This window comes from Gossypium hirsutum, chromosome A11, assembly GCF_007990345.1.
Source record: "Gossypium hirsutum isolate 1008001.06 chromosome A11, Gossypium_hirsutum_v2.1, whole genome shotgun sequence".
In the NCBI taxonomy this organism is placed as follows: Eukaryota; Viridiplantae; Streptophyta; class Magnoliopsida; order Malvales; family Malvaceae; genus Gossypium; species Gossypium hirsutum.
In genome coordinates, this window is record NC_053434.1 from 20,400,899 (window position 1) to 20,472,987 (window position 72,089).

The following is a 72,089-nucleotide window of genomic DNA, read 5'->3' on the forward strand; positions in this document are numbered from 1 at the left end:
AGTGCTCTGTTTCTTTTGGGCAATTCATTCTGCTATACTGCATTGAAAATGTCAATTACACTAAATCTTTGCACTTCAAAAAAATAATAATATTTTTAATTAATTTATATATTTATTTATTTGTTTAATTTATGTTTGCTACGTGGCTAGTTGAGAAGTTGCCTTGTTACACCACCAGATTGGTCAAAATTACCACATCAACACAAACTAAGTTGGTACAAATGGTCAAGTTAACCCTAAATAAAATAAACCCAGTACTGAGAATGAAGCTTATATGTTGAATAAGACAATATTCTTGGCTTTAAACAGTATATAATTTCATAATTTCTATAACCCAAAATGTCTTCAAATGTAAAAATGAAAATACATAGATGTTAATATAATATGAATGTCATCTTCATCTAAGTGCTCTATTTGTTTTAGGCAATTTTTATTCTGCTATACTGCATTGAAAATGTCAGTTAAAGCAAATCTTTGCACTTCAAAACATCTTTCTTGTTCAAATTAAAACTAAAATTATTAAGTTACAATATGATGATCACACTGCAGATATTCATCATCTTCTATAGGGGTTTCAACTTAGATTGTACAAATCTCTTGGCTTTATTCTGATAACATGGAGCCATCATTCACTCTTGCAATTCTCAACATAAAATACTTATTTCGCTTGAGAAGCCAGTATGTATGGATCGTCGTCCGAATCATGATTCCCTGTATGGATAAGCTTAAAAAATTTCACCATAATAAAATCATTTGCATCCTTCTTCATACTCCTAGGAGATTTAATATTCACCCAATCACATTTAAGCATGATAACTCAAAACCTTTCATAATAGTTTAGCTCGATAATGTCAATGCAATTGCCATAATAGTTTCTCCTGTCAGCAAAAACCATCATGCCACTATTTTGAGTCTTACGATGTTGCTTACGTCTTTTAGTATGGACCCTAAAACCATTAATTATAAGCCCATCATATGTAGAAACCACTTTATGCAGTCCTCGAGCAAGAGCAATTACATCAGCATCAACTTGTTCAACTTCCATCTTTAGAATCTAACTATATAGTAGGAAATCAATTAGCTCTTATTCTATGAACAAATTTCTACAATGCTCCCTCATTATATAAATAATACAATAAATTATTTTAACAGTGACAATTTACTTGTTTCACAAGCCATTTTGGGAACTTTTCAACCAATAATTTGTCCTCTGTACGTTTACTAATTTGAATGCCACCATAAGCAGCTCACTCAGACTCCAAAAATTCCCTATAATATATTCAGTATTTTGCAAAAAATGTTGTCAAAATGTATACAAATTAAGAAATATTACTTTATTTGTCTATTGGTTAAGAAAAAGAACCAACTGACAAGATTTTCCTCAGGAAACTCACTAATGGTATGGTGATAACTTATCGCTACACAATAGAACATAGCGGTTTGCTTATGCAAGAGATCGCATGGCCAATATCTTCGTGTTCATGGTGCCAATTGGATGTCTTCTAGAAGAGAAAATGTACCATTTTTGAATATTCCCATCATTCCTGGGAGGATGGGAAAATATAGTCTCCACATCAGAAAAATAACAAGAGCAAAATGTAAGACATTTTGAAACTATGTACCCTTCAGCAATGGAATCTTTAGGATAAGCTCTATTTCGCACCGAAGCTTTCAATCTCATAAGATACCTACATCACATACATATATTTTTATATACTTATTATAAACTATATTAAAATAATAAAAATAAAATATTGTAAAATATTATTGATATATTTCATATACCTTTCGATCGGGTACATCCACCTGTATTGAACAGGTCCACCAAGCTTAACCTCCATCGGCAAATGAATAATCAAATGAATCATGATTGTAAAGAAACTTGCAGGAAATATTTTCTCAATTTCAAAAAGTGTTAACACAACTTGTATTTGAAATTGATCAACTTCTTATGGATCAAGACTTTTCGCACATAAACTCTTGAAGAAATCTAATAGATTTGTAATAACACTTAGCACCTTCTTTTCTACAACTCCTCTTAAGCATATAAGAAGCAAATCTTGCATGAGAATGTGACTGTCATGACCTTTGAGGTTGTTCACCATATGCTCTTTCAATTTCACGCATCGAGATATGTTTGATGCATAACCATTGGGTACCTTCAAATTCTTCACAATGGAAAGAAAAATATCTCTTTCCTTTGATGTAAGAGTGTAACACGCTTGCGATAGGTATTCTTTCCTATTTCTCACTTTTGGATGAAGATAACTTCAGATGTCAGTATCTTGTAGGTCTTTGCGTGTCTTGATATTATCTTTACCACTGTGTGAGAGATTAAGAAGGGTGCCAACGACATTGTCACATCGTTCTTCTCGATATGTATGACATCCAAGTTATGTCGAAGTAGATTGTAACACCAATAAGGCAAGTTGAAAAATATGATCTTCTTCCATAAAGTCTCGTCTTGATTTATGAGATTTGCTTCATCTCCCTCTACCACCAATTCTTCAAAATTGTTAAACAAATCACACCTCTCGTCTACATCAAGTTCTACTTACCTTTCATCTAGGTCTTTTCTATCCCTCTTTCAGGCTTTTCCATAAATGAAATTGACACTTTCTGTAATGACCCAAAATTTACGGGTACCGAAAAATTGAATTTTTGGGTAATCATTTCTGCAAAATAAATTCGTAAATATTTATTAGAAATATTTACGAAGCTAGTAGTGTAGTTAATTAGACTTTGGTTAAGTGAATTAGCTTGAATTAAAGCTAATTTAGTGAAAGGACTAGATTGAATATAGTGTAAAAGTTTAATTATAGACTAAAGAAAAGTGAAGGGACTAAATTAGTGAATAAACCAAAAAGGGGACAAATGTGTGGTATAAATTAATACATTTGTAATAATTGTATTTATACAAATGTAAATTATATATGTATTTACTTATATTTTAAGTATAACATATTTAATATATATAATATATAACTTATTATTACAATAATTTAATAATATAATAAAGCATAAAATAAAGAAATAAAGAAAAGAAAAAACAGAGAATGAAAACGAAATAGAAAGGAAAGAAAAAGGAAAAGAAAAAGAAAGGAAAAATAGGGTTTTAAGGTTTGATGCTTAATTGGTAAGTCAATTTAGTCTCCTTTCTTGTAATTTTGATGTTTTTGGAATCCCAAAATAAAACCCTACTTAAATTATGTTGAAATTTTTAAAGTTAGTGAATTTTTAGATGTTAACTAAGTTGAATAAATAGATGAATTATGAGATAAAATGATAGAAATTCAAGTTAGAAGTGGGAGAATGATTGAATTGTAAAGAGAGATATAAGTTTTGTTATAGTAGGGACTAAATTGTCTAAATTGTAGAATTGATGTTTTATATTGAATATTAAGAGTTAAAACTTGTTTAAAGTAGGTATTAAATGAAAATATGAGATTTATTTGAAGAGAAAGAATGGTTATGGTGGAAGGACTAAATTGGAATTTATGTAAAAGTTACATGGAAAATAGAAGAGTGTGTTATTAAATGATATGTATTGATGATTTTAAATGTTAATTTTTTCGTAGTTAACGTAGCACCGGAAACATCATCAAAGAAGGGAAAAGAGAAAGTGAGCAAAGATAACGAGTAAACTCGAGAACCACAATTTGTATTTCTATAACCAAACTTAATAGTTATTTTGATACATATTATTGATATTATGTATGGCTATTGAAATTAAGGTAAGTATTGATATTGTGGTATAGTGTTGACTTATGAATATTTGAATTGAAATGTATATTGGTTGTTGATAATGAATTGAAAGTGAAATGAAAACCCTATTAACAGTGTCGGGCTAGTCGGATATAGTTGGCATGCCATAGAATTGGAAATGTTCAGGGATATTCCGACTTTGTGTCGATGAGATAGTAAAACTGTCAACTACTGTTACTGTTCCGGATTCATTCTGATGAGGTACTCTGTGTACCATTACTGCTACTGTTACTGTTACTGTTACGGTGTATTTTGGCTTCGGCCGATGCAACATTAAAGACTGAATGACACTGACTGAATTGAATATCTTACTGGTTTTGATTCTAATGATAAATGTTATTACGAAATGAAGATAATTAATTGAATGTTCATGATGTGTTCTATAGTTTAAGTATAAATGCATAAATTAAATATTGGTTTATAGAAATACCACTGAGTGTAAACTCAGTATACAGTTTGTTTCCATGCGCAGGTTAGGTATAGTAGAAACTAGCGTCTCAGCATCCAAGCCAACTCCCGAACTTAAATATTTGACGATGTATCTTATCTTGAGGAATGGCATGTACCTAGGTTGTTTTTTTATGTTATTTTGTTTATAAGTGATGTTAGTGAAGAATTTAATAGATAGTTAATAAATGTAATGTGTGTGTTATAATATAGTCCATTTTGAATTGATTTGAATGGTACTTAAGTACAAATTTTGAAGTTGCTATGTTTCATGGTTATTGAATATATGTGCTAGATTATTGTATTGATGGTTTTAATGAGTATTAGGTGTGTTTTATCATGTTCTGGATTAGTTGAAGGATTGAATCTTAAATTGCTTGTTATTTAAGGTTTGCATGGTTGGTAAATTTAAACTATAAGGTTCGTTTTGAGTCCACACAGCTTGTCATACGGGCGTGTGATCAGACCATATGAGACACACTGCTTGCACATGGGCATGTTGATAGGCCATGTGTCCCCTGCATCCTTAAATGTAAAGTCAAGGTAGTACATGGGAAAAAGACACGGCCGTGTGTCTTGGTCATGTGAAGGACACGGGTTTCAAGCATGGTCGTGTGTTAAAATCATGTGAAAATGGCTTAAAAATGGTGAAAAATCAATATACCACACAGCCTAGCCACATTGGCGTGTGCCCAGGCCGTGTGCCCCTCCGATGCTTAAGAAATTGCAAGTCAAAACTGCCCACAGGCTGGCCACGCGGCCATGGGAGCCACATAGGCTGGCCACACGGGCGTGTGTCTCTAACTTCAAGAAAATTTTTTCGAAGTTTTCCAAAGTTACTAGTTTAGTTCCAAATCACTTCTAAAGCACATAATGGGCCCCGTAGGCCCATATTAGGGACTTTATGGTGAAATTTGAAAAGATTTGATTTGGGATGCATATTTATCACTCAGTTTTATGTAAATGCAAGTGTACAAGTTCGGTAATGCCTTGTAACCCTTAAGATATCTTACGCGGATCGTGGTATAGGAGCTACCCCACACTCTATAGTGCCATCGAATTCACGACTCTGTTTTCAAAATAGGTGTTCCACTGATAACCATTGACGATGACCCATATAACAAAACTTCCGACCATACCGTAGCCATCGAGCTTCATTTTTTTCAGCACATACTGGGCAAGCAACCTTACCTTTTGTACTCCACCTTGAAAGATTAGCGTAAGCTAGGAAATAATTGATTGCCCAAAGAAGACAAGCCTGTAAAGTGAAAGATTTGGAAGCTGATAAATCAAAACCATCAATGTAACGTCTCCTAACCCTATACCGTCGTCGGAATAGGGTTACGAGACATTACCAGTCAGTACAGTCCAATTTTGGTCATTAATTAAAATAAATATTCATACTTATCCTAGTTTTAAGATGTCATCCCTTTAATGGGCCCTCGCGGTCCAATATGAACAGTAAATTCAATTCGAGACTAATTTAGAATCACTACGAATTTTTAGTAAATTTCAAAATTCATATTATATACCGTTGCCAACCATAATTTACTCATTTCATCAATACTTCTACAACCTAAATGACTCTCATAAAACATCCTATGTACATGCCATTACCAATACTCAACATACTTTACCTCATTGAATTCGGGATCAGCCTGGGATGCTGATTCAACGGCCTAGCCTTAACTTAACCTGCGCACGAAAACAAATCGTACGCTGAGTATACACTCAGTGGTATTTCTATAATCTGAACACTTAAACAATTATAAAACATATTAATTTATATATATTGAACTATTCAAACTCAATGAGAATTCAAACATTCACTTTCCAACCAATGTTTTGGTCTACTTTAAATTTCAAATCATTTATTATTTTTCAATAGCAATTAATCAACCAGTAATGTTCATTAACACTCAGAATAATTATTTATTCAGTAACAGTCAGTTATTCGGTAACAATCAATTGTTCAATAATAATCAGTTATTTAGTATCGATCAATTGATCGGTTATCCAGTAATAGTCAATTATTCAGTAAAATCAGATATTCAGTAACTATTAAATTATTCAGTAGCAGTCATTCATTCAGTGACAATCAGTTATTCAATAATGATCAATTATTCAGTAATATTCAGTTATTCAGTAACAGTCTAATATCCAGTAACAGTCAATTATCCGGTAACAGTCAATTATTCAGTAATAATCAGTTATTTTATACCTTTATTTACCCCTATTAACATGACTCGAACTCAGACGGATACACGGATCCAACCAACACACCAGTACGGCACATAGTGCCTCATCGACCGAAGCTGGAACAGTAACAGTAACAGTAGTAGTACGGTACACAAAGTACCTCATCGGAACAAATCCGAAACAGTAACAGTAACAATATTCAACACACAAAGTGCTGAATCGGTAACGATAACAATAATAATATTCGACACACAAAGTGCCGAATCGGTAACGGTAACAGAAACAATATTCGACACACACAGTGCCGAATCAGTAACAGTAGCAATAACAATATTCGACATACAAAGTGCCGAATCTATAACAGTAGCAGTAGCGGTAACAGTAACTAGCACATAAGTGCCTAAAATACGACACATAAAGTGCCCGATCGGTAAAGTCGATAAATCTCGTACTCTTCCAATCCTATGGCATGCCAATTATATCCGACTAGCCCGACAAGTTAATAGGAAATTTAATTCTTATTCTAATTTTACTTAATATTCATATTTACCCCTATTAACAAGACTCGGACTTTAGCGGATATACGGATTCCAACCAAACACACCAGTATGGCACTCAGTGCCTGAACACTTCCAAATCCTATGGCATGCCAACTATATCCGACTCAGTCCGACTAGTTAATAGGGTATTTATTTCAAATTCGCTTTCAATTCAATCACAATTTCTCATATTTCAATATCCAACCAATACACATTTCAATTAATCATAATTCCATTTCACTCACTTCAATTCAATTCAAATTCACTTTTTCACTTTCTAATCAATATACAATTCAATACCAATATGTATTTCAGATATCCATATATAATCATACTTCGGTTCAATTCCAACCATTTTTCAATCAATACACAATTCACATATTTACACATATTCATAATTTATTTTATTTTTATTCAATTCATATTTTTTTATTTTTTTATTGTCCAATCAAATTTAAAATCACTAATTTCTTTTCAATCAATATACATTTCAAATAATCACATTCAATTCAATTTGGTCCAATTCCATATCATCCAATCAAAGCCATTCCAATATTAACTTCTCATGTATTTTATTTGTTTCACTTTTCCAATCAATTTACATTTTAATTTCAATTTCAATTTCAATTCAATAACAATTCACATATATTCATAAATCAATTCAATATAACCAATATTCAATCCAATTCATATAATCATCTCAAAACACCTACTACATATATATTAAATAATAAATCCAACAATTTAAGTATTAAGTTCGGATTATAAAAATACAAACCGTAATTTTTGAGCTAACTCCCGTTGACTTTGTCTTGTCTTTTCGTAGCTGAGATTTCTAGTACCACATTAACTACGAAATTAATACAATTCATAATCATTAATACATTACTAATTTATATCTTCAGTTACAGAATCCTAAATTAAGATCCGCTAATTTCTCCTGAAACTAGACTCACAAATCTTCTTACCATAAAATTTTCAGAATTTTTCGTTTAGCCATTAAATACAGTTTATTCTTTAAATTCACCCCTATTCTACTGTCTGACAGTTTCGACCCTTCTTCACTAAAAATTAATTATATCACAGTACAAAACTCGGATAATATTTCTGTTGATTTCTCCTGAAAATAGACTCATTAGGGATTCTAAACATATAACTTTAAGCCTCTAATTATTTTTCTTCAATTTTTGGTGATTTTCCACAGTCAGAACAGGGGAACTCGAATTCATTCTGACCTTGTCTAACAAAACTCATTATATCTCATAATTTCCAATTCAATTGCTTACACCGTTTCTTCTATAAGAAATTAGACTCAATAAGATTTAATTCAATATTTTATTCATCCTATAATTCAATTTATACAATTTTTGGTGATTTTTCAAACTTAAACTACTGCTGCTGTCCCAAACAGTCATAATACAAAATGTTGATTTTCTACTTTAATTTCAATTTAATCCTAACTAAATTCACTTACTTTTCTATCTTAATTCATACTTTATTTCTACTCAATTTTTAACCAAACTTAGACATAATTATCTATTTTTCATCATAAAACCATAATTTCAAAATTCTTTCAATTTAGTCCTTAAAGCATAAAACTTATGAATCACTTTACAATTCAATCCTTATTTCATTTCTAACTTGAATTTCTATCAATTTAGCCATTAATTCATCTTTTTGTTCAACTTAATCAACACATAAAAATTCATTAACTTCCTAACTTTTGATATAATTCATGTAGTACTCTTCTCTAGAATTCCATAAACATCAAAATTGCAAGAAAAGGGATCAAATTGACTTACCTAGTAAAGCTTAAGGCTTCAAAAACCCCAATTTTCCTTTTATTTTTCTTTCCTTCCTTTCTTTCCCCTATTTCGTCTCCTTCTCTGTTTCTTTTTCTTTCTCTCTTTTTCTTTTTGTTTTACTTTATATATATATATAATAATAACAATAATAATAATGACTTTATTAAATATTACTTAATATCAAATATTTATTTTACACTTGGGCACACATATATTATTACATTTGTATTTCATCCTCACCATACACTTGTCATTTTACATTTATTTATCATATAAATATATTATAATGTAATTATTTATTTAATAAATATCTTTCACTAAATAATAAATATCCATTTAATATCAAATACATATATTACAAATGTATGTATTTTTTTAGTAATACATTTGTACCAAATCATTACCATACACTTGTCTTTATTTAATCTATTCATCATATAATATCAATTTAATAATAATAAATACATTAATTATTTACTAAAATAATAAGTAAATACATACATGTATTATGAATGTATGTATAATACTTATTACACATGTATTTTATTTTTGCCATACACTTGGCACTCCTTTGGCTTATTTACTTATTTAGTCCTCTCAATTTCTTTATCCTATAATTAAACTTTCACACTTTATTCAATTTAATCCTTTTATCTAATTATCCTTTATTTAAGCTAATTTGCTTCATTAAACTTTAATTAATCACTCTCTTAACTTCGTAAATATTTTTAATAAATATTTACAAATCTATTTTTCAGAAACGGAGACCCGGAAATGCACTTTTTCGATAACTGTAAAAATTCAGGTCATTACAATCAACTCCTATCCACAATTGCTTTAACTTTTTAATTAAAGGCTGCATATAGACATCAATGTCGTTGCCAGGTCCTTTCTCACTAGGGATAACCATTGATAGTATCATTGATGATTGTTTCATGCATGCCCAAGGTTCCAAATTATAAGGAATAAGAAGTACAGGCCAGTATTGTGACTTGTACTTATTGTTCAGAATGGATTGAATCCATCACTAGCCAAACCTAGCCTAACATTGCGATGATCAGATGCAAAATTAAGAAACCTCTTATCAAACGCATCCCAGGCAGAACCATCGGCTGGATTTCTCAATACCATCTTTGGTTCATCCTTCTTTATACCATCTCATGGATTGTGATGTCTTGGAGGATTGAAATAATCTTTTTGTAATGACCCAAATTTTACGGTTATCGGGAAAGTGAATTTTTGGGTCTCTATTTCTAAAAAAAATAGATTCATAAATATTTATTAAAAATATTTACGAAGTCAATTGAGTGGTTAATTAGACTTTAATTAAGTAAATTTAGCTTAATTAAGAGTAATTAGTGGAAAGGATTAAATTGAATTAAGTGTGAAAGTTTAATTATAGAATAAAGAAAGTGAAGGGACTAAATAGGAAATAAGCCAAAAAGGGGTGACAAATGTATGGTTAAAATAAGTTAAATGTGTACAAATATAAATGGTACACATGTATTATACATGTGTATTTACTTATTATATAAGTAAAATAATAATAATTAAAGCATATTATATTAATATTATTTATATTAATTAATTAAATAAATAAAAGTTATGACAAGTGTAAGGTGATAAATTAATACATGTGTATTAATAAATATACACATGTATAAATAATAAATATTATAATAGTTTAATAATAAAATAAAGAAATGAAATAAATGAAATAAAAGAAATGAAAAAGAAAAACAAAGCAAACGAAACAGAGAAGAACAGGGGAGAAAGAAAGGAAAGAAAGAAAGAAAGGGAGAAAAGGGAAAATCAAAGTTTTGAAGCTTTAAACTTTAATAGTCAATATGGTACCAGAAATCTCGGCTAAGAAAGGACAAGACAAAGTCAACGGGAGTTAGCTCAGAAACTACGGTTTGTATTTCTATAATCCGAACTTAATACTTAAATTGTTGGATTTATTATTTAATATATATATGTAGTAGATGTTTTGAGATGATTATTTGAATTGGATTGAATATTGATTATATTGAATTGATTTATGAATATATATATATATATGAATGTTTGAATTGAAATGAATATTGATGTGGAAATTGAATAATAAATATTTGTTATATTGGAAAATATATGTAGTTGGAAGTGTGATAAAATTGATAGAAAATTGTGATTATTATGAAATTGAATATTTATTAGTAAAAAGTGAATGGAATTATATTGAATTAAAAATATATAGTTAATTAACTAAAATATGAATTAATTGAAAATTGAAAAGTGAATTAAATACCCTACTAACTAGTCGGGCTAGTTGGATATAGTTGGCATGCCATAGGATATGGAAGAGTACGGGTTTTGTCGGCTTACTGATCAGGCACTTATGTGCCGAATACTGTTACTAGTTACTGTTACCGTTACTATTACCGATTCGGCACTTTGTGTCTCAGATATTGTTACTGTTACCGTTACTATTACTATTTCGGATTTGTTCCGATGAGATACTCTGAGTACCGTAATGTTACTGTTACTATTCCGGATTTGTTCCGATGAGGTACTCTGTGTACCGTACTGCTATTGTTACTGTTCCGGCTTCGGCCGATGAGGCACTATGTGCCATACTGGTGTGTTGGCTGGATCCGTGTATCCGTCTAGGTCCGAGTAACTGATTATTACTGAATAACTGAATATTACTGAATAATTGATCATTACTGAATAACTTAATTGTTACTGAATATCTGATTTTACTGAATAATTGACTGTTACTGGATAACCAATCAATTGATCGATACTGAATAACTGGTTATTATTGAATAATTGATTGTTACCGAATAACTGACTGTTACTGAATAAATAATTGTTCTGATTGTTAATAAACATTACTGATTGATTAATTGCTATTAAAATTAATAAATAATTTGAAATTTAAAGTAAACCAAAACATTGGTTGGAAAGTGAATGTTTGAATACTCATTGAGTTTGAATAGTTCAATATATATATAAAATAATAAGTTTTATAATTGCTTAAGTGTTCAGATTATAGAAATACCACTGAATGTATACTCAGCGTACGGTTTGTTTCCGTGCGCAGGTTAAGTTAAGGCTAGACTGTTGAATCAGCATCCTAGGTCGATCCCGAATTCAGTGAGGTAAAGTATGTTGAGTATTGATAATGGCATGTACCTAGGATGTTTTATGAGAGTCATTTAGTTTGTAGAAGTATTGATGAAATGAGTGAATTATGGTTGGCAACGGTATATAGTATGAATTTTGAAATTTACTAAAAAATTCGTAGTGATTCTAAATTAGTCCCGAATGGAATTTACTGTTCATATTGGACCGTGAGGGCCCATTAAAGGGACGACATCTTAAAACTAGGATGTGTGTGAATATTTATTTTAATTAATGACCGGAATTGGAGTGTACTGACTGGTAATGTCTCGTAACTCTGTTTCGACGATGGTATAGGGTTAGGGGATGTTACACTTTTAATTGTAGGAATCAAAGGAAAGTATCATAATACCTTGGCAGGCTTAGGACGGTGGCAACTACCATCAACTTGGTCATCTGTATATAACTCATTAGAAGATTGCCACCTTGAGCTTTTACATACATCACAACTTATCTTTTTACTAGCCTCGCCCTAGAATAACATACAATCATTCGGGCATGCATCAATCTTCACATACCCAAGACTTAGTACAGAAATCTTTTTCTTCGCTTTATAGTATGTAGTCAGGATTGTGTTTCCATCTGTAAATGCTTTATTTAAAAACTCCAATAAGCATGTCAAAGATTTTGCTGACCATCGAAAAAGTGCTTTGAAGTGGTAAAGCCGAAGTAGGAATGAGACACATGAGAACTTGACACAACCAGGATAGAGCAGAATATTACAATTATTTAGAAGAGTAGTTGCTCTCTCCGTAGTCCTTTGGGCCTCATTAACATCATAGTCCCGACCATTATTCTAAAACTCGCTTGAAACTCCATCAAAACTCTCATTAAAAGTTGGGATGTTGATACCTAGAGCATCCGTTATGAGGTCTCTTAAATTGGCTTTGTTGCCTTGTGACAATGTACAAATTGACGGAGAAGTTCTCACCGGTTGGTTGGCTTTCACCGATGTTCTTTCAATGGATTCTCCATGAAAAATCCAATGCTTGTATTTTTTATTATACCATGAAGACGAAGTTGCTCACGCACAATATGTGGTTTGTGCAATATCTTATTATTGCAACGATGGCATGGACAAATATATTATTTCGTTAAAAAGTGATTTTCCAATTGCAAATGATAGAAATCTTTCTAATCCAGCTAGGTGATTAATGCTAAATATTGAAGCATCCATCCAACTTTTATCAACCATCTATTAAAGTAATTAATATTAAAATAGAGTATTTATTAATGCCTAATCCTAAGGTCTACGTGTGAAAAGAGATGAGCTTTCTGGTGAAGTAACAATAACCAAAACTACCTAATCCAGAAATAAAATAACAAATTTAAATATTAAAATAAATAACATTTATCTTTATGAAAATTAAATAATATTTAAATTTATGATAAATAATATTTAAATTCATAAATAAAATAGTCCAAACTACAAAGATAGAAAAATTTAAACCTAAATTTAAAAAACGAAAAAAAAAGGAAAAGAAAAGGGTCACTAACCTTCTGGTTATATCAAACTGGTAAAGCCAATATCACATATATCTCAATTATAGTAAAAAGGTATATGCCATTATTCATGCTTCGGGATCTTTAATTTAGCCTGAAAAGTTCACAAAAATTATATCATCAACAACAGACCTCAAAAAAGCTTCATAGAAGGCAAGCTCAATGTCAATTAAGAAGGGCAAATAGATTGTAAGTAATGAAAATAACATTTCATCACTTATTCTTCAAATTGATAGTTCAAATTGTAGCATTCAAATTATAACACCCTACATAGCTAACAATCTCAGAGAAACAATTTTCAAGAAAACTAATATTTTTTTTTGTTATGTACTCAATTTTAATGAGTTTTTACTTCCCAAAAAATTGTTTCTACATATTTAGCTACCCACAAACATCATCACTCGAAAACCAACAACAACAAAGAGAAAATTGTTTCCCCTTTTATATTGCTTTCAAACATTTCAAAAAAGAAGTAATTTTTCATTTTACTACTATTACTTTCCAATGGGAAAGGGGGTATTAGTACATCACTTTTTCACATACATGCATGTATATACATAGAATAAATAGTATGAAAATCATCCAAAATTTTTTTTATAGAATTCTTGACTCTTCTTTTTTAATAAATAAGATTTCACTTTACGTCAATATATAGGTATAAAAATATAGAAAAGTATAGGAAGAATTCATGAAAAGTAATGATCTTTAGATGAATTTTTACTCATGAAAAAAAAAGACTAAGCAATATAAGAAAAACCCAGATAGTGAACAGAAGATAAAGAAGGTACCGTGACATACCAGTGGATGGAGCAAGGGGTGGACGGCAGATGCAATTGGTTTTCTTTGCCAACAGAGTTTGGAGTGAGAGAGAATAAATGGTTTTATGTAGGTAAGAATCAGTGTAATGCCCCATTAAATTAATTCTTTATCTGTAAAACTTTGACACAAATATATGTCTGCTTCAGTAGTTAAATGTTTTGGGTATGTGTATAAGGTATTGGGTTCAAGTCTCCCTTTTGTCAAAGTGTTATTTTAGATCTAAACTTTATCCTGGTTGAGTGGGCTTATATAAATTGTCTGTTAATCTATATTAGAATGAGCTTTCTGGTTTGAATGGTAAAGGAGTTGGTTTGGAGGTCTTGTGTTCAAATCCCTGCGTGCGTGAGGGTATTAATTTTTGGTTTCGGTTGGCTGAGAGAGTTCAAGTGGTCTTAAGATTCTGAGGTAGTTGAGGTTGTGTAGATAGTGGGGATGTTGGGATATTGTTAGATATTATTATCATTTTTATTTTATTTTATTTTTTTCCCAAATTCCCTTCATGTTTCACGTTTTGACTTTTTTTTCCCTTGTTTCTTCTGTCTCTTCTTTTTCTTGTAATCTTCTCTTTTTGGGTTGATTTTTTCGTTCTTCGCTCAACGTTTCAGTTGTCATAATCATGGGGGTTCGGTGTTCCATTTGCTTTTCGCTTGTTGTGGTAAGTTTTGTAAGTGGTTTCAGTTATTTTCGTTGTTTGTTTGGCGTGTGGGTGCTTATTAGGGGGTTTTAATCTTTGTAAAGGTTGCTATAGAGAAGGCGGTGTTGCAGTGGATTTTGCTTTAATGGATTGAATTGTGTGTGCGATTGTTTTAGTTAACGGTAAGTGTGAGCGCATTGTATGATTTAGCATTAATTATATTACAATTAGTTGTTTAAATGTGTTCGGTATTCTGTTTTAGGTGTTGGTGGTCTCGGGAGTGATTTTGCTACGAAAACGAACCAGGTGTGTACCCCTTATACGTGAAAATTGAGTTTTGGCGAAAGTCAAAAGCGCAGATTGTCGATGTCACACGGCCATGTGATTGACGAGGGCATGGTAGTGAACAAGACACGGCCGTGTGGTGGTGTGAGTGTGGTCGTGTAGGCCACACGGGCTAAGCCAAGTTGGGCTTGTGGGCCACATGAGCGTTTGGGCCCACACGAGCATGTGGGCCCATAAATCTAAAATTTTCCCTAAGGTCACATGGGTCGTTTCGATCGCCGTGGGCCTATCGTAAGGTCGGTAAGGGCTAAACAAACCCTAATTTATGTGCTATGATATTCTGATAGACTGATCTGAGTAGGGTACTAAATGTATGACTGATTGTATTGTTAAGTGTGCCTGTTATCTGTACACAAGTATGATAAGTATGATAACCAAGTATTTCATATCTGTATTTGGGGTGGGGTTTTATACATGGAGGAAATGTTCTGAATGACGACCTTCGCCTTTATTCTAGCAGCTTGGCTGCGTATTTTCTGTTAGTGTCATAATGACACAATATGGTGTGTAGATATGGGTGGGTGTTTTTAACCCCACATGGTCTGATAGGATGATCGGATATGGTGTGTAGAGGATGGGGGTAGGATTTTGCATATCTGTACTGTTTACTTGTATCTGAAATGGACATGAGTCCGAATCTGTATCTGATTGTATTTGAGGTTGTATGTATTGCATGCCTATTTCTGTTGGGTTACACACTGAGTTTACGAAAACTCACATCTGTTTGTCTGTTCTGTTTAGGTAATCCACAGGCTTAGGCGAAACGGTGCGGTAGAGCCTCATGGCGACCATGAGTTTATAAATGGTTTATGATTATGATTTTATTTTGATTTTAAGGATTATTTTTGGAGTTTTGTAATAATTGGACTCCCGGACTATTCAATTTAATTTCAGAATTTGGATTTTTAGTTTAACATTTTAGTTGCAACGGATATCTAAAACCATGGTTTTTACGAAATCAAGGGTTTTCCAAAATTACGAATGGGATTTTCAAAAATAACGTTTTCTATAATTTCCACTGTAAATCACGTTTTGGCAAACTAATTAATTAAATAACATTTTTGACAATTGATATAAGAGAATATGAGATATAAAGCTGAAATGATATATCGTATCAACTTTGTTTTCAAAACCCATTCCTTGTGACGTCTCCGGATTTGACCATAACGTATAGGCCGAGTTTGGGGTGTTACAATCAATATAAGTTTACCAATTGACCACTAATCCTATGCCTTGTCACTATCATTTCAGTCTTTTTTATTAATTATTTATTATTCAAAAATATTTTATTTTCTTTAATTAAACTCTTTATTATTTAATATTATCATAATAATAATTTTAGTATTCAAACGTTGGAAATTTTTAATAATTTAGCTTTCATTTTTTTAGTAAATTTATTTTTTTAACCAAAAATGTAAACTAAAACAATAAATTGTTAATAATATTTGGGTGATAACCCGCTAATCTACACGTATTTTATATTGACATGATACCATTTGTTATATATGTCATATCAGTAAATAATTTAAAAATTATATTCATAAAATAAAAAAATTAAAATTCAAAAAGTTATACTAATAGTTCATAAAAACTAAAAAAATTAATAACATGGATTACCACGCAAATTACCATGTTTAAAATTTTCACATTTTAATTAGTTTTCATTAAAATAATAATGATTTGACTTTTTTTAAAAGTATAATAATTAAATTTCACTCTTTTTAAAAGATTAAGAATTAGATTTAATTAAAATAAATAAATAAAAGCCAAATTTATAAAAAAAATTAAACATTAAGAACTAAAATTTTCATTAAGACTTTAATATTTAACTCTTAATCTTCAAGCAAATACACAGAAATACACAGAAATATGAAGATTCCATAAATATTATAACTTCTTTGTTAGAACTATTCATAGTCCCTCCCCAACCTATAAATACGAGGATAATGCGCTTCAGCGTATTTGAACCTATGTTCTCCTACATTGGCAACAATACTTATACCGGTTAAGCTAATACTCAATCGGCAAATTTAAATTTCTTAAAATAAAAGTAAAGTACTAAATTACAAATGTACGAAGAATATAATCCTTAGAGCATATTTGGTTTATATATTTATCTTTATAATTATAAAAAGGAATATTTCCCAAGTATTTTGGGCATGTTCTTCATATCAAATGTTTTGAGAAAATGCAAAGTGTCAAGCTTGGCATTGCTGCTTCAAAGAGAAATCATTTATCAAAAGCTCATAATTTATCTAACAATTCGATCCTTTTTACAAAATTCGATTGTTGCATTAAGGTTCCATCCAAAGAGAATAACAAAGATATTCTTTTCTTGCCCTAATTTTTTTGACCTTTTTAACCAAAGAAATAGAATAATAACAATAATATATATTTTCTCAAAATAAATACTATACGTTAGATGGCTAACATCTATCAACACGATTATTTTACAAAATAAAAAATTTTTTGTAGCCTATTAACAAATTATAATATGATTCATGAACTTAATATCTATAATCTTTAATATTTTGATTTAAATATTTCAATCAAAACATTTTTTTATTGTCAATCATTTATGAATATATTTGTTACATAAATTAATTTTCCAATTTAAGTGTTGCCTTAGACATACTATTGGACAAAGCCAACTCTTATTTAAGTATTGCCTTAGGCATGCATATACCAACCTTTATACAAAGAGTTGGCCAAAGCATATGTTGACAAGCTATCCCAACACTTAGAAAAGTGTTGGCATACTGTTGGACAAATCCGACTCTTATTAAATCGTTGCCTTAGGCATGCATATCCCAACCCTTATACAAAGAGTTGGCCAAAGTGTATGTTAGCAAGTCTATCCCAACACTTAGGAAAATGTCAGCCCAAAAGTGTAGGCATAGTGTTGGATAAAGTCGACTCTTATTTAAGCGTTGCCTTAAGCATTCATATTCCAACCCTTATACAAAAAGTTGACCAAAGCGTATGTCGGTAAGTCTATCCCAACACTTAGGAAAATGTCGTCTTAGGGCTGGAAAAAGCCAACTCTTATTTAAGCGTTGCCTTAGGCATGCATACCCCAGCCCTTATACAAATAGTTGGCCAAAACGTATGTTGACAAGTTTATCCTAACACTTAGGAACGTGTAGCCCCAGAAGTGTCGTCTTAGGACTACACAAAAGCCAACTCTTATTTAAGCATTGCCTTAGGCATACATATCCCAACCCTTATACAAAGAGTTGACCAAAGCGTATGTTGGCAAGTTTATCCTAACACTTAGGAAAGTGTCGCCCCAAAAGTGTCGTCTTAGGACTAGATAAAGCCAACTCTTATTTAAGCGTTGCCTTAAGCATGCATATCCCAACCCTTATACCAAGAGTTGGCCAAATCGTCTGTTGATCAGTCTATCCCAACACTTAGGAAAGTGTCGTCCTAAAAGTGTTGTCTTAGGACTGTTTTGTTGTAGTGGGAGAGAGTTGATTTTCATGATGTTTTCTCTTCCATAGTGAAGCATACATCCATTCGGGCGCTTTTGGCCCTTGTTGCATCAAATAATCTTGAATTAGAGCAGTTAAATATCAAGACTGCTTTCCTTCACTATGACCTTGAGGAGGACATCTACATGCAACAACCTGAAGGCTTCAAAATTGAAGGTAAAGAAGACCATGTTTGTCTCTTACAAAAGTCTTTATACGGTTTAAAGCAGTCTCCTCGGCAGTTGTATAAAAAGTTTGACATATTCATGTTGAATATTGGTTTTTCTTGAAATAAGTGAAATAATTTATTATTATGAAATATATAATTTTTTTAGGTTATATGATAAATATATATTTTTAATTATAAAAAATTTATATGTTACATTTCACCCTTAATTTATAAATTTTCACTTTATTCTATAAAAAGTTAAATTTAAACATAAGTTTGTATAGAATAATATAATATTAAAATTAAATTAAATTAATTAAAAATATTCTCTATTAAGTGATAAGTAGTTTTTATCTACTTATCATTTTTCATAGTTTTTGTAAAAAAAATTATGTAGGAATATTTTTATTTTGGATTACCAAACATGTGAAAAAATTAAATCATTCAAAGTATTAATTTTTTGTTGATTTAGCTTTTTAAGGATATTCTCTTTTTTCGTCATTTGCTTCTTTTCTTTTGTTTTGCCTAATGACGATGCTAACGTTTGGGTTGGCTATCATTTGTCCTTTTTTTTTTCTCCCACCAACCTTTCTTTTTTTCTACTTATTCACTCTATGCTCTCTTTTTTCAATTTATATATCTATTTTTTAGGTATATTTATTGTCTTCACAAGTGATGGACAGATGACAGTGTCTATCGTTGTTGAAAAACCAGGCACTAACAAATTTCTTAGAAAGTGAGTGGTTGTTTGCCGACTTCTTAATTTGTTTCTGTTTTAAGATTTTTTTATAAATAATAAATGATTTCATGAGTTGATTTGGACCAATATTGTATTAAGTTTTATTTGTTTGTTTTCCATTGTTTAATAAGTCTTCACTATTAGAAATTTTGTCTACTTTTGTAACGTGTTTTTTAGTTTTGCTTATGCATGAAGTCTTATTTTTGCAAGTGATTTTAGGGATGGTCTTGTCACCGTCTTCTCTAGTTTGGTAGAAGCTCGGTTTTTTGCCCATTTTTCCCCCCACTTTGGACCATTCAAGACTGATTTTCTTATCATATTAAGTATTTGTAATCACTCCAAATATGTCTTACTTGAGTTGTGACAGAGTCAATTGCCGACATGTCATAATATTCATTTGAGGCTATAGATGAAGCTTTTGTTATGTTTATATAGAGCTTGTCCTTCGCTACCTAAGATGGGTGCTTCTTGATTTTTTCCCCCAAATTGTATTGTCGCTTTCACAAAATGAATTAATAAATTCCACTTTCAAATTTATTTTTCAAAAATTTATCAAACAAAGCCTAAATTTGGCAGTTTTTTAAAATTCTATAATAAATTTTGAAAATAAATAAACTTTGTATTGTTAATGTTTTAATAAATATTTCAAATTTAATGAGATAAGAATTAAAAATTTCAAAATTAAAAATTAAAAATTAAAAATTTTAGATTTTAGATTTTTTTATTTTTTATTTTTGAAAATTCGAATAAAAAAAGAGAGGTAACATTTATATGTATATTTTAATGATTCAAAATTAATATATTGGATTTTTTTAACAATAAGAAGTATGTTTGAAACATTTGTACTAGTTATAATTTACATATATTTTAAATTTTATAATCAACTCATACTTTTTAAAAAAAAAGAAAAAGAAAAAAAGAGTTGAAATATCAATTAATAAAATACAATCTGAAATGAGTTAGTTAAAATAATAAAGAAAGGAGAATTTTACATATTTAGAAAAAAAAATTATTTGTAGCAATTTTTTTAAAAAAAAATTGAAATGTGAAGAAAGTGAGAGAGTAAATGTATTTAGTGCAATGCACAAATTTATTATATTTAATATCGAAAGTATATTTAATAGGATCATACTTTTTATATGGAATAGATTTATACCTTATATAAATTCGAAATAAATAATAATAAATGAAAAATACTATTTAAAAAAAATAAAGGATTTCATAAAAATAACATATTAAAAATTCTTTTTATTTGTATGCTACACAATTTAAATTTAATTGGAAATATATATATTTTTATTATGTTTTAAAGAATTTTTAATTTTTATAGTTTAAACTTTTATTTCAAACTATTTTAAAGTTTGAAAACATTTTTAAAAATTTTATTATTAATTTTGATTGCAAAGAGTTTAATTTTTTAACATTATTATTAAAAAATAAAATATGTTAATAAATATTATAAAAAAGTATTTTAACATATAGTTATTACATATATCTTACTTAATTAAATAATAGATTTATTTTATTAATTAATTCTTAACTCGGTTGACATCGATATTATTGCTAGTATAGGAGGACATGAGATTGAGCATATTGATGCGCATTAATCCTCTTATTTAAAAGTTGATGAAAAATTATAAGTAATTTTAAATATTATATTAAAATAATAATTTTATTATTATTTAATTTTATGTAATATATGTAATTTAAACCAGCAGGACCCACATCATTAATTTAGTCAAATTGCTTATGTGTAACTCAAAGAAATATACTATATGCCATCATGTAAACTAGAATTTCCTAAATGTCTATGTACTTTTATATACATATATATAGTATTAGATTCTAATAATTCATATTTTTTATTCAACATAAAAATTATTTTAACTTATAATATACAATTTAATATAAATAGAAATTTCAATAATTTTATTATTTTAATGTTAGTTTATTAATAATATTATATTATTTTAGTTTATAAAATACTATTTAAAACCATATTTAATATAAATGTTAATTTTTAAAAAATATTTTTAATAATTTTTAATTATTATTAAAAGGCTTAATTCTCAATTTGGGCTTTGAATTATGTCTCTCTTTTTCTTTTCTTTTTCACGTCTGTACCTAAATTTTTTTTATCTTGGATTGATACTTAAACTATTATTTCATCATCCAATTTAATACTTTTATTTGTAACAATGTTAAAAGAACCGATTGCCACGTGGTGCCAGTCGGAATATATCATGTGCCACATCCAATCAATCAAAATGTGTCACACGAAAAATAAATTTATTTAAAATAAATATATTTTGACCAACTATTGAATGTCTATGTTGCACTATTAGAATGTACCACGTCACCTTTATTTTAAAATTTAATATTATAGATAATATATCGATTAAAAAAGTAAAAAAAATATTATATAATACAAATAATTCAAAAAAAAATTTAAAGAATTAAAACAACTAATAAAATTTTAAAATATATAAATATGAATTTTAAAAAATAAATGTTATATAAAAATTGAAAAAAATTTAAAATGGTATTTAAATTTTTAAAAAATTGCAAAAAAAAAAGTTAAATTTTCAAAAATATGTATTCGAAAAATTTGGTCATAAATTTTATTTTTTTTCAAAAACTCTAAATTCTAAAATTTCAAAACCATATATTTAAAATTCTAAAAATTCAAAAAAAAAAATTTTAAAGCTGCTTGTGGAATAAAAAAGGTACACAATGAGTGTACTAAATACTAACCCTATATCTAAATTTCCGAATTAGACAATTTTCAACAAAAAAAATATAAAGTTTCAAATTTTTATAAATTTAGAGTTTTTGAAAAAATAAATTTATGAAAATTTTTCTAGAATATTATTTTTTGAAGAAATAGTTTTTTTGGTAATTTTTTAAAAATTAAATACATTTTTAAAATTTGATTTTTATATAATATTTTGATTATTTGTCCAAATTTATATTTATATATTTATATTTTTTTTATTTTTTAACCCTTCTTCAAAATTTTTTGAATTATTTATATATTATATATGATTTTTTTTACATTTTAACCAATATAATATATAATATTAATTTTCTTTACCCGTGCTATGCACAGATTAACTATATGTATTAATTAAATTATTTTAATTTTTTAAAATTTTATAATATTTCGTTAATAATATATGACAATGAAATTAAAACATAATTTTTAAAAGTAATGGTAAACTTAAAAATACTTTTTTAGACAGCTTTAAAATTTACAATGACGTAAAATTGTAAAAAAATAAAATGTTTTTAAAAAGCTTATTGGAAAATTATGATGGAAAACATATTTATTTTTTAATCAATTTTATGTTATTTTAAATTTCTAATTTAGGTATTTTTATAATATAATATAATTTAGATTATAAAAAAGTAAATACATTTTTAATTAATAATATAAAAAAATACTAAGAGAGTTAAATTACCTTATTAAATGGTTTTAGAAGTATAATAGATTAAGTCATGTATAATGTTAATACATTTTATTTTAAAAAATAATCATTGTATTTTTAAAATTCTTGAAATGATGAATTATTTAATACTGTTGTGATTTAGCGATTAAGTGATAATGCTGTAATCACCTACTTTGAAACCCAAATCATATTTAAAAATAACTTATTGTTAAAATATCACTTCAGCTGGAAGCCTAAATTTGCGGGATGTACCATCTACATGTACTTATATCAATTCTTATATCAATTCAATAGGGCCAATGAAAAATATTAGGTGGTAATTAAGTTTATTTAAAATAAAAATATTAATTTTAAAATTTTAAAATAAAAATATTATAATATTAAATATTTAAAAATATTTTTTATTTTGACCAACTATGGACCGGCATTGGTTGACCCGCCGCATAGTATTATTAGAATACGGTATGTGTCCTTTTTAAATTTTTTAATAGTATATATTATATTGATTAAAATTCATATATAATATAAAAATTTTAAAAATTTTTGAAAATTAATGTTTTTTATAAAATTATAAAATGTACAATTGTAAATTTTAAAAAGTTAAAATAATTTATAAAAATTGAAAATTGTTATACTAATTTAAAAAAAAAGTAACTGCAAAAGAAGAAGAAGAAGAAATTTAATTACTTTTTAGAATTTTATAAATAAATTTTAATTTTAAACCTTTTAAATTTTTTTATAATTTTTACATATTTTGTAACAATTTTATTAATTTCAACTATTTTTTCAATTATTGTAAATTTGATTTTTATAATTTTTTTACAATTCATATAATTTTTCTAGATTTTTTATATATTTATAAATTTTTATATATTTATTTCTATTTTTTATATCTTTTAGTGTGAATATACATTTAATAAAAAATTAAATAAAAATGGTATGTAGCATTTTTTTTAATTGGTTAACGTGGGTAAAAGAAAAACACTAAAGAATATAATAAATACATACTTTAGGCAATCATGAAAATGTAAAAGTGGGAAAGTTAAGAGAAGCACCACTACGCATACTAATAGGGTGGAGCTTTTTGTTTTCTGCTTTCACTTTTCATCAAGACGAATTTTTGATACAAGTCTAATTGCAGTAATGGAATCTGCAGGGTCAATCCTGTAGGAATTTTAACCCCAAAAAAACTGTTCACATTTATATATCTCATTTTTAAAGAGAGAATGTAGTTTCAAATATTAAAAATAATGTGATTGCAAGAGACAATAATCAACCAAATAGAAAATGCTTTGTTTTATATTTATTATTCCTATCCCTATCCTTTGCAGCCATAGTTTGAGTGTAGTAATGTAGGCTTGGTCAAATGAGATGGCGCCCGGCCACAGCTAATTATGGGAGTGGACTTGACTTTGGTTATTGTGTCTGGTCTGTTTTGGTATCAAATTCCAAGTCTTCTGCCCATCCCATGGCCCCCTCTGAACCATGCAGTTTTAGGACTATGACCAAACAGACGTTGTCTCATTCTAATAAACTCCAATTTTCCACTAACATACGACGACTAACATGCAATTGCGGTTTCAGTGGCTCCCATCCCCACCTCTCTTTCATAGGATTACGTATACCACAACCTTTTTACCATCCCCTTCAACTATCCATTTTTAGATTTTTTATGCCCCAACTTTGTTTAACTTTTACATGATTTACATTTGTTTAATTTTATATTTTTATTAGTTTTAAATATTTTTAAAAACCATAATTACTTGATCAAAATAAATTCATTAAATATATTTTTCCAAATTTCATTAATTAAATACAGAACGAAAAATATTATCCTATACAAAATTTTAAGTACATGAAAAATGCAATTATATTATTTTTTTTATAAACATAAAATCCAATTATTGTCATGCATATTATCATCTTATACACTAATGGTAATTTGTTCTTAATTTCACAAGCTGCTGATTATGAAGCTACTATATATCTTATTTATTTCTTATCTTTTAAATCTGTCAACTGTAAACATGTGACAACATCTTCACTTTAAAATCCCCTTTATCAATGTATAACATATAATATGCATATTTTAAAAAGAAAGTGGGTTGGGGAAAGACTAAACCTAGGAAAGTTAATTTTAAAATTTTAAATGAGATTAAATGATATGATTTTGGTGTGTACTGATAAAGTTATCCAAACATTTCATTAGTGGGATGCTGCATGCTTGGAACTCATTAATGATTTTACACAAAACTGAGATTGGGATGTTCTAAATGCAGTCAAAATCAAAGCTACAAAACATAATCAATAAAAATCACAGTAATAATTACTATTATACAGGATGAGAATGCAAACCTCATACTCAAGATAGCCAATAACCCAAAAGTCCCAATTTATAAACACAAAACTTCATGTAATATATATTGCTAAAATTTATTAACAACACTAGACAATAATGGCTTTTTTCATTATAAAAATTCCCAATATTTTTTATTATTTATGAAAATGATTCACCCTAAAAATTATGTATGTAAATGATTCGTTTTGATCAACAAACTTCGATACCATTATTGCCATTAGCAGCAGCACCCATCACAATCACCCAATGATTGGCCTGTGGAATTAAAAAATAATTTTTTTTGCGTGTCGCCGTTGACATAACAACACTAGTATGTGTATTTGTAAACCCGCTTAAAAATATTGATATTCTAGAGAAAAAAAGAAAAATATATATATTTTAATGGGTTTCATCGTTGCCATTGGTGGCGATAGTGTTTTTATTTTGAAAAAATGAATGTTGCCGTCTAATATTTTTTTTTTAAAATGTGAGGCTGAAATGAAAAAAATAAGAAGATGGAATCGAAGCCTTGAGGAGATAGGCTTTGCAATGGATGCAACGGCAACAAGGTGGATCATTGGTCGAGTGAAATAAAGAAAGGAGATCAGGAAGCAATTGGTCGGTCGAATCATATGAAGGGACGTTTGCTTGCTTGCAAAATGAGATTTGGAGTTGGGCTATTAAATCTTCAAAGAAGAGAAATAGAGAAAAGAGGGGAAGAGAATATGAAAGAAAACTACAAAAAAGATAATGAAACCGGAAAAAAAATGAAGGGAAGAAAACAAATTAATGATGTGGGGATGAAAGAGGCATAATGATGCCAGAGGATAGAGGAAGAAGATGAAAGGGTAAGGAGAAGAAAGAGGGGATGAATACAACAAAGAAAGAAGATGAAAATGTAAAGATAAAAATTAATTAATAAAAAAATGAAAGTCGCTAACAATTGACAATTAATTAAGGCATTTACTTCTCTATTTTCTTTCCTTTCCAAGGTGCATCCCTTTCCTTCCCATTTGCTTTAACTTCTTTCCTCTTTACCTTTTCATCTTCCTCTTATTTATCTATTGCATTCATCCGCTCTTTCTTCTCCCTTGTCTCAATAGTTTTCCCCTTTTTTTTTCGGTTTCAAGTTTTTTTTTTCATTGTTTCATGGAAGATCAAGCTAGTTCAAGTTCAAGAGAAGTTATAATATTTAACGTGACTTTCACTCTTGGAACTTCCATTCTTCATTCATTGTGTCTGCTTTCGTTCTACTCTTCTCTTCAACTTTGCTCCTTTCTTTGTAATTGAAGCAATATCAAATTTTTAGGGTTTTAAACAACCATAAATAGTGTTGCCAAAAGTAATGACGACCCGAAAAATACTATTTAAAAAAAAAACACTGGTCTCGTCGTTGTGATTGGCAGTACCTATTAAAAAATATATTTTTTTTTGCAAGGAATACATGCATTTTAAATGAGTGGGCATGTGTATTGATGCTAGTGCCACCAATGTCAACAACAGCACCCAAAGAAATTATTTTTTAATTTCATGGCCAATCATTGGGTGATTATGATAGGTGGTGTCGCCAATGGCAATGACGACAGTTAGGTTAACTGTTCAAAATGAGTCATTTACATACATGATTTTCAGGGTGGGTTATTTTCATAAATAATCAAAAGTTTTAGGTCATTTTTATAAAAACCCTAATAATTAAGAGGAAGAACCAATAAATGTATTAGAGAGATAGTTCAGTCAAATCGAGGAAAAATATTCCAACCAACAACAGATTGGCCCCTATGAATTCTCAAGAGCAACAATAATAGAGACAACACATTAGCCCTTATGCATTCTCAAGAGTAACAACAATAGAGACAACAATGGGAAAAAAGATAAAGAGAGAAAAGTTTCATAAAAGATAGTATCTCTATGATCAAGAAAACCCAAGATATTTTTCTAAGCTTTCACCACCATCCTTTCACTAACTTAAGAATCAAGAAGCATCAAGGAGCACAAGTTTTGACACTTTATAATTCTTCATTTGTTTTATAGGCCTAAAGCCTTTACTAACCTGAGAACCACTCTTAGCCCATCATCCACTCAAGGACGTAAACATTTGGTGTCGTCTATGATAATCGAACGGAAAGCCATAAATCCTACCATTGCAACTAACTCCCTCTTACCTAATTTTGAATCTAGCTTTTATTAAATCCAATAATGTAAACCCAACGCATGTATGTTATCAAAGCCTTTTATATTCTCCCTTAGCATCTACAAATACATTGTATGGAAACACCTATTCTAGATGATTGTATCATCATTGAGGAACACAACTTTTTCATTCATTCATAATCGATGTTGTAAGACCATATTGTCGAAATCTCATAAGCTCGGATCAATATACAACTTCAGTTAATGTTGTTTCTAAAGAAGCCTTGGTCTTATAGGATCTTAACCACTAAGAGCATGTTCAATCAAGAGATCAACCAACCAATGAAATAGAATTATTTAGACTTAACCAATATGACCTTGAATGTACTAAGAGCATAGTTGATATCTCTATTCCTACTACAATTAGTCTTGAGCGGCCATGATAATTGCTGCCATCTGAATTAAAAAGAGAAACCAAGAAGTTTCGGAACAAAGAAGATGGTATTGTGTCGCTTAGGAAACAAGTGTAGGTTTATTTGAGTGGTCTTAAAAGGCCTTTAAGGATACCATGATGTCTAATACTGAGAAATGTCACCATAGATATTTTGTTTGATGAGGAGGATATAACTTTACGTGAAAGAGATGTTAAGGTTTCTACAAAAGGTCCTTTATCCTAAGATTTATTTCTCCAAATGAGTGCACAAGCTAATTGATAAGAACATGGAGTACAATAATTGTAAGATTACTTGGTCAAAAGATTAGATATAAAGCATTTTTTGGAAGAATTAAGTCATTGTGGAATGTTACAAGTCGCATCCAACTTGTGAATCTTAACAATAATTATTATTTGGTGAAATTCTCATCATCTCAAGACTACAACAAAGCTCTGACAGGTGGTTCATGGATGATTTATGGCCATTACCTTATAGTTCAACCATAGAGTAATAATTTTTCCGTTAGAGATATCCATTCATCCAAGATGGTTATTTGGGTAAGATTGCTCAGTTTTTCTTAAAATTACTACTCTAAGAGCTTGGTAAGGGCTATTGCAACGTTTCTAGGTAAAGTGGTTGAAATATATTACAAAACCAAAAAAGGGAAGAGAAGAACGTTTGCAAGGATGTTCATTATATTTTATCTAAATAAACACTTACTTTCTCTATTGGGATTGATGTCCATAGACAAGGTGTACAATATAAATGATTGCTTATTATTTGTTACAAATTTGGTAGCTGTGATCACATCAAAGAGGATTGTACGAAAGGAAATAAAGGCAAAAATAATGTTCCTATTGAGCTTCAAGATCAGCCTTTGTATGGTCTTTGAATGCAAGTCATCGATCAAAAGAGATGACCACCGTCGAACTCAGGGAAAGTGAACTTTCATTAAATGTAGTAGCTACTTCGAGTTAATTTCGCACTTCAGGAGCTTGTTTTCTAGCCAATTTAGTATTTAATATTGCATTTCAGTATTTAGGACTTAGGATTAAAATTTAACAAAAACAATTATTTTTAACACATTTCTAAGTGTTAATGACTTATTAGGCTGACACCCTAAACTGCGGTAAGATCTGTGGAATGTAAGACACGAAACATAACAAAATAAAACTTCAATTTATTATCATACATCATAGAACTTAACGTAATTCCTTTCAAGGATTAACTGGATTATTTGCAAATAACCTAACATTCATATACATGTCACTTAGGCCAACTCAATTAAGTCAGGAATCTACCCCAACGTTTGGCGGATTGTGTGACCTTCTTGTTGATCCAATCAACAAGCTCTAAATGTTATAAAATCTACAAGAAAAAATATTTAGAATACTTAGTAAGCCTACAAAAATTCGATAGTTACTTACCTGGCATAACAATATTATGATAATTTAATATGCAAATATTGTTTACCTACTCGCCAACACAATTCGCCAACAAGGTGAGTGCATATATTTCATTACAAATGATATCTTGAGTAAGCAATTTAATATAATGCCTTTCTTCATATCTAATCTAATCTCAACCCTATTGTTGATGTGGATTCTCATTATAGAAATTAATTCTTTGATTTTATCCTATTTCTTAAATTGTAAATTTCACATTTCACATGCTTTATATTACCCGATGAACACTGTAAATGATATCCTAAGTAAGCAACTTAATACAATGCCCTTCTTCATATCTAATCCAATCTCAACCCTGTTGTTGATGCAGACTCTCATTATAGAAATTAATTCTTTCATATTCTCCTATTTCTTAACTTGTAAATTTCACATTTCACATGCTTTATATTACCGATGAACGCTATAAAAGAACTGAAAACGCAAGTATACTTCACGTCAGAGGCTCATTTGAGTTAATCACATACAGAGATGTTAGGCTACCTGTTCAGGATAAACCTTTATCGACATAATGAAAGCCTGGCCAGGACTATATATACATGGAAGGTTACAAGTCTAGGCTAAACCTTTAAAATAACATCAGATTACCCGTCTAGAGTAAATCTGTGTCACATGTATCTTCGAGTCTGCAAAAAAGCTAGAGGTCGGAATCATCAAGAAATAACATATAACCATTGTATGAGTCTTTTACTAGTTCATCGGGATGCTGTTATTCTGGAATTTCATTCACATTCCTTCATACATAACTCAATATTTCTTCTATATTTATATTTTGCAACCAACTAGTTTTCAAATTTTAATTATACAATTTAAGAACAAAATGAAAAGAAAGCTAAATAATGTTCGTATTGTATGAACTTACTCGACAGAATTATCGCACGCCACACCAAATTTTACTCAACAACTTTTCCTTTTTCGTGGTCTTCTCTTAGCAGATTCAAATTTTGATCTATAACATAATTCCAATTTAATTTTTATTAACCAACATCATTCATCAGCTTATGAAACACATAAGTCAATTCATTTCCATCGCTCTAGCTTCCTTTAAACCTACCACTTAAACAATCAAGCCCTTTACAACAATGTTTTATAAAAATCTTAAGTTGATTTCGAAATGTCTTTGTTTTAACTATTATTCGAAACTAACATATTTCTAATTCAACAAGTGACCCTTTATCATAGCTTTTCATATAATCTAAATATTTAACATCACGAATGTCAAGCATTCAACAATGGTAATCTTAATAAGTCTTTAATAGTTTTGAAAATAAACACCACTATTAGCTAAACTGAAGCATGATAAATTCAAAAACATCAAATTCAAGCAAAATAGACTTGAATTAGCTTACCATGCAAGAACACAAAGCTTGGACAAGTTTTTCTTAACCTAACAGGGAAAAAAACTCAAATGGAAAGGATGAAGAAGAGAATAATGAAGTACTTCTTTTCATTCACCAAGCTATAATATATATATATGTCTAATCTAATTTATTAATTAGGATTAGCATCGTTACAGGTAATGTAACAACCAACACCTGCCCGACCAGTAACTATGAAATTGGTTGAATTATCAATTTGGTCCCTAAATGATTATCATATTACCACTAGCAAAAGAAATTCATAGTAGTTAACTTTTACCACATTTATGATTTCATCCCTATACTAAAATAAGTTATCCAATTAATCAAATTAACAAACTAGAATTTCATATAACACTATAATAGACTAATAGATATTAAATGTTAAAACTTACTGACTCCATCATCAGTAAATAGGGTTCTGAAACCGCCATTTCTAGTACCACTAAAAATGGGTTGTTATACTTTATAATGGAGTCAACAATATAACTCTACTTGACACTTATCCCCACTATGGCTCCACTATTTAGGACAAAAAACATAACTTGATATCGATTTCCTCAAATCCCAAAATGTTTGGAAGTCAAAATTAGTATATCTAATGAAAGTTAAATCCCCTCCAAAATATACTAGCATATAATCTCTTGTTCTCCGTAAATACTTGAGTATATGCTTAATTATTTTCGAGTGTCTTGGACCAAGATTCATCTGATATCGACTCACAAATCCTGTTGCAAAACATATATCTAGATGCGCAATAACATCACACATGAGACTTCCTACTGCTAGAACATAAGGAACATTTCTCTTATGCTATTTTTCTTTCGTTGTCTTTGGACAGTTCTTTTAAGAAAAAGATGAAAGCTCAATACAGATGATTGTATACCTTTCTTCAAATCGGCCATATCAAAATGTTCCTCAATGAGTAGCATGTCATTAACATATAAAACCAGAAAGGTCACTTTTCCATCCACAATATGTTTATAAATGACAAGTTCATCAACATTTTGCTCAAATCAAAAAATTTTGGATCAGATTTTTAATTCCATAAGTCGGATACCTGCTTAAGTCCATATACAGACCTTAACAATTTGCAAACTTTTTGTTCGTTTCCTTTAGCTATATATTTGGTAGGTTGCATTATATAGATACTTTCTTTAAATGGTCATTCAAAAACATGTCCTAACATTCATTTGCCAAATCTTGTAATCAAGACTCACCGCAATGGATAATATAATACATATGAATTTGAGCATCACTACTAGAAAGAAGGTTTCCTCGTAATCAATACCTTTTTTCTCTATGTATCCTTTTAGTAGAGATAAGTCCCTCATAAGAGTTAATCCTTTAAATATAGTTCCAAAATTTGCTCCCATCGATTCAATAGAGCTAAGTCCCTCAAAAGATCTAATCCCTTAGAGAATATAACACAGTCAAAATAACATAACTTCTCCAAAATTGCTCCACTTATCAATAGAGCTAAGTCCTTCAGAAGACCTAATCCCTTCAAGGATAGAACATAGTAGTCAAATAACTTGATTTCTTTTAAATTTATTCACATTAATGTGTAAAGTTTAGTCCCTTAGAGGACACGCCATTTTTTAAGGGACGCAACACAATTAAATAATTCAACCCTTTTCCAACTCACTCCTCTCTTAATAAGCTTAAACCTTTAATTACCAAAATGAAACCAATAAATCTCTTTCTTTTCTCTATTAGATTTTCATCGAGTCACTTTCTAACATGTCTCAAACCTAAAAGGGACATATCCTTATACATGTTAAAAATGTAGACTTTAGGCTCAAATAACTAACAAAAAAAAAGCGCAACAAGTAACTATCTAAACACAACAATGACAACTGATGATAATTAGGTAACAGAACCAACAAAGAAGCTAGAGGCATAGTCTTGTTAGATCAAGGGCTCACACTCTAACCAACCACACATAGGTCTATACATCCTCAAGAGCAATGATGATAGAGGCAACAAGAGGCAAAATGATAAAAAGGTAGAAGGTTTTCATAAAAAGAAAGGGCTAAAAAATCTAAGATACTATTTTAAACTCTGATCACCTTTTTTTTTATCGACTTAAGTATTGTTGAGTGTTTTATTACTTAAGCTTTTGCGCCTCTACAATTCTTTCTTTATTTTGAGGTCTGTAGCCTTTACAAAAAACCAACTCTTAGTCAATCCTACTATCATGTACAAAACAATAATAAATTATTATTTTGGTCTTGGATATATGAAGAAATTAGTGACAACCCCTAATTCGTAATACCCCATAGATAGTTCGAACTCTATAAGAGCAATACTCAATTTTTGCTCCAATGGTTTGTAGAGGAACCCTACCTTCTCGGATCCATTCGACACGTGCGATTTCTTTTCCGTCGATACGCCCTGCAATTTGTATTTGAATTCCTTTTGTATCCGCTTGCTCAGTTAATTCAATAGCCTTTTTCATTGCCTTTCGAAATGAAACTCGATTCTTTAATTGTCCGGCTATAAATTCGGCAAGAATATTAAGGTGCCCATAAGGATTTCCAAACATTTATGTAATCGACAAATGTAAAGTTAAAATAATAAAAATCAAATTGTTTCAATCCTCACTATAAATTCTACCCTTTCTATCTCTCCTAATATGAGAATCCAACTTCATATCATAAGAGTTCAAAGATTGTGCATTGCTTATCTCTTTTGATCCCTTATAATCATTTTTTTTAAATGGGATTAATCATTCAATTGAGAACAAATACTTTGTTGATTTTGATAATATATTAAACTATTCTTTTAAGATTTGAATATTTATTTCTTTTTATTTATTTATTGATAGAATATTGATATAAGAGATTGAGGTAATATAGTTTGAATCCATGTCAAATAAATGTCTAAGTTTTAACTACTGCTCTATATAAATCAAAATAATTTATTATATTTATTGAATCATATATGTTCTACGTACTCTTTATTTAGTATCAAAGTGATTTGTTTTATTATTTAATTTCTCTTCTGAACCAATTAATCTAACCAATTGGATCGGTTAACCTTAAATTGATATACAGGTGAAATCAAGGATAATAAAAAAATTATAAAATTTTATAAAAATTAAGGCTAAAAGAAAATTTTAGCATTTAGGCAAGGGGCAATTCCCAATTCGGTGGCTATAAGTCAAACTAATTGCGTTTCCAAAAATGAGTTTTAGTTTTCTAATTCAAAAGAAGAAAAAGATAAGATATTGAAACATGTGTACGGTTTTCAGGTGATGGTTATCTTATTTTCTTTACTTTTTAATGCATAATAATTAGTTTATGGAATCATTAGTTTTTAATGAAAGAATAATAATCATGGGCTTGAAATAGGCTCTTTCCCATGCTCATGACCTTATCTAGTCTTTATGAGTTTTAATGCATAATATCTTTTCTTAAAGACCATTATAACTTGGCTAACACATTATTTAATTTTCTCCTTCAAAATTGGATTTGGGTAAATTAGATTGAACCAAAAATATATTAAACATTGAGATAAAATTACATTATGAAAAGAAGTAGGTGAAAGCATTACTAGAAAGAATAAAGATGGGATAATTTAAAATATGAAATATTATATAAGCCCTTCTCACCACATTAAATATAGGACTAATCAATAAAACTAAAACATGCCAATATTTGTCAGCTCCATCTCTCCCATTGCTTGGACCAAAAAGGAAAAGCTTGCACAAAGTTGTTGGGAAGATTACACGACGAGTTTCGCTTCTACATTATATAAGTCCTGTAGAATATAAAAAAGTGTAAAACTTGACAACAAACTCATGTATCGGACATCCTCTAATTCTTCCAATCCTTTGGTCAGAAAAGTTCAGTCATTTTAGTCCACATTAGATGGAATCAATGAATTATTTAAACTTTGAAAGTATGAGAATATCCATGAAACAACCAGCACAGATTCATAACATAACTCTTTTTCTTTTTCAATTACAAAAGAGCTAAGAAGTTGTTGTAAATATGGTGCAATAGAATTAAAGGATTTGGGAGAGATGAAGTTAATGTTTGCAGCTGACATGGAAAAAGATTTATGTGTACATGTTTTACTTTTAAATGATGACTTCCCCTTGTAGCTAACACAGTCCAATCACCTTTGACTGATTCAAACCAAGGATTCAACCACCCTCAATTTAGCTTATAAACCACTTCAACAGCATATTAACAAATTAATCCTTTTTAAGTTTGGATATAAATCTACGTCTTAATATATTTAATAAATTATATAATTTCATCTTTATTAATTAGTTCAGGTCGAGTAAAAACCTAATTTCAAAATATGTTTTCAAACCAATTTGGCCCTCCAAAAAACTCATTTTATTATTAAAATATATATTTTAGCTATTATTTTATATATTTTAAGTTTTTTTTAAAGAATCTCATTATAAATTCGGGTTGTATTTGCTCGCAACTCATAAATAGAAAAATAATACGATTTGACTCATTCAAACTCACATCATCCTATATTAACAACAATACTCATATCAATCAAGCTAATATCCAATCAGCCTTATTTTTAATTAAAATTTAATTTAAAAACACTTTTTATTTAAATTGAATTTGAAGTGACAAAAATTTATGTCCTAATTGAGACAGACTTATGAGACCGAGTAAGGTATCCAATCGTTCAAACTCACCACAAAATAAGACATGATGATAAAAGAAAAACTTTGTTATAAATCCAAAATTTAATCCAATTAATTCGTATCATCATTTAAAAAAAAAAAATTAAAGTCAGAAATTGAATATTTGCAACATCTTATATCTCCCCGAACTATAAATTTTTCTTCAAAAAACTCCTACACAGTGATAAAAAGAAAGTTGTACAAGCCCTTGCATCTTACCAAGGCAAAAAAGAAGCATCAATGGGAACAACATTTTCAGGTATGACATGAATTAACAAAATTACAGGTTGACGCTTTTCCACTCAAACCCTACAGTAGGTAAACTGGAGAAGCAATAGTTTGTTTGTTTTCTTCTTCTTTTTCTTCTTCCTTTTTTTCATTTTTTCTCGTCTTTCTGGTCATAATATTCATCGTCGTCGTAGTATTCCTCATTATCATTATCACCGTCAGCTTCTTCTTCATCTTCATCATAATAATATTCCTCATCTTCATCTTCATCACTAAGTTCCAGCAAAAATGCAGAATCCCTTGATTGTTGCCTCATCAAATGTTCTGCTATTCGTTCTCTGATTGCAGCGCCCTGAAAAAACTCCCTTAGTAATTTTTTTATATGCATGAAATTGTCATTACTATAAACATTGATTTCATTAGATTTGCTCACCATTTTGTGGAAACCTTCTTCGAACACCTCAAGAAATCCGGCAAGCCAGCGATCAGCATTTTCCACCAACTCATTACATCCGGCAACCCAGCGGTCAGCGTTTCCCACCCACTCGTTACGATGCATAGCAACAGTTTGTATCTGCAAGTATTTTCGGGTAAATATTAGTGAATTGCCTTAACTTTATGAGAAGATTAAGAATAACTAAAAGGGGATGTTCAAGCTTAAACAAACAACCTAGAACCGAAAAACCATGGCAGGTCCAGGCAAATAGCACCTGGCAACAAACACGACTAGGTAGGATATACATATAGGCATTCAAGCTTATAAACATACACACACGCAATATATATATATATAACAAACTGAAGCATTAGGTGACAACCTAAAATATGAATCTTCCACAACTCGTAAAACTGTGGTATAATTTTGTTGCTAGAAAACCTTAAATATCATATTCCATAACTTCAATAATCTTTTATGGGAACATTGAACCAGGGGATGTAAGGGATTTACATTGTGGTCACATCAAGCTTTCTGCAGTTATGGACGTAATGAATGTTATAATGGTCATTTGTGGTTAATATCAGCAATGGTGAGAGCCAAAACTGCAAAATACTAGGATTTATAACTAAGCCAATATGATCGAGAAAAGGAAGTGAAGAAATTGGATGTATAAACAATAGAATATAACCCTGCCTTTCATATGACATACTATCATCTAAAGTCTAAATGCACTTGATCTCCATATATTTTGGATCTTAAGGCTATGTCTCCAACTAGACAATCTAGTCACCTAAATGGACAACCATATGCAACAGAAGTACAAATATCATGAAGATATGAATCATGAGGTAAATCTAACAATTGTACTAAGCCACCCAAGGCAAATGGATTTGAAAAACTGTTCTAAAGCTAGCTACCTTCTACCTAGACCCAGTTTTTTAAGATGAATGGCTATTTTTCAGGTGCTTGTTACCATGTATAAATGCTTGTTTTTTGATTCATGGATTACTTTCCTTAAAACAACTCCTTAATTTCACCACACAAACATAAACCGCAAATACACATGATAACAACGTGCATGATAATACCAATGACAAGTTGAGAACAGTAGGACCAAGCTATTTTTGCTACTCCTTGGTTTTTTCTCATGAAAAATTTTAATTATTACATAAATAGTAAAATAATTTGTCATTACATAAAAAATAATTAGTGCAAATTTAAACTTAAAATTAAAAAAATGAATAAAAATCTAATAAAAAAACACTTCAAAATTAGTAAAAAAATTATTTCCTTTTTTCTAAAAACAAATTAAATGAGTGATTAAAAACTATAAAAAAAATGAAATTATTTTATTGCTAACTTAGTACGTGTTCAAAAAATAATATTCCTACAAACGAGGCATAAAGATTGGGGTCCAGTCATAAATGATAAGACAACACTCCCAGTGAGCCTCTGATTGGGAACCAAATTAAGAATTGTTTAAAACTTCACGTCAGCATGCTGTGTATGCACATGCTCCATAATCCAAGGAAAGCTTAAAAGAAAAAATTGTGCTAAAAATGCTAAAAGTATCATGGGAAAATTGTCAAGAAAACCAAGACAAGAAGAATTTCAAGTACGTCCACCGCCCCATGAAGTTCTAAAATGTATGCATTTACCTTCCAATGAACTTGTAGATCTAAATCATTAAGCATTAGAGTGAAAAATAATTGAACAAGATAGTGATGGCATGAGGGGCCATACCTTTTCTCCTACCCTTTCTTGGTGTTCCTTTACTTTTTCACGTAGCTTCTTCAATCTCATGTTCACTCTCAATCTCTTTTCCTGTAGGAACATCAACAAAGAAACACTGATAATAAAAAGGGTGAACACTGTTGTGATTTGGACATTTCCCGCATAGCATCCATTTACTTTTCTTTCTTCATTTTCTAGATTGTACCTCAAGGTAAAGTTCCATTGTCACAAGGGATCATTCAATACCGTACCTTTACAAAGCTAACTCCAAGATCTTTCCTCGAATATCCACGGTCCAAGTTACGTATCACATACTGGTTATAATCTTTAATAATTCTCATTATAATATCTGACGTTGAAATCCCTTCGGTTCGTTGAGTTTCCTTGAACTTTCCGGCAGCTTTAACCTAGGAACAAGAGCCCACTTTAATATAACACAGTTTAAAAAAGCACCAATTGTTATAATTAAGTACAAATAAGCGTCTCAATTAACTCACAAACTCATACACATCATTCGCAGCCCCACTGGCATCAGCATAGCTGTAAAAAGGATTTATGGCAAAGTATAAAGACTACATGAACAAATGAATGGCAAGTATTTATATGTTTTTCGGCAACTAAAAGTCTTAGATGTGCAATGTAAAACAAATATAGAGTAGTTTTGTGCAATGTAAAACAAATATAGAGTAGTTTTGTGCAATGTAAAACAAATATAGAGTAGTTTTGTTTCTATATCTTTCTTAACAATGCAGCATTCACCATGAATGAATTAGTGTCAAAGCAAGCATCCTTACGGAAGGGAATCATGAGCCACATAGTCAATATTGTATGCATCAAGAAATTCTTGATTGATCACCCACGGTGCATCAGGAATGACTTCATCAACCCACCTATGAGAAATGAATAACAAATAAGACAAAGTCACTTCCTTCAACTGCAGAAAGATAAATTGATTAAAATTGTGCTTCACATTCACTATTTCCCTTTGAATTCAAAAGATTTACAACTGAAATATTCTTCGAAACAAGCATCACGGGTGAGTTCTTTTCTTTTTTAATGGTTTTCAATACAATAACTAGAACAAGTTGAGAGTTATAAAAATAGAAAGAAGTAAAACCTGCAATGGCGAAGGGATTCATAGCGCTCTGCTTCGGTCATAACAGTTTTACCTTTATACTTGTGGGTTGTTTCATCATTGCAACATCCAACCAATAAATATGTATTGGGAAACCTAAAAGTTTCAAAAAAAAAATATTATTTCTGCTGCAAATAAACAAATATCTTTCACAGGAAACAAAATGCCAAATAACTTCAAAAAAGGAAAAGAAAATCAGAAGAAAAGGCAGTGATGGAAAATTTTTATAGACACCCATTAATCAGTAGGAATTTCCAAAGATGCCCAGAAAAATATACAGATTAAACATTAAGTTAAGAAAGAGATGAGGGAGGCAAACAGACGATTTCTTGGCTTGTTCGAGGGAGCGAGCATGGCCGAAGTGGAAAAGATCGTAGATCCCATCAGCGCAGACGCGGACAGGGCGCTCGGAGTCGGGATAATGGGTGTTGTTATCGTTGTTCATGGTTGAGATGTTAGAAATGAGAAGAAAAAAAGGACAAATTTTATCAGAATAATTCATAAGTGTGGTAAATATAAATTGGATTACTGGTCTGGTGTGAAGGCAAAGAAAGGGGCTTCCATTTACGCCTCCGAATACGCGCTTCTTTCGCTTCTATTTTTGTAGTATCAAAAGTAAAACACAACTCTTACTGTTTTTATATATAATATTATTTTGTTCAATTCCTTTTCATGCTTCTTTCGTCACACACTTCAAAATTTTCTCTAATTCAATTAAAATACTTTTAATTAAATTAGATTCTTATGAGTAAGCTTTATGAAATATTTATAAAAGAATTAAAAATAAATAAATGAAGATTTGGTGGAAATTGTAAATTTGATCTTAATGTCTTGCCTTTGAATCTTTTTTATTTATGGATTTATTATGAGTTTAATTTTTCATAGATTCATATTTTTTTGGGCTTTTCTGCTTTTAGTTTATCACTCTAAATTTAATTAGTATAGGTTATATTTTCACTGTAAATTATTTTAATATTAATTTGACCTACAAATAATTTATAAGCTTTGAGAAAATTTTAGATTTATATTTCGAAGGTTCTTATTTCGAGTTTTGAGGTTTTATTTTATCTCCATATTTTTTATTCTTTATTTTTGTATCCTCTTTAGAGAGATTTTTTCACATAAAATATTTTTGTTCGATCTTTTCAATTTCTTCATCATTTTACTTGTTCATTCCTTAATCAAGTTTATCCCCACTAATAATAGTTGTTAATACTTTTTAACTAGAAATAATTTTTTTCAATTATTGTTGAATTCAAGTGATGTTTATTTGACACAAACACGTAATATTAACATCATCTCATGAATTAAAAGGTCCTAAAAATAGGCAAAAGCTTTGAAGACGCTCTTTCAAACAAAAATGATAATCCAACATTTGAAAACCTCCGGTCAAGGGAGGAAGATCCTTTAGATGGCAACGATGTAGTTTTGAATCACACGAAAGGCCATTGAGTTTCATTTCGAGACATGTTGCTAAATAGTTGGAACGGTAGGTAGAATTCTAAGGATAAGAATGGTTTTAATTTGCTTGAAGATGATGTCACAAAGGGGTAAATTAACCTTCAGTTAGGCTTTTAGAGAGAAATCATTTATGGAGAAAACAAATGTAACCAGAATACATGAAATAAAATTGGTTTTAGTATATTGTTGAATGAACGGTCAAACTAGAGAATGTTTATTACATGGTGAAATTTAAAGCATGTGGAGGATTATACGAAGGTGTTGTTATAGGTGCCATAGGTTATTTTTGGACAATATCTGGTCGTCGGGTCTTGGACTTCATTTTTTTTTAATGTCTCAGCCTTATCTGTTCAATGTGGTGGTTTAAATATAATTATTTATTTTATTAATAGAATTGTATAAAAAGAGTTTATTATGCGCGGTCGACCATATAATAGAAAAGGTGATAATATTGATAATACTAATAATGATAGTGGTGTAAGGGGGAGATTCATGCTTCTGACAACTTTGACAACTTGTATTGATTTGAGGAAGCCACCAATTTCATAGATCAGGATTGAGAGTCATCTCCAAATAGTGGAATACGAATCACTCCCTAATATATGCTTTAAGTACGATTGATGTGGCCATGAAGAAATTTACCTATTGGTACGCAGTGAGAGCTAATGCAGAAATAGTGGCAACAGAGGAGGTGATGAGACAACCGCTTATAGAAAGAGCTATCGCTCTTGGATGGTGGTGGTGGAAAAGAGGGTATGAAAACAAATCAGGAAAGGATCAAACATGGAAACCTCTAATCAAGGTGGGAAGTGCTGAATAAGGTGCAATGGAATAATGTAGATTTAATTTCAGGTGTAAGAAGTTTGACCACATAGCCAGTTTGTGAATTGGGTCAAAGAAAAGAATTGTTTAATATAGGTCAATTTGAATAACAAGTAGGGAACTGGCCTAGAATGGAACCAACATCAACTAATGGATAGTCCACTCTATGAAACGGCCTTAATCAAAGAATCTCATTATCTATTAAAGCAAACTCTCCTAAGGCTTTCTTTACTGCAATTCAAAGTCCACGTGTGGAGACTAGCTTGAATCAAGATAGACATATGATGGTGTCAGTTGAAGAAACTTCCAACTCAAATATTATGGCAGTCGATAGCAACTTGGATTGTGAGGAAAAGATAAGGGTGCACCAGACGGGTCTGTGATGGTCATTCCGCCATACGAGAATAAAGATAAGCTGTGACAAATTCGAAAAGAGGTGAAAGGGAAAGGAGTCAAGGTAAGGCTCGACGTGAACCACAATGTGTCACTTAGAGAAGTGGAGGCGGTTGTAAAGGGGCTTCAAGTCCAAACTCTATAAGGCAATAGAATGGGCAGAGACTGACAATGAAGGCAGCTTGGGCGTTGCTCAATAAAGCTCGTTAATCCATCTTCTTGATTATTGATGAATTTTACTGCTTTAGAACACTCAAGGTTGGAGACACCCTAGATCTAACAACATAGTGAAGGAGTATTAAGGCAAAAGGATTTTCTAGGGGAATTTAGGTAGGTTGGAGAGATACAGTGCCGATTGATGTACTGGTAAATCATGAGCAGATTATCCATATGAGGGTTGTATGTGCAAGTTGTTCGTCTTTATTTCTCCTCATAGTGAAGGTTGGAACGGTGATAGGTTATATGATTAGGGGCCAAATGTCATATTTGTCTTCAAAACCGAATCAAATCGAGAACATATTTCATGAAAAATCACCCTACACATCATCCAACTTATTATAAGGTAATTCGAAAAATATGGAATTAATATTTATTAAAATTTATGATAAAAAAAATAAGAAAAAAATAGTTTCTATTGGTTTGTTGGTGAATCTGGACGTTTTATTGTTTTGGACCCTTTTACTTTTAATGGTGTTGTAGGCTTTTGGAACTAGTAATTGGGCTATGTTAGGTGGGTTTCTCTCATTTTGGCCCTCAATAAAAGTTATCTCATCCAGAATAATCACAAAAAATCTATATACAAAATCAATACAATAAAATACGTTTTTTAAAATCCATTTAAATGAAAATTGTGTCAGATTTTCAATTTTGTGTGTAAAGTTAGAAGCCATTGTTTTATCAATAATTAACTTTGTCATAATTGAAAATTTGATGCATCAATATTATTATTTAAGTTTTTTATTAAATTGATATAGAGAGTGAAACTATACATATATATTCATTTTAGAAAGTAAATTACATTAGGGTCACTTGAACTTGTTTAATTCTATTTAATTAGTTTTTAATTTTTTTTTTGGATCCAGTTAATACCTGAACTTATATTTTGTCAATTAAATTGATACATTCATACTAACACCATTAGCTTATGGTAATATGACACTTCTAGCCAATCTCGTGGTGCACTTGGCAATCTAACACGCCACGTGGCAAATATAAATTAAAAAAATTTAAAAAAAGCTTTTGAAATATATAAATTAATAAAAAAATAATTTTTCGCACCAAGAATGAACATGTCATTTGTCCAGGTTCATTCCATTTTTTTTAGTAATTTTATATATTTTTATTTTTTTATAAATATTATGTTATTTATATTATTATTATGAAATTAAAATATATAAATTAATAAAAAAACTATAAAAAAATTTACATCAAGAATGAATTTAGAGAGGTAGTGTTCTAAATTCAAATGTATTTGTCTAGATTCATTTTAGATGTGCTTTTTAGCTCTTTTATATATTTATATAAGATTATAAGTTTTTTAAATATATATCATAATTTTTTATAAATTTATATTTTATTTATCAATTTATTTATTTTTAAGATTTTCTATTTTTTTTAATTTATGTTGCCACGTGGTATATTGAGAGTTGTTATGTGATACTGCCATATTGGTTATCATATGGTACCAACCTGATTGATAGAATACAAATTCAAGTACCAACTAAGTTTAAAAAAAAAATTAAGAACCAGCTAGGTGCAAATAAATTTAATGAGGTTTTAACCAACAACCTATATATATGAATTTAAAATCTTCAATTTTATCATTTAGTTCTCAATAAAATTTTAATAAATATATATTTGTTATACAATATTTTTTTCACCCACGTCATTATTGGATCGGTAAAATTATATATTGATTTAAAGGCTAAATAATATATATAAATTGAACAGGAAAATGCCCAATAGAACTTTTTGTTATAAGAGAGACGACACACAGGGATCCCAAAAAGGGTGCATAGTCCATCCCTTATAGTCCTAGTTCGACTAAATATTTTTTATTAAAATATTATTATATTGCTTTTTATTCAGATAAGACTATTGTGATATTCTCTATAGATAGAGAGTATGGACTAAGTTAAAAATATGATACTAAGTGTGATAAAAGTACCATAAAAGTTATTGTACTAAGAGTTAGATTACAATTTGTCCTCTCTACTCAAAAAATAGGTAAGTTAGTCCAGTACATTATACTAAAGAGCAAAATGGTCCTCCTATTAAAATTTTCATCCATTTCTACTGTTAAAAATTAATCTCTATATTTCACAATGAGGGATATGTGACACGCTATGTGTAATTATTTGGTTATTCTATTAGCAATGCTAACTTTTTAACAGAAGAAATGGATAAAATTTTTAATAAAAAAAACTAGTTTTCTCTTTAATATAACATATAGGGACTATATAATAACCTGTTTTTTAATAGTTTCGAGACCATAATTTTGATCAACCAATATTATTAAATACACTTATTAATATTCTACTAAATAATATTTTTCTTCCCAATAAAAATTTAGCATGGTTGGCAAATTTTTTACTTTTGAGTCATTAGTACTCAAATTAAAATTTCGATCATACTCAATTGCGTTCACTTGAGTTTCTCATCTTATCATGCATAATTGTATATGTATGGGTTTTAATCCAAATATTTTTTTATGTTTTTTCCAACTATGCATTGTAATAATTTAATTGGATAAATTTTATATATATGATGATTTAAAAAAAATATTTAAAGAAATAAGTCGATTTTTTTAATTTTAGGGAAATAAACCAATTTTAGAGAGAGAAACATAAAACGAATCTGCAGGAAGTGTTCTTAGTTGAAAGCATACCCTTGGGGCGTCGCTTTCTAAAAACGCTTTCTACAAAACGCGTTTTTTTTTGTCACATCAGTTTCTTTGATCGGAGAGTTAAATGTTAGTAGTTTTGTTCTTTAGTCTAGGGTTTGATTTCTCTCTTACTTACTTTTATATTTTTTTTATTTCATGTTGCTTTAAACATTTTTCTTATTTTTAATTAATATTTTTAATGCATTAGCTCCTCTAATCAGATGGTTAAATAATAGTAATTTCATCATTGAGTCCCAAGTTTGATTCTTTTTCTAAGCTCATATGTATTTTTTTTTATTTCATATTGTTTCAAGTTTTTTGAATTAATAAATATATTATTTTCAAATTTTTTTAATTAATAACACTTTTATTTATAAAATCAAATAATAAATATGTAATTATATAATAAAAATAATTATTTTATACTTATCATTATGTTAAATATATTTTATTTTTAAAAAAACATCAACTAATTTTTATATATTTTTATATATAATATTTATATGTCAAATATTTATTTTTTCCACTTATATTATGGGTATAGTGATTTCTAATATTATAAAATCAAATAATTATATTAAATATTATTATTTTTATATGTAAAATAATTATATTTTTTATCTACAATATGTATATAATATTTTAAATATTTTTATATGTCAAATACTTCAATTAATTATTTTAAAATAAAATATTTAATTACTTTTAAAATTAACATATTCTTCTAATTTAATTACTTGTCTTAAAATTAATATTTTTGTAATGAGACAGAGGTTTCACTGAGCGGCGCCATTTATGTATTTGTATAAATATACGTGCTTGACAATTGACATGACATAGTTACTGTAGTAATGTTGAAATTAAGGTGCAGCTTAATCATGCTTGTTTTACCATTTAAGCACTTAATTTGAATATAATGTAGTGAATCCCTCTGTTTTTTAATTCTCATTATTTATTTTCCAAAATTTGTAAAGATTAGCCTAAATTTGACTTTGTCAATTCCAATTTCTGCTTTTGATGTCAATTGGGTCCCATTACACGCTTTGGTTCACCCCCTCTTCCCATTCCATTTCACTCTCACTTATGTCTTTTTCCTTCAATTTTGATTTCTTATGTACCTTTTTCCTTTATTCTTTTATACATTTGCTTCTTCCACGTCTATAAATATTAGGTAAAATTACTTGTTATTGTAAGTTTATATTTTGATTTTTCAACTTTAATAGTTATTGAACTATTTAAAAATTTTTATTTAAATTATTGAACCATTCGAAAGTTTTTATTTAAGTTATCAGATTACTAAATTTATTTTAAAATTTAAACTAGTGAACTCCAAGCGATGATCTGACAATTAAGGCAGTGAATCAATATCTATTGATGAGTAAAAGAACATATCCGAGTCGATCTAACCATCATTGTTGTAGGTTAGAAAAAAAAGCTATTTGGGTTTTGGTTCATAAATTCTAAATGCGCAAAGTTGTTTCATAAAAAAAAATGAACTGTAGAAAAGGAGAATGAAAAGTTTCAATTAGTACAGGCAATGCAAGCAGAGAAGGCCATACAAAACGGTTTTAATAGCCTAGTGACTTAAATGAAAACTTTTGAATAATTTAATTATCATTTTGTACTTTTTTAAAGTTGAATGACCAAAACATAAACATATTAATAATTTAATGACATTGAGTGTAATTTACTTTAAATATTAATTAGAATCATTTAACTAGTTTTTTTTCGTTTAGTGCATAATTTTATTGAATTTAAAGAAAATTTATTGATTGAATTTTATACAACATTTTTACATATTTTTTTAATTTGATACATATAAATATTGGTTAAGAACTACTTAGAATTTACATTTGCTATGTTTTCTTTTTAAACCCTACATTTGCTACATTATTTTTATGACTTAATTATATTATATGTCGGCTCAAATTTTAAATTGCTTTTTAAATTTCAAACTATTTTGATAGTGTTATAAAATCATCAATCTTATATTAATGAGATTGTATTAAATATATATTATATCAACTAGTTCTTTTTTTTTTTTGTTAATGTAAGGCGTTGAAAAAAAAAGTGATAAATCAAAATTTATTAAAGTTGAGGAATTAAAATAAGTGTAAAATAATATTGCTTAACCACAAATTAATTATGGATGACCAAAGTGAAAATGGTTGTTAGCGGTAATGCTTAAAATGTAAAATTTCTATTTTCCGTGCCAAAAATAAAATTTATGAAAGTTAGATGACTAATCCTATAATTTACCTTTAAATATTTTACCGTACATATTCATTTTTTTTCCTTTCTAACAAGTCATATCATTACGTAAATATGTTATAAATATTAGTTTTCATTATAGTTTTTTATTAATATCAAATTTTAATGTTAAAATAATTTCTAGTAATATGTATATATATATGCAATATATGAATACATTTGAATTTACTCCCATAATGTAACAAAAAAAATGTGAACTGTACACCTTCACAATTTTGAATTAACATGCAAGCTATTTTTCAAATGTATTCGTATAATAAGTTTGATCAAAAGACCTTATCTATTAATTCAACTGTTTGTCAATAATAAAGATTATTAAAAATAAATATTTTTAAACAATTTTAATAATGAAATTTCATTAAAAAAATATTTTTTTTAATAAAGGTAATTTTATAGGATATTTATTTGATTACTAATAGTGAAAAGTTTAAAATTTCACCAGCGAAGTTGATATTTTATCATATGTGCTTAAGTAGAATTTAAAAAAAGAAGAGTATTTATGTTTTTTTTATTCCATAAATAGATTTAAAAAAATTATGTCTCTTTTTCTTATCAAACCCTAATATTACTTATCGTAATTTAAAAATTTTACTATTAGTATACCAAATAATGACACAAAGTGTGAAATATATTAAAAGTTTTAATGTAATTATTTGAAATTTTAATCATTAAATTGTCTATCAGATATTATAAAACTTTGTGGGTAATAATATTTCCATCAATAAAAATGATCCTATTTAAAATAAATGGACAATAAAATATTCTAAATGGTTTCTTTTCATAACTAGTAATGATAATTTATAAATATATGTCGTATTTTTGTTTTGTTCGACAAAAGAAGTAATGTAAATCGTATTTTGCAACATCACTTTGTATTATTCCTTTGAACATATGTATAATTTGTACTTAGCATCGTCTTTAAAATAAAGGATTTTAAGAAATTGATCACGTTTTCTTTTGAGTCACATCCTATTTGAAATTGATATAATAATGTAATTAAAGAACATGCATTCTCGCCGGAAAAGCTTACTTTCACACGTAGAACCACAGCAGATTTTTCATTTATTTTTCAAAGGAAGAAGAAAACATGAAAAACTAGATAGCTAATATTATAAAATTGCTGAAACTGGGTTTACCATAGTAGTAGGCCCCTGGTTTTTGAAAACAAGAATCCTCCATCCCCCCCCCCCATTAATTTAATCGCTATAAATTAAACCCCCCTCCAAACGTTTGGAATTGGATTGGCATAAAAAGAAAAGAAAGAAATAAAAAAAAGGGAAAATATTTACATTGGTCAATGTTTAATTTCTCCCTAAGACAAGTCAGTACCTAACATTCTGCTTTATGTCCCTCTCATTAATCTCAAAACATGAGCCTAGGGTTACTCCTATTGTCATTGGATGACGAAGTTGATGTTCTAGAGGGTGGAACCTGTGACGAAACATCCGACCCTTGCATGTTCACACCACCACCAACACCTAGTCTTTGAAAAAAAAGCTCCCCCGGCGCTGGGTTATTATCATTGCTGTTCAATGAAAACATCAACGGCTGGTTTTGGTGGTGAATTAATTGATTTTGATGCTGCTGCTGTTGTTGTTGATATTGCAAGTGAAAACCGGTGGGAGGAAGCATGAGAGGGTTATTAGGGTTACTATTATGGGGTTGATGACGGGTTCCGAACCCGAACCCGAAATTTGGTCCGCCATGGTGAGGAGCTCCCCCTGCGAAAGGAGCACTGGGACCGCCAGTGAATTGTTGAACCATGGCTCGAAAATTGGTGGTATCCGTGTTGAGCAAGGTAGTAGGGGTTCGCCTCGAAGCCCTTGATCGTCTTCGGACTGGCTTCCCGACGCGCCCTTCGGGGCTCAAATGACCACCGCTCAAACCCCCACCTCGTCCCGACCCTAACAAGCTTACAGGAGCGCTGCTGGAGGAGACAGTTGGAGTGGTGAGGACGGCGGTGTCGGAACCTTGGTCGCCGAACACCGATTCGGCCGTCAAAACACGAACGCGGTTCGGTATTTCCTGGTTAGAAAGAGCATGATCGTAAAACTGCGGCCAGTCAGTGGGAGTAGACATGGTCTCACTCATGTCCAGGGCGCAAAAAAGCAGATAAAAATATAGGAGAAATATTTTTCTGTTCTCTTTTGTAAGAAGGGAAAGAAGAGAGCTTAAGTGGAAGGTATTTATGGTGGCCTGGAAGGTGGTCAATGGGAGAATATTGGGGAAATCAGGGCCGTTGATTTCGGTTAAAAGATTGTTTCAACAAGAAGGGCACGTGAGATGGGCACGTGGGGGAAATGGCGGAAGAAATGTTTGGCGGAAACAGACGTTCTGGAAGTGGGGATAGTTTCGTCGAAGGCAGCAAAACAAATTGCTTATCAAGATGACGTCATCCATTCAATACCACGTCAGCTTATGACCTCTTAATTTATTTATTTTGTTTGGTGGAAAATGAAGACTTTGGGCTTGCTCGTCGGTCTTCAAACATGTAATCAAACCTTTCTACTATGTGGAAACAAGAAACATCCTAGGTTCCTTCTTCTTTTTCTTATTTAAATCTTGTTTTTTTTAATAATAATAATAAAAGAATTGTTGGATTTGATTTATTTTTACAATTAAAATATAATTACACTCATTTAAAAATTTATTAATAATAATCATTCCTATATATTAATAATTTCTACTATTAAATCAAAATTAATTCGATGTGCATAATTAAATTATCTTATCATGCAAATAAACTCTACATCTAAAATCACATTTAATTACTTATTATCTTCTCCTTCTGAGATTGAAAGATTCCTTAGGTGTCTCTAAGCATTTAATAGGAAAGAATTTTATGTTCAAATTTTGTATTTAATATATATATTGATATTTATAATTATTTACTAACAACAATATATATATAAATATTTATTTGTTTAGATAAATATATCCGTACATTTTTTTTGAAAATATAAATAATATGAAAAGTTGAAAAGTAATTAAAAAATAGTGAATATAAAATGTTTCAAATTGGATAGACCATACTCTTTTCATTTTCACTCCATTGAAATTTCAAAGTTAGAACTTTCTTTTTCTTTTTAATTCCTAGAACCCGACAATGAAAATAGAAGACTTAAGGAACGCCAAAGAGTGGAATAATTTCTTACATATCTATACCATTTTATATTTGTACCCCGGCCCCAAAAATCTATATATATATCACACCCGTCCAATGTAATTTGTTTTTTTTTTATCACAAGTTAATGATTAAATTTAATTCTAACCCGATTTATATTTCAATTTTAATTCTTTGTTTAAATTTAAATTTTAATCTTTATATTTTAATTTTGTCATAATTTACTACCTCAACTTTTATAATATCATTAGTTAGCCTAAATATTTTTTTCTAATTAAAATATTTATGTGAATTTTTAAATATTGTGAACATCATTAAATTTTTTTATTAAATTCACATCCATTACAATGTCATTTTTTTTATTATATGGATGCCAAGTGAGTTTTTTTTTTATTTCAAAATATTATACCAAAAAAAATTAATAGATGAATTTTAACAGTGTTAACAAATGGACTTAAATTTTTAGATTTGAAAATTAGAAGGACTAAATCTTCGAACATAAAAGTATAAAGATTAAATTTTAAATATGCAACAACTTTTGAGCATATTATAACTTCTAAATTTTTACTTTATAATTTAGTAGAAAATTAATTACCCCAATATAAAAGCTTAGGTAAGGATATTAATTTGATTTATATTTTAATAAATTTACACTCATGATCATGTTCTAAATTATATAAGTCGAATTTAAATAAATTTATTTACTTGATATAAAAAAATTTTGAATCATTAAATATATATTAAAATTAATATTTTTATTGATATAATAATTTAGAACTGTAGTTTTAAATCTAACAATTAATTTGTTCGCTTTCAAAAAAATAATTAATTTATTAAAATATCAATAGCACAAAAATTATACAAATATGTCAAACTAAAATATTTTAAGTATATATATACTAGCTAGTTTTCTTATACATGCGACACATGGGTTGATTATATCTATTAATTAAATTACTTTTATTTGTTTCTTAATTTTTTTTAAAAAAAAATTGTTATGTTTCATTGATAATATGATTACGTAATTAAAATATAAAAACTTCAATTTATTTTTTTTGGTGAATTACAATGACAAGGCAAAGTTCGAACAACTAAAGTGACTAGCGCAACTAGAAAAATAATAATATTTTGAAATATAACTTTTATAATAGTAGATTTTCTTAGATAATTTCTAATTTAATTTTAATTATTAAGTAACAAAGGTATATAAAAGTGGTTAATAAATAAGTTATTTTAACATTATTTATATTTTTAAATATCTATTTCATTTAAATAATATATTTAATTTCTAAAAATAGAGATAAATTTAAACATATATATTTTTTAACGTGGCTATGGAAGTGAACATTCTTAACCGATGAATCTTACAAATAAAAAAGTTTGCCTCTTTCTCTCTTTATATTGATTAAATCACTTGTTTGAGGAGGAAGGAATTGTCAAATTTTAGATAACTAACCTCTACCATCCCATATATATATATATATATATATATATCCTCTCTTTGTGGGGAAGAAAAGTAAAACAACGAAGAAAACTATAGGAAAGTAATAAATTCTACCCAACAATCTTTTCAATTTGAAAAATGATTTGGGGATGTATATATAATTTTTCTACTTTTAATTGCATTTGCTCGTAATTTAAATTTGAGGAGAAGCTGGTCCTAGGGAAAGTTGAATATTATTATATTTCTGTTTCACTATATTATATGAAAGATTAAAATATTCTTTGGGATATATTTAATCATGGTAGTATTTTCAGTAACTTCTCAATAGATTATAGTTTAGAAAAGAAATTATACATAAATAGCAAGGAGTTTAGCCAGTTAATTAACTAAGGATGTATGAACCTACGTAAGAAGTTTTATTATGAGAAAAAAATGACAAGTTACTCGCATCATTCAGTCTACTTACTTCACTACTATTGATGGAAAATTACAAGTTTCGCGATTCACCCGAAGGCCGAGAGTTGTAGTTGGTCTTCTAAGAGATAGAGGAGAGAAACTTTTCTATTTCAATGGCTTTCTTGTATTGAGAGAATGAAGGGAATATCCCAAGTCCCCTAGGGATGACTTATGTAGCCCTCAACTCTTATGGGATAACTATGGGGCATATAAGGTCATGTGTAGATGGCGTATAGCCCACATGTTTGTAGCCATGTAGCATTTTAGCAAGGTCATCTTCGAGGCTAATCGAGCAAAGTATATATGCATAATGGTCGACCTGGTAATGCCTTTCAAGTGCAGTGGAGATGTACAACAATAACACCCTCTTGTCGAATGGAAGTTTATAAAGTGACCTTGCCTAAGGTAAAATAGTGTCGAAGACATCTTTCTGTTGTTGGCGAAATGTTTTCATAAGCTGCTGCTCACGTAAAGATATTCTTTTTACCAAAAATTTATGTATAGCCTTACTTGCAAAATTAAGAGAAAAAATCTTACGAATCTTGAATGTAATTTGATTGCTTTTGCATAACCTGAAAAGGTAAATTGAAAAGATGTAAAGCCTTGAAGGCTAAACAGCCTGGAAAGTAAGAAAACTTGAGAGGTAAGATTGCTTGTCAGTAAATCCACCTTGTAAGCGAGAAATTTTGCATCCTTGTAGGCAAAGTTATTGCCTTATTGGCAAGCAAATTTGGATATATATGATAGCTTAGAGGCAAACTCACCACCTTGTAGACTAGTAACCTTAGGAAATAATAAAAATATAATAGCCTTTAAGGCAAATTCGCTGCCTTATTGTAACTACTCGATTTTTGATGGTATCAGAAAGTGCGATTTCAAAACCTTATTTTCATAAACCAAGTTCGTAAATATAAAATAGAAATATTTAAGGAGTCAATATAAATATATATTATATAATGATCAACAAATTTCGTCGATTAAATAGTTAATTAAAGCTTAGGGACTAAATTATAAAAATCCAATCGCTATTAGGTTTTAATTAACCAAGGGCTTGAGGACTTAACTAGAAATTAACCAAAGGGACAAAATGGTTATTAAACCATTCTTAAGTATAATTTAGTGGATGATGATTTGGGAATCCACTTAGATTGATTAGCATTAAAATTAGCATAATTTAAGCTTGATTAAGTTGAATTAAACAAGATTAGTTAAGTCTGGTTAAGGTGTGTATATATATAAGAAAGTGGGAAAAGATGATTATGGATAATTATTTTTCTCATTCATTTCTTCTTGTTGTTCATTGAAGAAAGAAAACCTAAAATTTTAGCATAAGGTACGAAATTCAAACCCTTTTCTTGATATTTTTATAGATTTGTGATAATGGGAGCTTAGTTTAACTGACCCATGTGCCAATTTAATCAATTATTAAAGTTTTAGCAAGTTGCCATTGTTGATAAATTGATGAATTAGGCTTGAAATTGTTAGATATTGAACTTGGATTATGAAAAAGGTTAAATCATAAAGTTAGTTAGGTTTGTTTGTTAACTTTGTGACATTAGAAACCAAATTGAATAAATGTAAAACCTATCATGAAATTATGTTAACAATAGAAAGTATAAGTTCTCTAATTAAAGTATGTGAAATCGGGATTTAATCCAAACCTAGGAATCGAAATATATGCTTATCTTAAGTCCAAAGACTAAATTAAATAAAACGTAAAATATATGGGGAAAAAAAGAGATTTATTTAGGATCATGCATCTAATGACATTGTGTGATAATGTAACACCCTCACCTGATCCGATCACCGAATTCGGGTGTTAAATGTCATAAATGGGCCTATAATAGGCCATTTTTTGCCCGCCCACTAAACAAAAAAACAACAAACCAAAAATAAAAATAAAAATAATACTAAGTCTAGTCCAAGTTTTTTTACAAGCCCAAAAACAAAGGAAGCCCCAAATTATAAGGCCTGACAGGCCCAAGATACTTAAAAATTTTTAGAAAGCCAGAAACCCTAGGGTTTCTGGCGCCGTTGCTCTCGGGCCACGTTAGTGTGCTCTGTCAAGAGGCTCCTCGTCCTGAGATCTGTCGCCCTTTCACCAAAGAGCCCCTTCTCCCCTCAGTTGGCCTAGCATCGGACCTGCAAAAGAAAACCAAAAAGCACAAAAACAGAGCAAAGAAACACTAGCAGAAATAAAAAGTAAACAGTAGCATTTTTTTTTGTAATCGGCTATAAAGCCACAAAAAACCAGATTGTATTTGGGAACATACAGATAAAAATACAAAAATTTCAAGTTTTGAAAGGTAGTTCTTTTATTTTTTTCTAATTTTATTTCTGAAGCAAGTAAATAACAAAAAGAACCTAAAAAATAAAAAGAAACAATCACTTAAGTTGCCGTAGTCGGAGCCTTCTCCGATCTGGAGGGTGGCCGAGTCAGTGGGCTCACCAAAAACCCTATCGTCGGCAAAGGGGAACCTAAAAGTCCCTTCGTTTACTTCTTATTTCTTCTTCACTTTTCGAAATTTCGGTGGGTTTTTTTGGGTATTTTGACTTTAAATCGATCTAAGGGCAAAAAAGTGATCAAAAAAGGTATTTTTTATTTTTTCGGCTACCGTGAGTGGCGGCACCGTTGCTGGCGACCGAAGGACTGATGGTGGCACCGTCGTTTTGAGTTGGCCACAATAGCCCTGAAACGGTGTCATTCCACCCCTAGATCCGCGCGCCGACCCCATCCGCTTCAGAGGATCTGGGCGTTTTCGACTTTAGATATATTTGTGCGAATGGTCCTTCTGCTTTTTAAGCGGATTCCAATGTGGTCCTGTTCCTTTTTTAAATTTGACCATTTAATTTGATTGTGTTTGCACTTTGCACTCCAAACCATTTTAAGGAGGGATACCTGAAACGGCGTCGTTTCAAGTGACCCGGTGACCCGAATTCAGCCCGACCGGATTCAAGGATCCGCATGTTTTGATAGGGATAGGTTTTAAATGTAACACCCCTCGCCCGCATCCAATGCCGGGACGGGGTTCGAGGTGCTACCTGACTTTTACTAACACTTCTATACTAAACAGGGCCATGAAATCTCAAATAATTAAAAACTTTTTTTTTCATATACAATTTGTCCCATATACGGGCTTACGAGGTCCAAAACATACATCTGGAGTGGTTCGGGACCCAACCGAGAACTCATGAAAAACTTAGAAAATCTCTTGCATCAAGGCTTCATACACCCGTGTGGGTATAGAGCACACGCCCGTGTTGTAATGGCCTAAATTCAAGGTTATCGGAACAATGGTTTCGTAACCATAGATCTGATTTAAAGATAAATTTATTTCAATATTTTTGCTTGAAAATTGATATGATAGGAAAATCGTATGAAAATATTGATAGGAAAATTTTATCAATTTAGTGATTAGTTAGAAAAAGAATTTATTGAAGAAATTGGGTAAAATAAGGTATCGGGACCTCTATCTCATAAAAACGAGCCGAAAATTATTTTATAAATATTTATGAAATGTTATTAATGTGGTATTAAAATTTCGTTAGGAAATTTTAATGTTTGGGTAGTCAATTAAATGAAAAGGACTAAATTGTAATAGGTGTAAAAGTTGCTAGAGTGATTAAATAGCTTAAGAGTCTAATGAGAAAGGATTTAAAAGGAAATTAGACCCAAAATTTATTTGGGCTGGATGGCAACGGTATGAAATCAGCAGAAAATTTGATAAATTAAGGGTAAAATTGGAATATTGCAAAATTAACTAAATAAAACTGGACTAAATAGGAAATATCTAGATTTCTCTTCATTTCTCTTCAATTCCAGCAGCTAAAAACGCCATAGGAGGGTTCTCTAAGCTGGTATTTCATAATTTTTTCACCAAGTGAGTTAATCCTTGCCTTTTTCTTGTAATTTTTGTGTTTCTAAGACTTTTACAACTAGGTCCTACTATTAAATTCATTAGTTTTTGATTTCATGGATGAAATTGAAAGTCACCATGGTTGAGTGCTGTAATTTTATGATGAAATAGAATGAAATTAAAGCTTTAATTTTTTTATGAGATGATTTTATTAGGCAATTTCAATGGAAATTGATTTTTAGGACCTAATTGTGAAAATGTTTGGAATTAAAGTCTATTGCTGAAATTCTGATTCCTAAAGCTTGTAAACTAGTTTAAGGCTATAGAATAAAATGTTAATTGAGAAAAATCAGCTCAATTGAGAGGCTAATTGAGTAGGGATGAAATTATCATTTATTAAAAGCTTAGGGGAAAAATTGTAATGAACAGCTTGCACTAAAACAGTTTGGATAGCAGCAGTAGACTAACTTTGAAAAATCCCCAAAAATTGTAGGAATCGAATTAGAAGATGAACAAAATATGGAATTAAAGCTTATTGAGTCTAGTTTCTCATAGAAGAAATATTGTAAGCAATGGATTTGTAAATTTTGAGATATAATTAATTTTGTGAGACAAGGTCAGAATGAATTCAGGTTCCCCTATTCTGATTTTGAAAAATTATAAAAAAATTGAATAAATATAATTAGGGACTTAAATTTATATGTATAGAATTATGAATGAGTCTGTTTTTAATAGAAATAAACGAGAACATCATTTGAATTCTGTATAAAGAGATAATTTATTTTTAGTGAAGAAGGGTCAGAACTGTTAGACAACAGAACAGGGGTGACTTTGAAGAATAAACTGTACTGATTGGCTAAACCAAAAATTCTGAAAATTTTATGGTAAAAATATATATGAGTCTAGTTTCAGGAAAAATTATCGGATCTTAATTTGAAGTTCCGTAGCTCAAGTTATAAATAATTTAGTGACTATGACTCAAGTAGACAGCTTTGAATGAACTATAAATAATAGTTGAATTATAGAGAATGTTGCATATGAACATGAAATGTATTAAATTGATAATTAAATTTATTTATTTAGATCCAGAAGATTCAAATACGAAGCTAGATCGAGGAAAGGAAAAAGTTCGGGATTAGTAGATTTTTACTTTTTACAAACAAGTATCAAGGTAAGTTCGTGTAACTTGAATTATATTCTGAAATGCTTGAGATTGTATGTTATTGATGTGAATATGATTTGAGTGTTCATTGTATGAAAATGTATGAAACATTGATATATTTGATAAAATGGGAAGAAATCCCGTTTGAATGAAAGGAAAATTCGATGGATCTCTGAAAAGGAATTGACGGTAAAAAGGATATAGCCCGGACGGGTGATCCTATCCTGATATAGCCCTCCCGAAGAATATGTGTAAAATGGATTTAGCCCGGACGGGTAATCCGAATTAGGGTCTAAATTTAGCCTGGACTGGTAATTCAGATCCAAGCTCATTAGAGTAATTGTCGTTACAGGGGATTTAGCCTGGACTGGTAATCCTGATATGAGTTTATATTGCAGGGGATTTAGCCTGGACTGGTAATCCCGCTGCAAGGTTGAGGTTCGTGGGAGTGTGCTCTCTGAAATGGATATGTGCACACATGAATATGAATTGACGGACCCGGAATTGTACAATAAATGTGTACCTTTGAAAATCCATCAAAAATTCCAAGAAATTCAACGGGATAAATATGGAAAAATAACAAAGAAATGGAAATCATGGTATTGACGAGCTCATCAATCATAGTATATATTATTGGTACATGGAAATTATTGTACTAACTTGAATGTTGAGTTTGTGCATATTAGGGTAATAATGCATTGAATGGATATATGGATGTTTATTGTATCGTATTGAAAATATTAGGTAAGTATAATTCTTGTTACATGAGCTTACTACGCACAAAGTGCTTACCCCGTTTCCTTTTTCCCTGTTTTATAGTGTTAAGAGCTCGGAGGTCGGATTTGGTCGGAGACACATCACACTGTCAACCTCAGGATTTCGGTATATAAAGAAACTTTATTTTGGAAATCAATGGCATGTATAAGCTAACAAAGTAAATGTTAACGTGAAATGAATGTAAAGTTAGCCATTAGTATGGTTAACAAACCTGGTTATATATATGTGATGACGTTATTTTATATAAATGCATGAATCTATCATGAAAATATGTTGAATTGATTTGGTTGATGTGGATTGGTCTCGATTTAATATTACAGGGAAGGTTAGATATTTATAAAAGGGCTATATTGAATATAAAAAAAAATTAATTCGTAAACTCCGGTAATGCCTTGTACCCTATTCCGGCAATGAATACGGGTAGGGGTATTACATTTATTGGTATCAAAGCTACGGTTTAGCCGGTTCTAGGACCGATGTAGCAAATACGAGATTAGCTATACATGCCATTTAAATTATTATTGATAGTGTGATATCTCCTGACCATTTAAAATGTGTTTTTCTTATAGTAATGTCATTCGACCGAGCTCAATCTGAGGAAGCTGGGAGTCATGCTCCGGCTTCAGTACAAAGAGAAGAAACTAGCAGTAGAAGGCCCGAGACAGAGGGTCGAGGGGAGGAGGCAAAAATAGCCTTCTTTCAAATGATGAATGAGTGGTTTAATCAATACTTAAGAACTAACCCTGTAGTGCAGCAAGTTCAAGCTCCTCCTCCTGCTCCTCCACCGGTTCCCGAGATTCCTCAAGGTACAGGTACTGAATCTGTCAGAAAAGGGAAAGCTCCAGTAGATAAAATTCGAAAATATGGGGCCGAAGAATTTCGAGCAGCAGTTGATGATGATTCCGAACGGGCTGAATTCTGGTTAGAAAACACTACTCGGGTTCTGGAAGAATTATCTTGTACACCAGAAGAATGTCTGAAATGTGCCGTCTCACTACTAAAAGATACAGCTTACCATTGATGGAATACTAAAGCTTCAGTTGTTCCGAAAGAAAAAATTACATGGGAATTCTTTCAGACCGAGTTCAGAAAAAAATATATCAGCCAGAGGTTCCTTGACCAGAAAAGAAAAGAATTTCTTGAGCTAAAACAGGGCAATAGATCAGTATCTGAATATGAAAGAGAATTTGTTCGATTGAGTAAATATACTCGAGAATGGGTACAGTCAGAAGCTGAAATGTGCAAACGATTCGAAGAAGGGTTGAATGAAGACATTAAGTTACTGATCGGAATTCTTGAAATTCGAGAGTTTGCTACATTGGCAAAGAGAGCTTATAAAGCAGAAGAATTGAGCAAAGAAAAGAAACAGGCTGAGAGGGAAGCTCGAATTTTTAGTAAAAGACCGATGGGAAAATCCCAGTTTTCTACTTCAAAGAAATTGAAGAAATATCAGGATCGTTCTACTTCAGCCATTGGGTATTCGGGCAAAGAGCGAAGTTCTCAACGCACTAATCCAAGGCCTTTTACTCCATCAGTGACCAGTGTTGGCAGTGTTGGCACTCCTAAACCGAGATGCCAGTACTGTAATAAAGCTCATTTTGGTGAATGCCGATTTAAGAGTGGGGCTTGTTACCGATGTGGTTCTTTTGACCATTTCCTCAGAGATTGTCCAGAAAGGGTTAAAAAAGAAGTTGAACATATATCGAAGCCGAGTAATCTAGTTTCGAAGGGCAGACCACCTCGACCATCCGGTAATGTCAGTGGTAGTCGAGGAGCTACAAAAGATACTATAGGTAGGCCTAAAGTACGAGCACCTGCTAGGACATATGCCATTCGTGCCAGAGAAGATGTGTAACACCCCGTACCCGAGTCCGTCGCCGGAGTCGGACACGAGGGGTTTGCAGACTTAAATCACTTGTTTGCAGTCCAATTTAAAAATTTCTAGGCAGTTGGCTAACTGTGTCACTGTCACCTTAAAAATCATATATTGAGTTCTAAAACTCGAAAATCAGTTTCGTAATTTTTCCCTAAAACTAGACTCATATGTCCATCTACATATTTTTTTCTAAAATTTTTGGTCAGGCCAATTAGTACAGTTTATTAGTTAAAGTCTCCCCTGTTACAGGGTGCGACTACACTGACCTTCATGCATTACGATTTGGATATCTCCCTGTACAGGGCTTCAATACTGATGCCGTTTATTTCTATAGAAACTAGACTCAGAGAGGAATCCATACATATATGGCATGACTCCTAATTATCTCTGGTTAATTTATAATTAATTTCCAAAGTCGGAACAGGGAATCCAGAAACCGTTCTGGCCCTGTCTCACTAGAACCTTAATATCTCTTAACATACTGTCCATATGATCATTTCGTTACTTTCATATGAAAATATATTCATCAAGGTTCGTTTACATAATTTATTCACTATTTAATTCCAATCCTACTATTTTTAGTGATTTTCCAAATCTATATCACTGCTGCTGCCAGCATCTGCCTTTAAGGTAGACTTTACCTATTTCATAGTTTCCATGATTCAACTAGCCCTTTTAGCATAAATAGCACAAATCATGATAGCGATTAACCATTCCATACCAAATGATTATAACATTATGCTCAAACATATATAAGCCATTTTCGCATGGCTATATACATTAACCAAAATATTCTTCCGTCACTAGTCTCTTTTATACATGCCATAAGACAATCCGAAACATAGCAGTACCAAACAGTGGATAGTGATAGTGTGACTAGTTGCTGACGATCCCCGAGCCTGTAGCTTCCAAATGAGATCTATAAAACAAAGGAAACAGAATAAACGGAGTAAGCATTACAATGCTTAGTAAGTTTTAAGCAGTGCCAACAGATAACAATCAAATTATAACATAGTTGTTCGTATATTTTATTTCACTCTTCCTTCGGGCATACCATCCCTTTTCCGAATATGCACATCTCATCATATACAATAGGCAGATAAACTTTCATATAAAAGTGAGCTCATGTGACATAGATATATTGTATGATTTCACATAACCTCTCACACTGATCCGATGTCACATAATCATAGGAATAGTCTCATAGATTGCTCTCGTATGCATCACATAACTACCTTATGATTTAGTGCAAATCAAGCTCACATATAAACTTGGAGTACATACCTGTTTAACCTTTCGCATTGAATATATTTATAAGCAATTCTTATTACGAAGTCTCACCCGGACATAATCTCCACACGAAGTTATCGGGTCTTACCCGGACAAAATCCCCACACGTAGTCATCGGGTCTTTAGAGATCGGATATAGTACAAGCACAAAGCTTAAGGACATTAATCAGTGATAATGTTCTCGCATAAAGCCTGCGGGGTTTTAACCCGGATATAGTACTGACACAAATGCCCTTCGGGACTTATCACATTTATACACTTTCACATCCATCACGTTGGCCACTCGGCCCTGTCACATATATATACACTCCCACATTCATCACATCGGCTATTAGGCCTTATCACATATAAACACTTTCACATTCATCACATCGGCCATTAGGCCTTATCACATATATACACTTTCACATTCATCACATCGGCCATTAGGCCTTATCACATATATATACACTTTCACATTCATCACATCGGCCATTAGGCCTTATCACATATATACACTTTCACATTCATCACATCGGCCATTAGACCCTATCACATATATATACACTTTCACATTCATCACATCGGCCATTAGGCCCTATCACATATATACACTTTCACATTCATCACATCGGCCATTAGGCCCTATCACATATATACACTTTCACATTCATCACATCGGCCATTAGGCCTTATCACATATATACACTTTCACATTCATCACATCGGCCATTAGACCCTATCACATATATATACACTTTCACATTCATCACATCGGCCATTAGGCCTTACTATCATTTCATATTTGAATACTCATAAACTTACAATATCCCGATTTAGAATTCAAGTATGAGTTTAATCAATAGCTTATGAGCAACTAAAACAAGTTTATCAAGGTTCACAACATAATCTCAAATTCAGCACAAGCTGTTTTTCCTGAGCAATAGTCACTAAATTATTTATAACTGGAGCTACAAAACTCCAAATCACTTTCCGTTAATTTTTCCTGAATATAGACTCGTATATCTTCCATCCATAAAATTTCCAGAATTTTATGTTTGGCCAATCAATACCAGATTTTTCTTAAAGTTTCCCCTGTTTCACTGTTTGACTAATCTGACCACTCTTCACTACGAATCAAATTTCTCATTTTACAGAATTCAAAATGTGTTGTATTTGATTTCATTTGAAACTAGACTCATTAAGCTTTAATTTCATGTCTCATTCAGCCTCTAATTCAAGTCCATAAATTTATGGTGATTTTCTAAAGTCACCTTACTGCTGCTGTCCGAAGCAGACTATTTCAAATTACCCTTAAATTCCCAAGCTCAAACACTTAAAACTTACCTCGGATGTGGTCGAACAATTTCGGCGGCTATTCGATCACTTCTTCCCTTCCCTTATCCAACTTTGGTCCTCTAAGCTCTTGAGCTTAATTTAACAAATAAATTGATTTAATCATTTGAGCATCAAAAGAGGAACTCAAGGTATTTAGCCCATATATACATACATTAGATATTAAAGTCACATACATATGAAATCATAAATCAATTCAACATATCAGCCCACACTCTCTTTTAGCCGATTGTCTAAGCCAAGATAAAAGCATCAATATGCTTGCCTCTAGCCGAATACATGCCACATCAAGAAAGAATGATGCATCCATGGCCGAGTGTCATATTCATAACTTTACAAAAACATTTGCCATGAGCTAGCTTCTATACTTGGTGGCCACTCCAAATATACAAAGATTTTCAATGATAGAGCATTCACATACCTTAATACATCAAAATAATTAAATTCTTCCCATGGCACACTAAAACCGAATATGTCTTATTCAAATATAAATTCTCATATTTCATTTATTTAACCATTTAACCCTCCTATCAAATAATTTTCACAAACTAATCTTAAACTCAAAATCACATAAAATCGTAACACAAAAGGCATTCATCTAACACTTGATTTCCAAATTCTAACATCGAACTCAAATTTCTTAGCTCATCAACTCATGGCCGAACATCAATTATTCACCAAAACAAAAATTAACAAAAACAACCTGAATTTCACCTTGAATTTTTGCTTCCAAATGGCCGAAACTTCAAAGCCACAAATTTTATTTTCTTTCTCCTTTGTTCGGCCTCCAAGATGAACTACATGCATGTTCTTTTTTTTATGCCCCATACCGTCCATATCAATTGTCTAAGGTTAAATATCATCACAAATACTCCAACTTACAAAACAACTTCATTTCGGCCTTGAAGATACAAACATGCATGGCTTTCCATTTTATGTTTTATAATACTTATAAAAATAATTATCTCACAAATAACTTTAAAATAAACATATAAAGACATCATGCATTAAGCCATTACCATCCATATATTTATTAATGATATAATTGCCATTCAAAACCTCAACATTCTAAAGACATAACACTTTAACATTTTCATGATAGCATGCTTATTAATCAATTGATGCATTTTAATCCTTTTTAATGACATAAAGAAAGAAAGAAAAATATTTACCAAGAGTTTCAAACTACTTGGCCGAATATCAACCCTCCCAACAACCAAAAAATTTAACTCATGGAATGGATAGAATTTGAACAAATCACCAAAATTATACATAAATTTTCAAGAATTTCAAAGTACTTACCTCTTTCTAAATATTCTCCAAGCCGAAATCAAACAAAGAATTTTTTTTTCTTCTTTCTATTCTCAAGTTACGGCAATGGGGGGGGAAACATGGATGAGACAACTTTGTTCTCATCACCCCTCCCTTTTCATTTCTTTATTACTAACCCTTTATTATATTCTTTCTCCCATAACACACTAACACAACATGTTTCCAACATGTTTCACCTCATAACATTTTGTCCACTCTCATGCTCATGGCCGGCCACTTCCTCTAAAGTGGGGAATTTGACATGCAAACCCATCATTTCACAACATGCATTATTAGGCCACTTTACATTTGCCTAGCACATTTCCAAATTTTCTCACATAAGTCCTATTTGATAAAATTCACTTACCATTAACAAAATTCAAACATGAAATTTTCACACATGCATATGTACATATAATGAGCATCCACTATGACGGTTAATTATCTTTATGACTCGGTTTAGTGGTCCCGAAACCACTTTCCGACTAGGGTCACTTTAGGGGTGTCACAAGATGCTTCAGCACCCAATGTTATTACTGGTACATTTTCTTTACTTGATACTGATATTACTGCATTGATTGATCCTGGTTCTACGCATTCATATATATGTGTTAAACTTGCAATTGTTAAAAATTTATCTATTGAACCTACTAAATTTGTGGTTAAAGTCTCGAACCCCTTGGGCCAGTCTGTGTTAGTGGATAAAATTTGTAAAAATTGTCCACTGATGGTAAGAGGTTATTGTTTCCCGGCTGATTTGATGTTACTGCCATTTGATGAATTTGACGTGATATTGGGTATGGATTGGTTAACCCAGCATGATGCGGTAGTAAAGTGTAAACAAAAATATATTGTGCTAAAATGTCAGAATGGTGAGTTGCTCCGGGTTAAATCTGATCAGACAGAGGGGTTATCTGATATGATTTCAGTAATGGCAGCACAGAGGTATGTCAAAAAGGATTATAATTTGATTATTGATTACCATCCGGATAAGGCTAATGTTGTAGCTGATGCTTTGAGCTGGAAATCTCTGTTTGCTTTACGAGCTATGAATACCCAGTTATCATTGACTGATGACGGTTCAATCCTAGCTGAATTGAGAGCTAAATCGACATTTTTACAGCAAATATGTGAAGCTCAGAAGAATGATGAGAAGTTACAGGTTAAACGGGCACAGTGTGAGTCAGGTAATGATTCTGAATTTCAGATTGGTTCTGATGATTGTTTATTATTCAGAGGTAGGGTATGTGTACCTCAGAATTCACAGCTCATACAGAAGATTCTACGTGAGGCCCACAGTAGTACTATGTCTGTACATCCGGGGAGTAATAAAATGTATAATGATCTGAAAAAGATGTACTGGTGGTCGGGAATAAAACGTGATATCTCTGAGTTTGTATCAAGGTGTTTAATATGTCAACAAGTTAAAGTTGAACATCAGGTACCTTCGGGGTTACTTCAGCCAATTACTATACCGGAATGGAAATGGGAAAGAATCACTATAGATTTTGTATCGGGGTTACCTTTGTCTCCAAGGAAAAAAGATGATATTTGGGTGATTGTTGATCGATTAACAAAGTCAGCTCACTTTATTCCGGTACGTATGGATTATTCTTTAGATAAACTAGCTGAACTGTACATATCTGAGATTGTCAGGTTACATGGAGTGCCTGTCTCCATTATATCAGATAGAGATCCCCGATTTACGTCTCGTTTCTGGGACAAATTGCAAGAAGCCTTGGGTACTCAGTTGTATTTCAGCACTGCATTTCATCCTTAGACAGATGGTCAAACTGAGCGTGTAATTCAAGTATTGGAAGATATGCTCCGATGTTGTATACTAGAGTTTGAAGGTAATTGGGAGAGGTATCTACCTTTGATTGAATTTGCTTACAATAACAGTTATCAATCTAGTATTAAAATGGCTCCGTATGAAGCTTTGTATCATAGAAAATGTAGAACACCGTTATATTGGACAGAGCTCAGTGAAAGAAAGATACATGGGGTTGATTTGATCCGGGAAACAGAAGAAAAAGTAAAGGTTATTCAAGATAGTTTAAGAGCAGCTTCCGATCGTCAAAAATCATATGCCAACCTTAAGCGAAAAGAGATTGAATTTCAAGTCAGTGACAAGGTATTTCTGAAAGTGTCTCCTTGGAAGAAAGTTCTTCGATTCGGTCGAAAGGGTAAATTGAGTCCAAGATTTATCGGGCCCTATGAAATCATAGAAAGAATTGGACCGGTCGCTTATCGATTGGCATTACTACCGGAACTTGATAGAATCCATAATGTTTTTTATGTATCTATGTTACGACGATATCGATCAGATCCTTCACATGTTATTTCTCTGATAGAAGTAGAGATTCAACCGGATATGACTTACAGTGAAGAACCGGTCAAGATATTGGCACGGGAGATAAAAGAGCTTAGAAATAAAAAGATAAATTTGGTGAAAGTATTGTAGCAAAAGCACGGGATTGAGGAAGCAACATGGGAACCGGAGGAGGCAACGAGGAAACAATACCCAAACCTCTTTACTGGTAAGATTTTCGAGGACGAAAATCCTTAAAAGGGGGGAGAGTTGTAATGGCCTAAATTCAAGGTTATCGGAACAATGGTTTCGTAACCATAGATCCGATTAAAAGAGAAATTTATTTCAATATTTTTGCTTGAAAATTGATATGATATGAAAATCGTATGAAAATATTGATAGGAAAATTTTATCGATTTAGTGATTAGTTAGAAAAAGAAATTATTGAAGAAATTGGGTAAAATAAGGTATCGGGATCTCTATCTCGTAAAACCGAGTCTTAAATTATTTTATAAATATTTATGAAATGTTATTAATGTGGTATTAAAATTTCGTTAGGAAATTTTAATGTTTGGGTAGTCAATTAAATGAAAAGGACTAAATTGTAATAGGTGTAAAAGTTGCTAGAGTGATTAAATAGCTTAAGAGTCTAATGAGAAAGGATTTAAAAGGAAATTAGACCCAAAATTTATTTGGGCTGGACGGCAAGGGTATGAAATCAGCAGAAAAATTGATAAATTAAGGGTAAAATTGGAATATTGCAAAATTAACTAAATAAAACTAGGACTAAATAGGAAATATCTAGATTTCTCTTCATTTCTCTTCAATTCCAGCAGCTAAAAATGCCATAGGAGGGTTCTCTAAGCTGGTATTTCATAATTTTTGCACCAAGTGAGTTACTCCTTGCCTTTTTCTTGTAATTTTTGTGTTTCTAAGACTTTTACAACTAGGTCCTACTATTAAATTCATTAGTTTTTGATTTCATGGATGAAATCAAAAGTCACCATGGTTGAGTGCTATAAGTTTATGATGAAATAGAATGAAACTAAAGCTTTAATTTGTTTATGAGATGATTTTATTAGGCAATTTCAATGGAAATTGATTTTTAGGACCTAATTGTGAAAATGTTTGGAATTAAAGTCTATTGCTGAAATTCTGATTCCTAAAGTTTGTAAACTAGTTTAAGGTGATAGAACAAAATGTTAATTGAGAAAAATCAGCTCAATTGAGAGGCTAATTGAGTAGGGACGAAATTATCATTTATTAAAAGCTTAGGGGAAAATGGTAATGAACAGCTTGCACTAAAACAGTTTGGACAGCAGCAGTAGACTAAATTTGAAAAATCACCAAAAATTGTAGGAATCGAATTAGATGATGAACAAAATATGGAATTAAAGCTTATTGAGTCTAGTCTCTCATAGAAGAAATATTGTAAACAATGGATTTGTAAATTTTGAGATATAATTAATTTTGTGAGACAAGGTCAGAATGAATTTGGGTTCCCCTGTTCTGACTTTTAAAAATTATAAAAAAATTGAATAAATATAATTAGGGACTTAAATTTATATGTCTAGAATTATGAATGAGTCTATTTTTAGTAGAAACAAACGAGAACATCATTTGAATTCTGTATAAAGAGATAATTTATTTTTAGTGAAGAAGGGTCAGAACTGTTAGACAACAGAACAGGGGTGACTTTGAAGAATAAACTGTACTGATTGGATAAACCAAAAATTCTAAAAATTTTATGGTAAAAATATATATGAGTCTAGTTTCAGGGAAAATTAACGGATCTTAATTTGGAGTTCCGTAGCTCAAGTTATAAATAATTTAGTGACTATGACTCAAGTAGACAGCTTTGAATGAACTATAAATAATAGTTGAATTATAGAGAATGTTGCATATGAACATGAAATGTATTCAATTGATAATTAAATTTATTTATTTAGATCCAGAAGATTCAAATACGAAGCTAGATCGAGGAAAGGAAAAAGTTCGGGATTAGTAAATTTTTACTGTTTACAAACAAGTATCAAGGTAAGTTCGTGTAACTTAAATTATATTCTGAAATGCTTGAGATTGTATGTTATTGATGTGAATATGATTTGAGTGTTCATTGTATGAAAATTTATGAAACATTGATATATTTGATAAAATGGGAAGAAATCCTGTTTGAATGAAAGGAAAATTCGATGGATCTCTAAAAAGGAATTGACAGTAAAAAGGATATAGCCCGGACGGGTGATCCTATCCTGATATAGCCCTCCCGAAGAATATGTGTAAAATGGATTTAGCCCGGACGGGTAATCCGAATTAGGGTCTGAATTTAGCCTGGACTGGTAATTCAGATCCAAGCTCATTAGAGTAATTGTCGTTGCGGGGGATTTAGCCTGAACTGGTAATCCTGACAATACTCTATGAGTTTATATTGCAGGGGATTTAGCCTGGACTGGTAATCCCGCTGCAAGGTTGAGGTTTGCGGGAGTGTGCTCTCTGAAATGGATATGTGCGCACATGAATATGAATTGACGGACCCGGAATTGTACAATAAATGTGTACCTTTGAAAATCCATTGAAAATTCCAAGAAATTCAACGGGATAAATATGGAAAAATAACAAAGAAATGGAAATCATGGTATTGACGAGCTCATCAATCATAGTATATATTATTGGTACATGGAAATTATTGTACTAACTTGAATGTTGAGTTTGTGCATATTAGGGTAATAATGCATTGAAGGGATATATGGATGTTTATTGTATTGTATTGAAAATATTAGGTAAGTATAATTCTTGTTACATGAGCTTACTAAGCACAAAGTGCTTACCCCGTTTCCTTTTTCCCTATTTTGTAGTGTTAAGAGCTCGGAGGTCGGATTTGGTCGGAGACACATCACACTGTCAACCTCAGGATTTCGGTATATAAAGAAACTTTATTTTGGAAATCAATGGCATGTATAAGCTAACAAAGTAAATGTTAACGTGAAATGAATGTAAAGTTAGCCATTAGTATGGTTAACAAACCTGGTTATAGATTTGTGATGACGTTATCTTATATAAATGCATGAATCTATAATGAAAATATGTTGAATTGATTTGGTTGATGTGGATTGGTCTCGATTTAATATTACAGGGAAGGTTAGATATTTATAAAAGGGCTATATTGAATATAAAAAAAAATTAATTCGTAAACTCCGGTAATGCCTCGTACCCTATTCCGGCAATGAATACAGGTAGGGGTATTACACGTGTGCTAGGGACACGCCCGTGTCCCGAACCCCGTGTCCAAAAACCTAGACAAATACAAGGCTATTTTCCAAGCCATTTTGTCACACTCACAACAGATGCACGCATACTTATACAATAACATACAGCATGGCAAAATTAGGTACTTAAACATTCCTAATATGTCATGATTATGGCAATTTCACATGCAATAGATATCATAAATTTTACTCACATCTTTACCACATTCATGCTATAATCATTATAAACTCATCACATAATACCATAGCACATGCATGCATAATTAAAATGGATTTACAACCCCATAATCAAAATAGGCCAACACATATGGCTAAAGCCATATCACAAAATCTAATATTTAAACTCCTATACATGCCATAGGCTCAAAGTAATTGAAATCACTACACCAATAATGTTAGCTTGACAGTGTGATAATTTCTCCGACCAACTCCAACCCGAGCTAACCTGGCAACCCTAGGAAACATGGGAAAGAATGGGGGTAAGCTTTCGCTTAGTAAGTTCATATGAAAACAATAAGCAACTCATTAACTTGTTTTATCAATGTTTACAACATATTCTCAAGTTCACTACAAGCTGTCTTTCTGAGCAATAGTCACTAAATTATTTATATCTGGAGCTACGAAACTCCGAATTAAGTTCTGTTAATTTTCCATGAAACTAGACTTATTTTCCTTTCTTTCATAAAATTTTCAGAATTTTTGGTTAAGCCAAATAGTACAGTTTATTCCTCAAATTTACCCCTGATTCACTGTCTGATAGTTCCGACCCTTTTGTACTAAAGTTCAATTATCTCATAGTACAAGACTCGAATAATGTTCTCGTCTATTTCTATTGAAACTAAACTCATATTTATACTTACTAATTTTTTTCTAGAATTTTTGGTTGGGCCAATTAGTACAGTTTATTAGTTAAATTCTCCCCTGTTTCAGGGTATGACCACTCTGACCCCTGTGCTCTACGAACTGAATTTCTCCCTGTACAGAGTTCCAACGACCATGCCGTTTATTTCCCCTAAAAAAAGATCAATAAGAATTCTATGCATGTAATGTATGACTCTTAATAATTTTTTTACAATTTTTGGTGAATTTCTAAAGTCAGAACAGGGGATCTCGAATTCATTCAGACCATGTTTCACAAGAATTCAAATATCACACAATATGGAATTCTTTTTCTTCCCCTGTTTCTTTCATGTAAAAATAGACTCATTAAGCTTTAATCCCATATTTTATTCTGCCTCTAACTCATTTTCCACTATTTTTAGTGTATTTTCAAAGTTACACTACTGCAGTAACTCAAATCTGTCAAGGCTAAATTACTCATTCATGATCATTGTTCACAAAATTAATACAACATCATTTGTATAATCATCACCGAGACATTCATATCACATTTTCATTTACCATCTACCATTTTGTTGTTATGTCGAGTTTTCAACCCGAAGGTTAAGTACATACCTGTTCAAAGTATCCATTTCACAACATTTATCAATACGTCCCTTTCATCTTGAGTATTCCTCCATTTGAGTAGAATTTTACCCATTAAACACATCGGAATATAATTCGGATACATGGAAAGTTTGCACATAAGTGCCACATATGTAGCCAAGCTACCATGAAACCCGCCCATAAGTGAATTCGGACTCAACTCAATGAGCTCGGGCGTTCGCATCCATAAGTGAACTCGGACTCAACTCAACGAGCTCGGATGCCTAGTTACATCTCACGAACTCGGACTCAACTCAACGAGTTCGAACATTCGCATCCATAAGTGAACTCGGACTCAACTCAACGAGCTCGGGTGCCCAAATATTCCAGTGACATGTCACTTGTATCCTAATCTATTCCTAAGGTTCAACGGGACCTTTTTCCCAATCATGTGTCTCAACCATCTTCTACGGAATGCCGATACCAATACTCGGTAGTATTTCACATTTTCCAAGTATATCATATAATTTGACATATTATCAAACAATTATCACAAGTATAATATCTCATAATAATTATCATATCATTTAAATAACATCAAAACATTTAAAATAATAACTATGTTACCAACATTTACATATGAACTTACCTCGATACCACAAAGGTAAAAAAAGACGTAATTATCCTTTAATCGATTTCTTTCCATTCTAGGTCCAAATCTCGATTTTCATTATCTAAAATATCACATTCAACTTATTAAAACAATGTACTGATCAAATTAGTCCATTGACACACTTGAGCAATTTTTACAATTTTGCCCCTATATTTTGCCAAAATTACCAAATTACCCCTAGGCTCGTAAAATAATTTTTTTCACATTTATTTACTCCTTGAGTCTAGATGAACCATTTTCATAACTATAGCAACTCATAATTTCAACTATTTCGCACATTTACAACTCATTTTACAACTTAGCAATCTAGCCCTTTTTAAGGTGTTTTCATGCAATTTCTTTCACAAAAGTTATTTATTAGACAACTAGGACTCATAATCTTCCATAAAAACACAGCAAACAACACATTTACTCTCATGGCAAAACCCTAGACTCTTCATCATTTTGCAAAATAGACCCTCATATGAAAGCTCATGCTTTAGGGGTTCCAAAAATGTAAAAAACATCAAGAAAGACATTAAAAATCACTTACTAGCAAGGGATGTAAGTGGCTGATATTTCAGAGCTTCAAAACCCCTTTCTTTTCTACCATTTTTGGTGGAGGAGAAGAGAAAAATGATAGCTTTTTCTTTTTAATTTCTCAATAATAAAACTAGTCAAAATTGGTGACCAACTTCACCTAATTTTGACTTTTCAACAATTTTTTTTTGTCTCCCATGGCCGGCCATCACAATTTCAATGGCCTAATTTCACTTTAAAGACCCCCAATTTAAGATACAAGGCAATTTAACACCTTTAGGTATTAAAACACAACTTTTACTTTTTACGCGATTTAGTCCTTTTTCGAAATTGGACTAGAAATTGCTAAAATTAACTTACCAAAATTTACATGTACTTATAAAATTATATTATAACACATAAAATAATACTAAAATAATTTCTCTGGCCTCGAAATAGTGGTCCCGAAACCATTGTTCCGAC

The 72,089-nt window shown here is 30.7% G+C and overlaps 2 protein-coding genes across 2 annotated transcripts; both read right to left on the reverse strand.

Moving 5' to 3' along the window:
* Positions 1-35,550: 35,550 nt before the first annotated feature.
* On the reverse strand, positions 35,551-39,581 carry LOC121203552 (choline-phosphate cytidylyltransferase 1). The gene is made up of 8 exons (XM_041081314.1): positions 39,294-39,581; positions 38,953-39,066; positions 38,630-38,725; positions 38,333-38,375; positions 38,087-38,242; positions 37,845-37,925; positions 36,096-36,236; positions 35,551-36,014 (listed from the first exon to the last, which is right to left on the reverse strand). The coding sequence occupies exons 1-8, from the start codon at positions 39,470-39,472 to the stop codon at positions 35,811-35,813; spliced, it is 1,014 nt and encodes a 337-aa protein (XP_040937248.1). The 5' UTR covers positions 39,473-39,581; the 3' UTR covers positions 35,551-35,810.
* Positions 39,582-47,831: 8,250 nt separating this feature from the next.
* Positions 47,832-49,407, reverse strand: LOC107912662 (VQ motif-containing protein 22). Its single transcript, XM_016840948.2, has one exon. The coding sequence runs from the start codon at positions 48,890-48,892 to the stop codon at positions 48,164-48,166; it is 729 nt and encodes a 242-aa protein (XP_016696437.2). The 5' UTR covers positions 48,893-49,407; the 3' UTR covers positions 47,832-48,163.
* Between the last annotated feature and the right edge of the window lie 22,682 nt (positions 49,408-72,089).

Coding starts and splice junctions, on each gene's coding strand:
- LOC121203552 (XM_041081314.1), bottom strand. CDS start 39,472: ATGAATTATTCTGATAAAATTTGTCCTTTTTTTCTTCTCATTTCTAAC. Junction 38,376..38,629: donor GTGGCTCATGATTCCCTTCC/GTAAGGATGCTT, acceptor TCCTTTTTACAG/CTATGCTGATGCCAGTGGGG. Junction 37,926..38,086: donor TTGGAGTTAGCTTTGTAAAG/GTACGGTATTGA, acceptor ATGTTCCTACAG/GAAAAGAGATTGAGAGTGAA.
- LOC107912662 (XM_016840948.2), bottom strand. CDS start 48,892: ATGAGTGAGACCATGTCTACTCCCACTGACTGGCCGCAGTTTTACGAT.